The sequence below is a fragment of the Pelodiscus sinensis genome, chromosome 2 (assembly GCF_049634645.1).
Source record: "Pelodiscus sinensis isolate JC-2024 chromosome 2, ASM4963464v1, whole genome shotgun sequence".
In the NCBI taxonomy this organism is placed as follows: Eukaryota; Metazoa; Chordata; order Testudines; family Trionychidae; genus Pelodiscus; species Pelodiscus sinensis.
In genome coordinates this window covers 249442316-249514404 of record NC_134712.1, presented here as the reverse complement: position 1 = coordinate 249514404, position 72089 = coordinate 249442316, and the positions used below count along the sequence as shown (strand labels likewise).

Genomic DNA, 72089 nt, shown 5'->3' with positions numbered 1-72089 from the left:
GGGTCAATCGGAGGGCTGCAGGCGAGCTTCCACCCCAAGGAGCCCGCAGAGCCACCCCAGTCCTCCCCATCAGGGGCTCGTACCCCATTCCTCCCTCACCTCTTTCCACTTACCCCTGCCTAGCCCCCCTTCCTGATGTACAAAATAAAGGACACGTGTGTTCAAAAATAGAAACTCTCTTTATTTAATAAAATTGGGGGGGGGGAATTAACCTCTGGGGAGACTGGGAAAAGGAGATGGGCGAGGGTAAGAGAGAGGGTGGGAGAGGGGAGGGGGAAACCTGGGATGAGGGAGCTGGAAGGGGGAAGCCAGGGGAAGAAGGATGAGGGGAAGTATCAAACTATAGTACGCCATATCTTCAGTACTGTGTACAGATGTGATCTCCTCACCCCAGAAAAGATATTTTGGCTTGGAAAGGGTTCAGAAAAGGGCAACTAAAATGATGAGAGGTTTGGAACAGGTCCCATATGAAGAGAGGCTAAAGAGACTGGGACTTCTCAGCTTAGAGAAGAGAAGGATATGATAGAGGTCTATAAAAGCATGAGTGGTGTGGAGAGGATGCATAAAGAAAAGTTCTTCATTAGTTCCCATAATAGGAGGACTAGAGGACACCAAGGAAAGGAATGGGTAGCAGGCTTCAAACTAATAACAGAAAGTTCTTCTTCACAAAGCAAATAGTCAACCTGTGGAACTCCTTGCCACAGGAGGCTGTGAAGGCTAGAACTATAACAGAGTTTAAAGAGAAGTTAGATAAAATCATGGAGGTTGGGTCCATGGAGTGCTATTAGCCAGGGGGTAGGAACAGTGTCCCTGGTCTCTGTTTGTGGAAGGCTGGAGATGGATGGCACCAGAAAAATGGCTTGATCATTGTCTTTGGTCCATCCTCTCTGGGGTAGCTGGTGTTGGCCGCTGTCGGCAGACAGGCTACTGGGCTAGATGGACCTTTGGTCTGACTCAGTACGGTCGTTCTTATGTTCTTATGTTCTAAGCATAGGTCTCAGGGTCGGGGGGTCTCATTGGACCACCTTGATTTTCATGCAAACCTGCTCCTGGGTTCGCATGAAGCCTTTGGTGGCCAGGCTGGCAGCTATCCTGCCCTAGATGGCCGCTTTCCTGTGCCTAGTGTGGAGGCTGTGGACGTTGGAGGGCTTCCCCCAAACCTGGATGAGGTCCACGATCTCCGCACTAGACTAGATGGGCCCCCGCCTCTTGTGGCCCCGGGCAGGCTCCTGTGAGCCGCCTGCCTGGTCCCAGGAAGAGGTAGAGGGCTGGGTGGCAGCGGGTGGCTGGCTTGTGCCGTGCCAGGTGCAGGGTTTGCTGGCTGGGTGCTGGCAGGCTTGCACCTGGCACTGGCACCATAGCCAGACCGTACCCCTTTAAGGGCTCCGGGGCTGGGAGGGGGGCAGACAAGTTTCCCTGGTTGTGCCCAGAGTGGCCACCAGGGCAAGCTGGGGAGGGCTAGCCTCCCACTAGTTTGAGTTAAGTGGCTACACAGCCCTTAATTCGAACTGTTTAATTCCAACTAGACGTTAGTCCTCGTGGAATGAGGTTTACCTAGTTCGAATTAAGCGCTCCGCTAGTTCGAATTAAATTTGAACTAGCTGTTTGCATGTGTAGCGCCTATGAAAGTTAATTCGAACTAACGGCTGTTAATTCGAATTAACTTTGTAGTGTAGACATACCCCAAGAGAGGGAAATATGGGTTTCACTGCAGAGGGAGCACACATTCCATCCACATTTATCCTCACAGTCACTGTAGTATGCAACCAGCATGCACTTCACTTCACGTGTCCTGGCTTTACGTGTGTGGCCCTTTAGTAATACCGGTAGGAAAAAACCCAACAAAGTCAGAAACCAGCCGATTCTGGCAACTCTGCTTGTGGGCAACAGTAAACAAAACAGAACATACATGGAACCCTGAAAGGCCATGGGCCTCAGGTTGCCCACTACCAGTAGAACAAGACACTGACTGGATCTAGAACATTAATCCCACTGCCTCCTATTGCCAACTGCTGCCTTTTCATACCCTGACAGAATCCAGCTGGAGATTCCCCCTTTCCCAATTGCTGCTTCTGTCCTCTGCTGAGCAGCCCTTAACTCCTCACTGGACCCCCATCCCGTGCTGCTGCTTCCCTCCACATTTGTCCTCAAGACTGGACTCCAACCTCCTCCTGAATCCCAGACTGAGGTCTCCATTCTGCAACGTTCGTCGCAGGCCATGGTTCAAGCAAAGCGCATGCTCAAATGCTTCCCTGCCTCGGGTTGCAATGGCTCAGGAGCCAGAGGAGGACTCTGAAAGTGAAGGTTGAAGGGCCACACTTTTCTGCCCACGTGAACTTCAGTGATCGCTCTGTGCAATAATGAAAGGAGTTGCAATAATGAATAGTAGAGGGAACCAGGCCTGCCGACGGGGGAAGGACAGAGAGGGCCAAATGGGGCAGGCCTGGGGCTTGAAAAGGGACCAGGACTCCTAGCTGGTGGCGGTGGCTGGAGTTCAGGGCCCATTAAATCACTGCCAGCGCCCTCCATGGCATGCTTTAGGCAGCGCTAAGAGTTGGCTGGCAGCAGGACTGTGAGCAGCACACTCCAGATGATGCTCCTGTCAACAAATTGAATTTTCCAGTGCCTTAGTAGCCCGAGAAAGAGGTGATATGTGTGTGGGGGGAGAGCAAATGGAATCAGTTCTCTCTGTCCCCCATTTGCTGCTTGGCTTGTACTGAGCATGCTCAGTAACATTGCTGACCCACTGTCCTCATTCCCCCCCCCATGCTCTCATTCTCTCCCCCCCCCCATCAGGGAATGTACAGCTTCACCCCCACACATACACCAAAATCTGAAATGGCACCCCTGCTTGAAAAGGGCACATTCCCCAACCCTGCCCCTAAAAGGCACCAAGATTAGAAGGAAAAAAGGAAAAAGAACCCTAAAATAATTAACTAGCATAGCTATCTAGTGAGTAAGAGCTGTGTTCCACCAGATCCGGATCCAAGACGGGTGTAAGTCTTAGTTAGCAAAGCAGGAGGATCAGAGAAAGTTTTCTCCCATCTGTACTGAGAAGGACAAGGGCACAGTCTGTCCCAGAGACCAGTGTTCCCCCTAAGCTGCGCGGAAGCACAGCTGATTAATCAACACCACCCAGTCAGTCAGCTCTGTGCAAGGAGCCCTGAGCCTCTGACTGGGTGGGGCAACGTAATCACCTGTGAAGCTGTGCTGAAGCCCACCTTAGAAGGAACACTGCTCGAGACCACAGTTGCTAATTTCATACAGTTCTGACCAAAGTTGAGTCCTCAGATACATATTTACACACACACACACACACACACACACAGAGTTCAGTGCAAGTTTCATGGGCATCTCTCCAGGCAATTTGGACCTCTACGCACAACATTTTGACAATGACAGGATGTGTTTGCACCTTGTCTACCATGCCGCACCCATTGGTTATTCACAGAAATTGCTCATTCCTTTAAATATTCCAGACATTGCAACACTTCATTTCAGATCCCTGTTCATTACCCAGACAAAACTCCCACTGAAGGCAATGGAAATTCTACTTATGGCAGGAATTGGCCTCTCGGTGGCAAAATCGTATCACATGGGTTATAGTTGGAATAAATGTGTGCCATTGCATGTTGACAGTGCTGAAATATAACAATGATTTCACTGTTTAAACTGAGACAGGAAACAACGATTATTATCATGAAACCAAAGTCAAGGCTTTTTAACAATATAAGACATAAATGATTAATAGGACAAACAACTCCTTTAGGAAAGAAAAGGTTATCGTTAATACCAAGAAAATTCTATCATAATAATTAACCAAAATAAAGATTTTGACTGGGACATTTGAAATCTTCTCCTATTAGCCCAGATATATAATTTAGGACTTGAGCCATTGGTGGGTTTTTTCACCTTATTGAGTAGTCATCTCAGTTTTGCAATATTCATAATTTACCTGGAAAGCCTTGGTTTGTTTCAATTAATGAGATTAAACAGAACCTTGCATATGTTGCCTTAGATGGGTTGTTACAGAATAATTAAATTAGACAGCCAAGCAATCAGAAATATGCAAAGTTCAACAAATAAGGCATGGATTTGCAAGCTGAATACATATTAGTTATCACTTCATTGAGAAGGATGTTCTATCTCTAATGGGACTGCAGCAAAAAGGCCTAGAACAATATGATCACCACTTGTTTGCATTAATGTATAGAATTCTCTATGGTGTTCATTCCTGTAGTGTCCCATGACCTCATAATGATTATTGAATTAATTTTCATAGCACCCTTGTGAAGTAGCATTATTCCTGATCTTACAGCCCAGGAAATTAAATCAAGGAGTACATTGAGTGACATGTCCAGTGCTATCTTGGAAATCAGTAGCAGAGCTAAGTGTAGAATACAAGTACAAGTTGAACCTCTCGAGTCCAGCACCCTCATGATCTGACCGGCGCTGAACCAGAAAATTTGCCAGACTACGGGAGGTCAATATTGTCTAGCAGCATTGCCAGCACTTCTACTGCTTGCTGGGCTCTGAGAAGATATTTAAGGATAAATGAGAGATATTTAACAGCACAGAACACTGAGACCCAGAATTGGTGGCTGTAAACAAACGTTGTGGGGCTGTGAGGAATTTGGCCACACCCATGATAAGTGAATCCAGTTTACTAAAATGCTGGCCAATGGATATTGCCAGACCAGAGAGTGCCGGATGGGAGAGGTTCAACCTCTGTTCCGAATGCCAGTCCACTGCCTTTGCTTTCAGATTAGCCTTAATTGATAGGATTTTCTATTGCATCTGTGTTATGTTGATTTATTTTAAACCAATAGCAAACAAGTCCTTGAGATTTCACAGGGCATAGCACTTTGACTAGTCTTTGGCTAATACCACTGCTCCTCAGTGACATGCTGAAATGATAACAGGTTTTCACAAGACTGAAGAGGTTCTCAAGTACAGTGGTGGCCTTTAGAAGCACAACAATTTTCTTTCATACAAATCCCACATATAAAAGCATCTATTCAGGATTCCTAAAGCACTTGCCACTTTTAAAAATACAGAGGCAAAGAGGAGTAAATCCATCTGCCTCTTCAAAGCCATAGAATAAATTTTTAAAATTACCCCAGTCCCAAAATACCAGCCCTTCATACATAAGTTCCAGCCCTCAACATACCCCTTCCTCTTCAAAAGCCAAGGTGAAGAGAGAAGCTTTGCAGCATGCATTGCTGGTTTACAGAAATGGCTGCTTTTCACCACTACAGGGAGAGAATTCCAACACTGGAGGGGCCTGTCACATCCTGGATGCAGCACAAACTAGTGTGTGATTGTGTCACTGCCTCACCTGTAACACTGGGTACTTTAAATACTGAATTGTTGTTTCTCACAATGTGGAGCCCAATAGCTGACAGACAAGCACGTGTGAGGTTGACAGGCAGAACCAAACCTGGGACCTCTAGAGCTTAGTACATGAGTTTCTATAGACTGAGCTAAAAGCCAGCTGCTGCTCAGCTAAAACTTTAGAGCAGACTCATTCTCTCTCTCTGGAAGTAGTCCAAGTGCCACTGTATGGGATAGTGAACCACGCCCAGGTGGAGTGTGGATTACGTATGTTCTGAGTATCAGCATCTTAAGTAGTTTGGTCTTAGCATGCTGATCCAATGGCCTGCTTCTTACTTCCCAGAAGCACACTGTTATCCACCAGCACGGGATATTACTCCCCAAGCAGTCCTAACAGGCTCCCAGCTCTGAATTTTCACAAAATGTCTGTCTTCTGTAAAATCCAGCCCTTTCCTGAACCATGCAGGGGAGTAATAATGTCTGTAGCCTCTTTTAAGTTGGACTAAGGTCAATAGTCACTTTAATCATTCAGAAACAGTCATGCATTGGTTTAGATTAAAAGTAAAGCAAATTTCTCAACGAAAGGAGATCAGATTTTAAGAGATTTCCAAGTATCAAGTGTTAGAAACAGTAACAAGCAAATAAAAGTGAAAAATACTTTTGAGAGACTAAGATTTAAGGTTCTTATCACATTTCCTTCCAGCAAGATGGCTGCCCAATACCCTGGTCAGGATCTCTCCCCACAGACAAAGTGCTTGGCTCTTTTCAGGTGAAAGCTTACTTGAGGTACTTTACCCCTTTCTTTGATAATCCAGTGACACTTTGACACAGCTTCCTCTGCTGGCAGCTCCCCAAAGTAAAGTCCCCATGACAGCCGTGAGGAAGGAGACTGGAGGGGAAGGTGTTTGCTAAAATGTAAACTGAGCTATGCCTGCCCTCACCCTCTTCCATGCCTGTGAGTCTCTTCCTCTCTTGCACTGGGATGTCGCTAGGGTCACATGCTCCCAGGCAGATATCTACACTGAGACATAACATGGGGACTTTAAGGCTCTTTTGGTTGCCAGGGCAGTGGTAAGGGGCATTAGTATAGGCATGAATCGGTCCTCAAGCAATAAAATATCGGCATGGGGCAAGCAGCCTCTCTTGCACACGGTGATGATACGAAGCTTCCACAGCTTGGGATCAGGCGCAAACCACATTGCGTTCTTGTGATACAAATGTCCCCTTGTTTTCCATGGGGTGGAGAAATGGTGAAATTCATTCCCTTTCCACCACTCATTAAGATCTCACACACAGCTGAAAACCCGTGAAACGGCACAACATGGCAAAGTCGAGGCTGCCCTAAAGGCAAGCGATTGTCTGCTGCAGCCTGTTTAGAGGCACGTCAGCCCAGGGATCAGCCTGCTACTGCTAAGATCCCAGATGCTTTTCAGGGGGGAAAAAAGCATTAACATTTTCAGCCATGGGTCTTAACCTGAGCCTATCTGCCCGACTCCTGGATTATGAAGAAACATTTTTTGTGTCTGTTTTCAATGGCAAAAGCACATGAATCAATTCTCTGGGGCCTCTGCCTGATAGCCTGTGAGGGTTCACACACCCCTAGTACAGGGAGCTCATTACAGATAAGGAGGGGGCGAAATTTGTGGGAGTCTCTTTTTTAGATAAACTTAAAACACAACAAATGGTCTGGTAGCACTTTATAAACTAACAAAACATAGATGGTATCATGAACTAGCTTGGGACAGGATCCACAAAGGAAGGAGTATGGAAAAAGAAGGGAACAGAAGACGATGCCTGAGCAAGATGCGAGATCAAAGAAGACAGATGGAGGGGGTCCCATTGCTGAGCAGTTTTCATGTGCCTCTTGACTCCTGCTTTCCCGCTGAAGCTGTAGCGGCCATGGAGAGGTGCTTCTCACCTAGCCCCGATCAGTTGCAGTGAGAGAGAGCTGCGGTTGTCCTCTCCCCGGGGCAGCCTGCAGACTGAACCCCTCCTTCCCAGCCCCACCCCAGAGCAATGATTTAAATGAAGAAAAATAAAAATATGAAAATAAAAACTAAATGAGTTAAGGACTCAAGCAACACCAGGTAAATCTTCTAGTCCCTTATATTTTTTTAAAAGGAAAGTGCAGGGCAGTTCAATAATGGCCTGCTCCAGATTAAATTGAGGTCAATGAGAATATCCATTGGCCTCGCTGATCTGGAACAGCCCTCAGAACTCCCAGAGGTTGAGAATTTGTGTTTCAATTTTTTTCTGTTAAAGCTATTACAGTGTTCCGTATATACATGTAGAAACAGGCAGTTCTCCCCGTAGAGCTTCCATTTTACAGATGAGAAACTGAGGCATAGAGAATGAAATCTTTTCCTCGGTGAAGCAAATAAACTCCCATAGGCTTCCAGTAGGCCAAGACTGCACACAGGGAGAGTGAGGCCATGTCTTCACTCTACGGAAGATCGGCACAGCCACAATCGATCATCCGGAGTTTGATTTAGCGAGTCTAGTTAAGATTTGCTAAATCAAACTCAGAGGTTGCCCCTGCTGGCTGCTGGGACTGCTGCTGATGCAAGGAGTAAGGGAAGCCAACACAAAATTTTGCTCCCTTCGGCCTCCTGCTGTGGAGACTACAGGACAATGCAAAACAAAGTATGTCGACTCCAGCGACATAATTAACATAGCTAGAATTGCGTATCTTGCTTTGACATTCCCTTTTAGTGTAGACCTCGCCTACGTGGCTTGCCCAAGATTCTCCTAGAAATTTGTGACAAAGGCAATAACCAAACCCAGCCTTCGTGAGTCTTAGTTAATGCTTTCACTATGTCACCATCCTCCTTAGATTTTGGACACAGCCAAATAAATAAGCACACAGCCTCAAGTGGTATGATTCAGATTCAAAATATGGGTTGCATTTTACAATATGCCATTTGGATATTTGTGAAATACCTAATTCGTCCCTATCAAGGAGCATTTATATGTGGCATAGGTTCTTTCCATAACACAAATCAATTTATGAATAAATAGGGCTAGGTCAAAAAGCACAGATGAAACAATACTCAATTCGAATCTTCGTTGAAAACTTGAACCCGACCCAATTTTTTTTGAAGTCCAAAAGTTTGGGCTTTTATTGTCATATTCCCATGTGTCTCTGTGCACTTCCCAGTTTCAGTTGGGACTGGAAGTGAAAATGCCAAGCTAATTTGGGAGCTGATTACTAGTTTCGTTGTGGGTTTTTTTACCTAAAAAAAATACGAATCCATGAATTGTAGTTAGTGGACAGTGGGTACAGTTTGTATATATGTGAATACAATAGCAACTTCCTGTCCTGCTGGCTCTCTTCATACCATTTTCCAATTACCTTTCTTTCTTTTTTGTTTTAAGGATTTGTGAACCCAACTGAATAAAAATCTAAAATTAACTTGCTGTAAGATGTAACAATGAGACACATATATGGAAGCAATAAGTTGCTGTCTCCACTTGCCGTGCTGGAGATGATCTTCTGGCATTTGATTTAGTGGGGCTAGTCAAGACCTGCTAAAATGAATGCTGAGGGTGGCAGTTGCAAGGAGTAAGGGAAACTGACAGGAGCATTTGCTCCTGTTAGTCGCCCTCTGTGAAGACGGCACTAAGCTCCACTTAAGGTAAGCCAACTCCAGTTACATATTTTACATTGCTGGAATTGCGTACCTCAAGCCAATCTTCCAGGTCTAGTGTAGACCTGACCTCATAGCCTAAGGAAAAATCATTTCTATTCCAAGTTTTAGTAGAGCATGCCTTTTAGGGTGTGTCTAGACTACAGGGTTTGTTGACAAAAGTGGACTTTTGTCGACAAAACTAAACCTGTGTCTACACTACCGCTGAGTTCTGTCGACATAACGTCAACAGAACTCAGCAGTTTTGTCGACGCCGGTAAACCTCATTTTACGAGGAATAACGCCTTTTGTCAACAGAGTTCTGTTAACAGAAGGCATTATTGCATCTAAACTGTCCTTTGCATCTACACTGCCATGTCGACAAAGCAGCTTGCTTTGTCGACAGAACTGAATGTAGTCTAGACACTCTTTGTCGACAGAAGCTTTGTCGACAGTATCTGTCAACAAAACTTCTGTTGACAAAAGCCTGTAGTCTAGACGTACCCTTGGAGACCCAGTGATAGAGTCCCACCAGGCTGGGTCTGGACATGGTTCCTGCAGAATGACCTCTAAGCAATCTGTAGTGAAGATCTATTTATTGGAACAAACTGGGTTGTACCTCTGAAGGTGGCCATGTCTACACAAGAAAGTTACACCAGTTTAATTGAAGTCAGTTTTCAATCTGATTTAATTAAGTGCTGCAAACCCCTTGTGAGGATGCTCTATTTTTGGTTCATTGTGAATTAGTTTTAACTTTTTCCCGCATTGACTTATGATAAACTGCAAATGCTACTTTTAAACTGAAATAACAATGTCCACACAAGGGATTGCATGTTCCTTTAAATTCACTTCTTAGGTTAAAGTAGTGCAATATTCTCATACAGACAAAGCCCACATTAGTTGTCTCTGTGTCCAAGACCAACCTGGGGATTTCACACTGGCTCTGCCACGGATATTCCCTCTAGCCTTAGGCAAGACAGTTAATAAAGAGATGCCTCTAGTTTACCATTTTATAAAATGGGGATAATAATATTTACCTCCATGATAAGGCTGTTGTATGATGTAAATAGTTAAGACTTATAAAGCACTTTGAGCATAAAGAGATATAAAGGAAGTAAATTTGGAAGCTAGTATTGAGTAGAGCCCTGCAAATCCATGAATATCCACAGCTCATTTTTGTGAATATACATGCGGAACCCTGCACATTTAATAGAATCATAGAGCTGGAAGAGAACTTAGGAGGTCGTTGAGTCCCTCCCCCTGCCCAAAGCAGGACCAACCCCAACTAAATCAACCCATCCAGGGCTTTGTCAAGCCGGGACTTAAAAACCTCCAGAGATGGAGAATCTACCACCTCCCTAGGGAACCCATTCTAGTGCTTTCCCACTCTCCTAGTGCAATAGATTTTCCTAATATCCAACCTAGACCTCCCCCGCTGTAACTTGTGACCATTGCTCCTTGTTCTACCATCTGTCACTACCGAGAAGAGCCTCTCTCCATCCTCTTTGGAACATCCCTCCAGGTAGACGAAGGCTGCTATCAAATTCCCCCTCATTTTTTTCTTCTGCATACTGAATACCCCCAAATCCCTCAGCCTTTTCCTCATAGGCTCCAGCCCCCTCATCATTTTGGATGCTTTCCTCTGACTCTCTCCAATGCGTCCACATCCTTTCTGCAGTGGGGGCCCAGAATTGGACACAATACTCCAGATGTGGCCTTACCAGTGCCAAATAAAGTGGAATAATCACTTCTCTGGATCTGCTGGAAATGGTCCTCCTAATGCAACCTAATATGCCATTAGCCTTCTTGGCTACAAGGGCACACTGTTGACTCCTATCCAGCTTCTCATCCACTGTAATCCCCAGGTCCTTTTCTGTAGAACTGCTGCTAAGCCAGTCAGTCCCCATTTGTGGATATTTACATTAAATCTGCAAATCTATCCATGGATGTAGATGCAAATTTCTTCAGATCATTTTTGCAGATGTGGATACCAAGGTTATATCTATGCAGGGCTCTGGAAATAGGAGTACCTAGACCATACAAAGAATGGCAGCTGTTTCTTTGATAGGTGAGTAATAAAAAGGCATCATTTTCTGGGAGCGATGGAACAGCTCTCTAAAAAGATCACACATGTTCTTGATTCTGATACAGCATAACAATGGCAACCAGGAGTAATGGAGAATTCTCAAACATTAGGCTAATGGTCCAGTTTTGGTGATTGTCAACCATTAGGTCACTACCTCCAGAGGCTATGAAAGGCCATTGGGAGGGGTGTGAAGTGTTGAACATGTTGTTAAAATGTAAAGCAAAAAATAGCTCACTCTACCACTTGCCACATGCCCTTAACATTCCAAGTCAAATTTTCTCCATCAACCTCTTGACCTACACATGCACATCAGTTACATGGGTTTTTTTAACTCTTAGGGTTGGCCTACACTGGGAACTTATATCAGCATAGCTATGTTTCACAGAGATGAGAAACCTGCACACTCTTCAGCAGAGTAAAGTGGGCCTAGTCCCTGCTGCAGACAGTACTAAGTTGAGGGAAGCTACCAGTTCTCCAGAAAGTGGATTTTAACTATAACAATGGGAGACCCCCTCCCATCAGCTTAGCTAATATCTAAACTGAAGCACCACCACTGCTGTAGACAAGCCCTTACTTTGAGAGTAAATGCAAAGAAGTTGCAAAAACATTTGTCTTCCAAAAAGGGGTCACCAATTTTAAGAGATTGAGAAACGCTGGTTTAGTTGGCTTCTCATATGGGGACTGACAGATGCTTTTTGTGGGTCAGGTATACCCTGCATTCCTAATCATAATGGGAGGTTTTTAAACTTGTCCAATTCATTTCTATGGCTATGTCTACACTACAGAGTTTTTTTCGGAAAAACGGCCATTTTTTCAGAAAAAACTCACAGCATGTCCACACCTCAAGCATATTTTTACACAAAAAAATTGAAAGAACCGAGGGGTTTTTCTGGCAAAGGTATTCCTCATTCTATGAGGAAGAATGCCTTTTTGCGAAAGAGCTCTTTCGCAAAAAAGTGTGTGTGGACAGGGAAGAGGGTTTTTTTGAGCAAAAAGAGGAAAGAAGGAAAAAAGCACAGGTGTCCTGGTAGCCATTCTGTGCCTAGAAATCAGAGCTTACTTTTGAGAGACCATCCATGCCATGTGGATGCTCTCTTTTGCAAAAGCGCATCGCTTTTTCAAAGCGCTTTTGCAGTGCGGATGCGCTCTTGCACAAGAAGTTTTTGCGGAAGATCTCTTCCAATAAAAGCTTCTTGTACAAGATGCCTGCAGTCTAGATGTAGCCTATTTGAGATCTATTACATGCAGAGCAGAAAGATGGTTTATCAACTGCCCCTCTGTCAGGACTGGAGCCACCAGCAACCAAAAGATTCCATTGACTTCAATGGGTGCCGATACCCTCATGCCTGTGTGTGTGGTGTATCTGATGTTTGTCCTTGTACCAGTACCTACTACTGCATGTCAGACTTTGAATTTGTTTATGGTGCATCCCCCTACTATGTTATTTTATTTGGAAACTGAATACTATAAGGGCCTTTGTCCAGCGCAGTCCAAACGACTTGTAGTATGAATGGAAAAGGAAATTATTAGTAATTATGGTCTTGACTTGTATTGTTTAGAAACTGACGTTCCCAGTGCATGATCCAAGTACTTTGAATACATCATTAAGCTTTTCCTTTTCAGCACCATGGAACTTGGGCGCTTTATTTAGCTATATAGAGCCACAAATAGCCCTGGTCATGGCAGTGCTTAGTGTCACCCCACCTAAATTCTAGGCGCCTAGAAAATCACCAGGTCTGAGTTCTGCACCTAGGCTTCCTGTGCAATGAATAGTGGGGGAGACAGGCGCCTCACAATGGGATCCACAAAAGCCAGTACACTAGGCAGCTCCATGCCTGAGCTAGCCAATGGGGGATGCCAAGGAGACAAGTGGGCCCGAAGCCCTGCCCTTCTCACAGAGAGAGGCGCCAAGCTCCCAGCTGCAGGAAGGCGCCTCCCTCCGCTTGGAATTCCCAGCTGCAAAGTCTCTCGTGTGAGGTGCCAGTGCCATTTTTGCGGGAAGGGGGAGGAGGCAGAGCAGCTGCCTCAGCACTTTCTGCCTAGTGGTTAGAGCCTTTAGTTAGGGCTTAGGAGATCCCTGGTTCAAGTGTCCCCTCCATCTGGGCAGGAGACGAGAAGGGATGTGCATTGGGCTCTTCCACTTTGCAGGTGTATGCCCCATTGCTGGGTTTGGGGAGACTCAGCTCTCTCATTGTGTCTTGCTGAAGCTGTCGCATTGAGGGGTAAACCATTGAACAAGAGAGTGAGAATGATTATATAGCTGGACAGGGATAGCACTCCTGGCAGCATCTGGGTTTGCTCCACGGTGGCAGTGACTTTTAAAAAGTATTTCCCCACAAATTAAAAGCTTCAACAGGAGAGCCAAAGGGAGCCTCTCCTCCCCCAACATGGATCCACAGTCCATCGGCCAGGGCCAGAACCCTCCTTACTCATACACAGAATGCGCAGCTGCATAGGGAGACTGAAAATTTGGGGTGCCACTGTCCAACCACCAATCTCTGTTCCTGTCCCTGGTCTGTGACTCTGCTTCCTCCGGAGAGGATCTACTGAACTTAAAAGTGAAAAAGCCTTCCAGGCCTATTAGCAGGACATGGAACCTGTGACAGAGCCATTCCAGTGGTAATGAAGCCATTGAACAGGCATTTCCCAATCCTGTCGGTTTCCGAATTTACCGTGTTAGTTCACAGGACATTCATTTAAAATTTGCTTTAAAATATTTCAAGAGTGTGTTGCTGAAGATTATAAAATCAGATCTCTACAAAAGTCATCCTGCTGCTGCTCTGGGCTGCCAATGGGCACAGGGGCACCCGTTTAATAGTTTTGTCTAGGGCCCCCTCAGTCTTAAGGCTGGCCTTAGTCAGGGCACTCACCCAAGAGACATCAAATCCCTCCTCAAATCCCGTTTCCCCTCACAGTGGAGATTTGAACCTGGGGCTTCCTACATCCCAGCGGAGTACCCTGATCACTGAGCTAAAAGTCCTAACCCAGGGCTCCTCCTGTTGTCCTTTTGTGCCATGGGGCCCCAGGCCAGGAGGTGAGGTCTGATCATGCTCACTGGATCAGGCTGAGATTGCTCCCTCTTTTGTGCATCCCTCTGGGGCTTAGTAGTGTTGCCTCCTCTGAGAAGCAGAAAAAGCAGCCGTTGTATCCCCACCAGCCGCAGCAGCAGCCTGTTCTTTCTTCCTCTCCTAGATGTCCCCCAGCAGACTCTACCCCGCACCCCAGCAGCATAACCAACCCTCCATCACAAACAGCACATGAGGAGCTGGGATAGCTGTAGGCCTCTTTGCCTCTTACCTCCTGCTACTCACCACTGCTCCCTGGGGCCCTGTCAAACTCATCAACTGCTGGCAATGCGGGTGGTCCAGTCACAAAAAACTCACCCACCTGCTGCCAACACAGGGACAAGAAGGCCTACCTGACCCCAGAGCATGCTGGGAGGGAGGGGAAAGCAGCCAGACCTTCCCAAGCAGGCTGGGGTCTTGGTAGTTTCTCTTCCCACTTCACCCTCAGGGAGGCACAGGGCAGAACATCCCTTGTGTGTTAATCTGTTAACTAAAAAAGGAGTACAAAACCCAGCCAGGTGGCAACCCTCGCCATACCATGCAAGGGGCTGTTCTGAGGATTTGCAATACATGCAAAATCTGTTGCATGGAATGAAGACATTCATAACACTAGTAACAATAAAGAACAGAAGGAAAAACTATGTAGCACTTTAAAGACTAACAAGATGGTTTAATAGGTGACGGGCTTTTGTGGGCCAGACCCACTTCCTCAGATCATAGAACACAGATTCATGTACACTGATGTGCCAGCAATGAACCCTATGCAAGGAAACTCATCAGGAGAAGGTGCCAAGATTTGCATTGGTGAAATGGGTATTTTTCCTACTAAAAAGTCTTGTATTCATATGATAATATTAGGAATCCTTCCCAAGATCTGGCACCCAATGTGTGCTAGGCACGCTGTACACCAAATAGAAAGAGAAAGTCCTTGTCTCAAAGTGGAGAAGGCCAATGGGAGTAAATATCTGCAGGGATGTGGGCTTTGCAGCCTAGTTTTATATATTCAGGGCCCAGGCAGTACTTTGCATCCTGTGCTAAGCAACCAGCAGACCAGAAAACAAATTGTGACTCATGGAGTTAGAATTCATCCTCAGCTACCCCTTGCTCTGAGTCATGAATAAGTTTCTTCAGTCCTGTTTGAACAGCTTATCCCACCTCTGTGCATCTACCCGGCTAATCTGGCCAATGAATCCTGGAGGTTAAAGGTGATATTGATCTAACTTCCTGCTTTTCTCTGTCTCGTTTCCCACAGATGCCTCTAGCAATTAACGCCTCTGTCCCTCTGACACGACATATGAAACTTTATAATGTTTTACTCTGATACATTATTAATTATTATTATTTATTATTCTGTAGCATGTAAGGCCCCAATCCAACTCAAGTCTCCACTGTCTTATGTGCAGTGCAAACTCTGACTATGAGACAATTCCTCCAAGAATTGGCAAACATAACTATCACCACACTTTAGAACATAAGAACAGCCGTACTGGGCCAGACCAAAGGTCCATTTAGCCCAGGAGCCTGTCTGCCGACAGTGGCCAGCACCAGGTTCCCCAGAGGGGGTGGACGGAAGACAATGATCAAGCAGTTTGTCTCATGCCATCCGTCTCTAGCCTCTGACAAACAGAGGCCAGGGACACCATTTCTATCCCCAGGCTAATAGCCTTTTATGGACCTCCATGAAATTATCTAGCTTCTCTTTAAACTCTGTTATAGTCCTAGCCTTCACAGCCTCCTCTGGCAAAGAGTTCCACAGGTTGACTACATGCTGTGTGAAGCAGAACTTTCACTTATTAGTTTTAAACCTGCTACCCATTCATTTCATTTGGTGTCCTCTAGTCTTTATATTATGGGAACTAACAAAGAACTTTTCTTTATTCACCCTCTCCACACCACTCATGATTTTATAGACCTCTATCATATCCCCCCTCAGTCTCCTCTTTTCTAAACTGAAAAGTCCCAGATGCTTTAGCCTCTCCTCATATGGGATCTGTTCCAAACCCCTGATCATTTTAGTTGCCCTTTTCTGAACCCTTTCCAAGGCCAAAATATCTTTTTTGAGGTGAGGAGACCACATCTTTACAAAGCACTCAAGATGTGGGCGTACCATAGTTTTATACAGGGTCAGTAAGATATTCTGGGTCTTATTTTCTATCCCTTTCTTAATAATTCCTAATATTCTATTTGCCTTTTTGACCGCCGCAGCACAGTGTGTGGACGTTTTCAGAGAACTATCCACGATAACTCCAAGATCTCTTTCCTGATTTGTCGTAGCCAAATTAGCCCCCATCATATTATATGTATAGTTGGGGTTACTTTTTCCAACGTGCATTACTTTACACTTATCCACATTAAACAGTAAAACTCCGATGGTCTGGCATCTGATTGTCTGGCACCATCAGGAACCCGGAAGTGCTCTGGGCAGCCGGACCATTGGAGCTGCTCTGCCCCCAGCTTCCCTGATTCAGCCGCTGCTAAAACTGACCAGTGGCTGAATCGGGGAAGCCTGGGGCAGAGCAGCTGGAGTGCTGCTGGGTAGGTACCGTAGCGCTGCCCCTCGGGGCTGTGGGACCAACCGGGCAGCACCCCAGCTGTCCCCGATTCAGCCGCTGCTGAAACTGACCAGCAGCTGACTCCAAGAAGCCCGGGACAGAGCTGCTCTGCCCTGGCTTCCTGGAATCAGCCGCTGATCAGTTTCAGCAGCAGCTGACTTGGGTACACCTGGGACAGAGCAGCTGGGGTGCTGCTGGATTGGTCCAGTAGCGCCGAGGTGCGGCACTGTGGGGACCAACCCCTCAGCGCCCCAGCTGCTCTGTCCCAGGCATCCCGATTCAGCTGCTGTTGAAATTGACCAGCGGCTGACTCCAGGAAGCCCGGGGCAGATCAGCTCTGCTTCGGGCTTCCTGGAGTCAGCCGCTGATCAGTATCAGCAGCAGCTGACTTGGGGACACCTGGGGCAGAGCAGCTGGGGTGCTGTCGGGATGGTCCAGTAGCGGAGAGGGTCGGCGCTATTGGACCAACCCAGCAGCACTCCAGCTGCTATGCTGCAGGGATTCAGCCGTTGCTGAAACTGACCAGCAGCGGCTGAATCAGGAATGCCTGGGGCAGAGCTGGACTATCAGAAGGGGGGGCTATGAGGGGTCTGGCGTCAGACCCCTCATAGCCCCCACCTTCCGATAGTCCGGCATATCTGATATTCCGGAACCCCCTGGGTCCTAAAGGTGCCGGATTATCGGATGTTTACTGAACTTCATTTGCGATTTTGTTGCCCAATCACTCAGTTTTGTGAGATCTTTTTGAAGTTCTTCAGAGTCTGTTTCTGTCTTGACTATCTTAAATAGTTTAGTGTCATCCACAAACTTTACTACCTCATTGCTTGTCCCTTTCTCTAGACCATTTATGAATAAGTTGAATAGTATTGGTCCTAGGACAGCACTAGTTACCCCTGTCAATTCTGAAAATTTACCATTTATTCCTACCCTTTGTTTCCTGTCTTTTAACCAGTTCTCAATCCAAGAAAGGACCTTCCCTCTTTCCCTCTTCCCACTTTCCAGGGGGAAAATGGAGGGTACTGAATATTGGACTACAAACTGAAGTTACACTGCAGTGCATAGCAGGTTAAAAATCAAGAGTCATGATCAGTTAGTGTATCAATACAACTGATTTCATTTATTTCTAAACTGGTCCAAAATCCAACCATGCCATATTTACGTAGATAATACATGGGATAATATACCAAATGTGAATGCAAGAAAGGAGAATGTATTCCAAATTTTCTTGGCATTTTTAGTTTTATGTGCTGTACGTGAAATGAATTGCCTGCAATTTCCTATCAATTGCAATCCTGTTTTGGCTGCCTACCCAATCAATGCTGTTTCATTGACATGAAAATAGATCCATAGCAATATCAATTGATGGGCTGGGTGAATTCAAAGTGTGCAATCTTTTATATAGATACCCCCAGGGCTAATGTCTTATTTAAAGGTGATAATCTAAGTGAAGAAAGGTATATTAAAATGTATCTGCTTTGAATATAGTCTGCAGTTAGTACACACAACCATCTACAACTGGGTATTACTTAGGCAATAATAAGTAGCACAAAAATAAAAACAGAAAATAGTCTTATAGATTTTTGTGTTAGTTTTCCCTGCATGTCCAGTGTCATTTATTTTGCATAACATTTTACCACAATCCTTTTCCTGTTTTCTTCTCTTATTTTCTTACAAAACAGTTTATTAGTCTTTTAATATAAAACATATATATATATATAAAGAGGAAATAACCCCAAAATGTATTTAGGTTCAAAAAATATTTATTTGTTCCCACTTAGAATATACTCATACCTTGTGTTACATTGTCCCTGAATTTCCCAGTATAAGCTACTAAAACAAAGTGGGGTGGGTTTTATTTTTTTCTGTTTTATTTAAGATGCACAGTTATCAATGCAAGATTAACAAAAGCAGACTAGCCACAGGAATAGGCAAATCCTGATTTCATATTGGCAATTTGTTGTTCTGGTGGCCATTGTAATTTTTCTCCAATTTGACTTGTTGTTATTAGTTCCCTGGAATCAGAAAATTCAGATTTTGTTTTAAATCTGCTGGCTGCAGTTGAGATTGTGCAGGGAGAATATAAGATTGAAAGATGTAACGTTTCTGGCCCTTGCAAATTTGACGTTTGCTGAGAGCAGGTGTGGTACAGTGTTTTAGAGATTGCATGAAGTCTAGCAAGCTCAGTCACGTTCCATATAACTAATAACTCATTTAGATGCATTTATTTCTAAATGATTCTTTTGGACCCACAGTTGGAGAGAATTTTTTCTTGTGCTTATTATGCCTCATACTTTATGGTAAAGCGTTCTGTCTAGTAAAAATCCCATTATGGGCAGAGCAAGATCATGTGTTTTAGCATTCCACTGTCACAGGATTTACACTGGTCATTTGAACTTTAGCATCATAACTGTAGACATTGGGGGACCGATTCCTTTCAATACAGTGCCATAAATCTGGGGATTCAGAATTTTAACTTCACCCACTAGCTCACACGCACGTGTTTAATGATTTTGGCTTCATCTCCTTTGTACTTAAAAGCCAGATAGAAAAGGCTAGCATGAAAGGGGGCAAGGAAATGGAAAACCCTAGTGAATTAAAAACCTCCCGGAAGTACTGCTTATTTGTTTACAAAGAGTCTATAATAGTGATAACATCTCCAGAAACACTTGTTCCATTCCCTGCATTCTTCTTTATTTTGGCTTCATCTCCACCCTTGTGTTAATGTCATCGCCATCCAGTTCATATTCTTCCACTTGGCCACTGGTCCAGACCTTCATACGATCAGTCAGGTCACTGCTTCTAGGAGCCAGGATGAAGTCGTAGATCAAGGAGGCACTTGCACCTCCCAGGATTGGGCCCACCCAAAAGATCTGAAATACAACATGCAAGGCGGGTAATTCTTTCAGTGCTTCCCAAAATACCCATTTGCTCTAGAGGGCCATTCTTGGAAATAAATTAATGGAGATTGCCTATCTCTGGAAGGGACCTTGAAAGGTCAGTAAGTCTAGACCTCTGCATTCACAGCAGAACCAAGTACCATCCCTAACAAATGTTTGTCTCAAATTCCTTCAGTGTCCTCCATAAGGATTGAACTCAGAGGCTGGGGTTTAGCAGGCTAATGCTCAACCCACTGAACTATCCCTCCTCCCTGTGTTTGGAAACAACCTGTGTTTGGATTAGACCTAGAAATAGTCATATAATGGATTTTGTGGGGGACCCGGGAACCAGGAACTCCAGAGTTTTAATCTTGGTTCTGATGATGACTTGCTGTGCATTTTGAGCAGTCATTTAGGGTAATATTGCCAGGGTGGTTGAATATCTAAAATTAGGCACATTCTGGTAAAACATTTTGGATGTTTCTCAGTAAGGGTGTGTCTAGACTACTTTTTTAAAAAAAAAACTTCACCTGCATCTAGACTGATTCCACGTTCTTTTGAAAATAAATCGAAAGTACGTGGCAGTTTTTTCGATCGCGATAAACCTCATTTTACGAAAAAAGGTGCTATTGAATGCAAACTATGCTTTTTCGAAAGAGAACGTCTAGACCAGTGGTTTCCAAACTTTTTGGCATCATACCACCCTTTTTGATTTTTGAGAAACCCTCACTCCCAAATAGCAGCAAAACTTGTTGAGCCAAAAAAAAAGAAAAAAAAAAAAAAAGAGGGGACAAAAAACAAAAGTAACAAAAATAGCAGCACAACTTGGGGAGGTGGGCTGGGTTGCCTCATGCCTCCCCTGGAATTTCTTCATGCCCCCCAGTTTGGGAACCCATGGAAATTCAAATCCCGGGCTTCATTTGCAAGTGCGGTATGCCTACATTACCCCGCTAGTTCAAACTAGCGGGGTAGTGTAGACATACCCTAACAGCTTATCCTGTGCCTTAAAATGGACATACTTAGAGCATATCTACACTAGGAAATTATTTCAAAATAATTTATTTTGAAATAATAACTCCCAGAATAACTATTTCAAAATAGCCTGTCCCAACTACAGAGAAGCCTCAAAATTAGTCCAAGCCAGGCTTCCTTATGTGGATGCATTGCCTTGAATTAGAGACCCAGGAAGCACTGGGGAGTAATTACTCTGAATGACTCTGGGGAGTAGTTATTTCAAAATAGCAGCAACGGAGCTTCCACACTACCTCTATTTCGAAATAACTATTTTCAAAGGGTATGTCTACATTTCATTCCTCTCTCAAGGAATGCAAATGCAGACACCCGAAACTGCAAATGAAGCGGGGATTTAAATATCCTGCACTTCACTTGCATAATCGCGTTATGACACTAATTCGAAATAGCTCTATTTTGAGAGAAAAAAATGGGGTTATTTCAAGATAAAACCCTTCCCTCAAAATAACCCTTACTCTCCAATACCCTGATCCAGGACAGCATGTAAGTAGATGCTTAACCTGGACCACATGAATAGTCCCATTGACTTCAAAACAACTACTCATGTGCTTAAAGTTATTCATGAGCTTAAAGTGCTTTCCTGAATGGGGTCAAAGCCTTCATGTATTCATAGGTATTTAGATGACTGGTTGCCATTTTTTTCAATGGGATTTAGGTGCATAAATACCTTGAAGGATCTACTAAGTCTAGGGGTGCTCCTACTGTGGTTGACCAATCACAGCTCAGAAACACAACTTGACTATTGAGTACTTGGCCAGAACTTTGCAACAAGTCAGTTCAAATCTAAAAGAATGTTCAGAGTAAGATAAATGGGATAATACTGAATAAGGGATAATATTGAGAAGTTTGTGATTTGCATGCAATTATTTCATGCACTGAAACAATGCTATGTTTATTGAATGATGTATTATATTATTGGCTCAATAGCTTTTAAAGTTTGTATGTTTGTGCTGCAAACATACTTTTACAATACTTCTTGTCCAAAAATCTTAGCTATAGGTATACACATCGATGCTTAATAATCCTTATTAACTTCATCTTCAGTTTTTGTCCCTAGAATAAATTCCTGTGGAACAAATGATTTGGACTTACCCAGTGATTAGTAAAGTTTCTGGCAACCAAAGCTGAACCTAAAGACCTGGCAGGATTAATTCCACAACCAGTGTAATCAATCTAGAAGAGAGAAAGAGAATAAAAGTGATTTGGAATGTAAGGAGTTGCACAACAACAAAATATATGTCTCTTAAATGCAGTAAAATCTATCCTTACTTATCACCTAGGAGGTTTGTGACCAACCCAATTTGATTCTTAATGGAGACATCTATGGAGCATTATAGGGAATGGAATGGAAAATAATAAGAAGGGAGCTTCTGTGGGGGGTGAACAGAATTGTCTTCAATGAGCCCCACCCATTGAAGTTAACGGAAACGTTGCCATTGTTTTAATGGGACCAAGATTTCACCTAAGGTTCATAACTGTTGTGAATCAATGTAGCTTCACTTTTAATAGAGTTATGCCAGTATTCATCCTAGTGCATCAACTTGGTGCATCTGTATATGCTTTAAAATCATCTCTTAAAATCGGAGGTTGTGTAGTTTCAGTAATCTCTCTTACTGTCAATATTTGTGTATATCCCATGAGTCCATGCTACCTTACAAAGGCCACAATAGGCACGGTTCATATCCCCAAGAACTTAACATTGAGCTTATATGAGACACATGAGACCAAGCTGGAGAATGGGGAGGCATTCATCAAACAAGGTGATGAAGTTCCTTATCTTCAAAAAAAGCTAATTCTTTGTTTTATCTTATTTTGTTATAATTCTTTTCAAAATGTAGAATATTGAGCATTGATGACTCAAGCCAAGTCATTGTGGAGCAAGGTTTTGAAGGAACAAAGGGCTGCATAGAATGCAGGAACTGGGAAGATATTTCAGGAGCAGCAGGGGAGGAGTATGCAGTTCATGGGAAAAGGAAAGAAATTTGTCTGGAGAGCAGCAGAGCTGGTGTAATTCAGTTCTTGGTGGGCATACTGTGACATTCACCTCTGCTGGTTCTAGGGTCAGTCCTTGGTGAGTCTAGAGCTGTGTCTAGACTGGCCACTTTTTCTGGAAAATCAGCCACTTTTCTGGAAAAACTTGCCAGCTGTCTACACTGGCCGCTTGAATTTCCACAAAAGCACTGACGATCTCATGTATGCTGCTCCCATTCGGGCAAAAGTCCTTTTGCGCAAAACTTTTGCACAAAAGGGCCAGTGTAGACAGCCCAGATTGGTTTTGCGCAAAAAAGCCCCGATCGCGAAAATGGTGATTGGAGCTTTTTTGCAGAAAAGTACATCTAGATTGGCACAGACGCTTTTCCGCAAAAAGTGCTTTTGCGGAAAAGCGTCTGTGCCAAACTAGATGCTCTTTTCCGAAAATGCTTTTAACGGAAAACTTTTCCATTAAAAGCATTTCCGGAAAATCATGCCATTCTAGACATAGCCTAGGTGAAGGCTGTTGCACTGGGAAATAAAGGTATTGTGTGATCCATATCATTATCATTGTATAACAATGTCCCTAAGGTGTGACAAGGTCAGATCAGAGGGCTGCAATAGAGTGGGAGAAAGGCAGCCCCAGGAGGGAGAAAAAAAGCCAACTCCCTTGTTAACAAGGAGTGGGCAAATTAGGAGCAGCTGACAAAGAGCTGTTTCAGGCAGATTAGGGGTCAGCTGAGACAGAGCTACCTTGAATCAATTAGGGCCAGCTGACTCCACTTCAGGCATGCTAGAGATCTTTTAAAAGCCCCTCCTGTTAGGTAGTGAGGAAAGAAAGAAAGATACATACAGCCATGATCATAGTTACAGAGCAAGAAACAGGAGTAAGGTGCTTCTGAGGGAAAGGCTCCTTTCCCCGACACAACAGACAGGGGGTCCTTTGCCTGAAGCCCTTCTCGCCAAAGGGAGAAGGGCTGAATCTGGCACGGGTAAGAAGGGCCTTTGCCACAGTGGGTGCAAAGATCAGCCATTCAGTTTTCAATTGGCAGGGCTTGTGAGCATTGCAGGGTGATGGACCAGCAAGATAATGGCTGTTTAAGGGAAGATAGGGTGATGGCAAGCAAAGGTATTTTGGTAGGCAGGCTGGAATTTCTGGCTTTCTGGTTATGAACAGAGTAAGCTCGCACTTAGAAAATCCTTCCAAGTACCATTCCGTGGGAAAGGGCAAAGTATCTACAATGAGAGTGAAAACTTACAGCAAGAAGATGCCCTAAGGCAACAGAGAGCCCAATAGCCAGGGGTGCTGATCCCGAGATATCATTTCTTCTCCTGTCTGTGGTGGCCAGGACACACAGCACCAGCTGGAAGGTGGCGATGATTTCAATGCCCAGCCCTTGGCCTAAATTGATTCCCTCTGCAAGCTGTAGGGAGACAAGAAGAATAATTTCATCAGACATTCTGAACCACATTCATTTCAAATGTGAAGTTAAAAACAGTTCCTCAGTGAAAATCTCTAGGCCAGTCAGGCAACAGGATTCCTCATATTATTTTTAATTGACCAAAAAGAGAAAATGTACAGTTGAAATACCAGCTGCTGTACTCAAATGCCCCTGTTATAAGCTCTGTAGGTTTAAAGTTATACATATCCTACTCATTGAACTGAATTGTTTTCCCCAAAGTTAGACACTGTAGAAACAGATGACACGTGGCTCTGTTGTCAGACAGCACCAAATCTTCAATAAATACCATGGAAAGAAATATAGGAAGAAAGAGAAGCGGTGAGGTCTATTGGGTAACAGCACAGGTCTGGAAGGCAGCAGACCTAAGTTCTGTTCTTTATTCTGACACTGATTTACTGTGGGAAATTTGGCAAGTGCCATAATTTCTCTCTGCTTTTCTTTCCCCTCTTTTTATCTCATCTGCTTAAATTAATTCTGTAGGACAAGGGCTATCTATTTCTACCAGTTTGTAAAATGTCTGGCTTTGTGGAGGCCCCTGATCTCTGTTGGGGGGGGGGGGGGGGGGGAGGAACAGAATTCTTGCAAGACAAAACTGCCACACAATTGTTGCTGAATCCTTAATCTAAAGCGAAGCAAGTTGTAGGGATGGACCAGCAAAGACAGCCATAGACACAGCAATCTTGTTTCCATGCCAATAAGCAGAACCAACTATTGACATCAATGGTGTTACAGCCCCCACAAAGTTGGCATGTATCAGATCAGGCCCACAATAGCTAGAACATCACTGAGCAGCAAAATTTGTAGGTTTGTTTAAAGAAAAAACAAAAGAAAGTTGCTCATTAGTTGTGGGAAAACTTGTGCTTAGCACACACATGTGTCATGCAGAATACGTGTAGGATCTTTGTCCTAGTTCTGCTCATTGCTTGCTAAAATGGGCCTGTTTCTGGTCTCTGCTACACTGGTTTAACGCAGGAGTAACTCCACTGAACTCACTGTAAAATGACACTGAAATTGGAATCAGGCCAATGTAAATGAGAAACAAGCCCGCTTTGCGAAGATTAAATCCAATGTCACTATTATCCATAGGTTATCCCATCTGTCATAGTATCTGGATTAAAAAGTGCAAGGCCATACATGACAATAACATATGATGATGACACTGTGACCCATCTGGAACAAGGAAAGAACAGGAAATCATATTTGAAAATCTGTTCTCATGAGATTTCCAGCCTAATTTCCTTAAGAGAAACATTTGGATAACTTCAGACAAGTACCCAGACTTTTGGATGCTTAACAAAATCCTTTGATTTTCACTCCTCACTGGAAACTTTCCTAGTTTTGCTTTGGCTATAGGGCTTTCTCCATTTCTCCAGAGAAACAGTAAAATGACTAGGCAGGAGCCTCAGCTGGCAAAAACCAGCACACAACTCCATGAAAGTCAATGGAATTACCTCAGTTTGCACTAGTTGAGGCTTATTAACACAGTTTTACATGTTCCTCATGAAAAGAGTTGGATTGAAAGCCCTACAGTTAGAAGTATCTGTGTATTCATAGCAGGCTATTCACACCTGCTGAGTATTGTCCGTTTCAATGACGTTATTGCATGATGTGGACACCAGTTCTCTGGGAAATGAATGGAGACAACCAAACATCCATATGAACATTAATATCATTTGGGAGCTACTCATCTTAAATTGGTAAGAACTGATGGCTCAGAAATGAAAACCTACATTTCCCAAGCATCCATACTAAACCTTTAAGTGACACAATCTGTATAATGATACATAGGTCCCCACATACAGCTGTGGGGTCAAATTCTTTGCTGGTGTAACACCACTGAAGTCATTAATGTCATAGCCACAACTAGATATGACCTTCACATCAAAAGATATTTTTAAATAAATGGCACCTTGAAAAACATCTTTAATCGTTATCTGTGGGAGGCGGAAAAAATATTCTTCCTTTCCCCCCCTTCCGCTGAACAAAAGAGGGCCCGTGTTCAAAGTGATGTTGAGGTCATTCTCCATGTTAATCAACACTTATTGATGGGCTCTGTGGAATCAAAGAAAACCTGGAAATGTCATAGGAAACCTTTTGGCTTTTCCTTTAGCATGTGTTTGTCAGATGCAGTTACATATGGTCTGAGAGGGACATAAATTTTCATTGGAATAGCAAGGTGTGCAGGGCCATGTGCCCAAAGCTTTGCATACCAGAACCAAACATTGGCTGGTCTGCCCTGTTTTTGCTCTGCTCTGCGGGTCAGATGTCAGTAAATATGGTGCAATGGAGATCTGTCCGCCATTTCCTGATGAGTCATTGCAGTCATAGACAAAGCTGTGGTAAGGCAAACTCGGGCCCTGTGGGCACCACAACATGAAGCAATCGGTGGTTGCATCCTAAAAGCCACATTGCACCTTTAGAGCAGACACAAAAGACAGGACTATGCTGCACTTTAAAGACTAACAAGATGGTTTATTAGCACTCATCACCTAATAAACCATCTTGTTAATCTTTAAAGTGCTGTATAGTCTTGTCTTTTGTTTCAGCAAGACCAGACTAACACGGCTACATCTCTATTACTTTGGAGCAGAGACAGCAGTCACCCTTCTTGGGCTTACCTCCAGGGACCAGCGATAGGGGTGGGTGTGCAAGGCTGGTGGCAAGGCGAAAATGCAGCATACAAGGCCAGGCACTCCCCCTACCGGTCCATCGGTGCAGCCCATTTGTGTGCTGGATCTGGGCCAGCAGGGCCACCCCCCTCCATCCCGTTTCCAGCTGCTATTGGCTGTGCACTCTGGGCTAAGATGGCTGATGATGACAGGCAGGCACCAGTGGCAGCCAAGTTACATGTCGCTTCTGCTGCCCACCCATCAGCCCTTTACTTGCTCCCTTTCTCTGTCCCCTCTGCTTTTCCCCTTCACTTCCCCCCAGTCTGCCTTGCTCCCCCAGTGGGGTACATCCCACTCCCAATGCTCTGCAGAGAACCAATCCCTGGCTGGTGCACTGAGCTCACCAACAGTCTGGCCAGCAGGCCCCTTCCTTCCCACACTGCCTCTTGCTGGGCTGGGGTCCCAGGAAAGCCCGAGATCTTCTGGTCTAAAGGACTGGCCAGGAGGAGCCAAGCCCTGCCTGTGCCAAAGCCCCTTGCTGTGCTGGCTTGGGAAAGACTCTTTGCCCCTAATTTAAACTCTGGAGTGGGGTAGGGAGGTGATTTCCAGCCTGATTCCCCCTCCCTCCCCAACCCTGTAAATGCCACAGAAGTCCCCTGGACAGGGATTTATCATCCTCTTCACCTGCTACCTCCCAGAATCCTGGAATTGCTCTGTCTCCTAGGCAACCTCCCCTGCTGAGACACCGCTCTGTCCAGGCTCCATGAAACCCCTCTGAAGCCCCTGCAGTCAGGTTCCCTGGGCCCTGTGACACCGTGAATCTTTAGGGCTTAAGGAGATAGGCTATGTTGGTTGCCTGAAGCAGTCTGGGGATATTAGCTGCCATTCGATACTGCATGGGAAGGAAGGGATGTGTTCTGCAAAGATACAGGCCATATCTTCCTCTTTCCCTGTTGCTAGGAACAGCTCCCTTCCTATCCCTTCCCTCCTGCTCAGTGCCAAAAGGCCGCTGCTGGCCACATTCTGCTCTGAAGCCTGGCAGAAATCTGGGGGAGGGACATGTGACCCTGATTGCCACCCCTGATGTTGTCTCAGGAAGTCAGGGCGCCAGGTACTGTGGGTGTCAGGTCTGTCCCTGGGGTCCCAATTGGGCATGGAGGGCAGAGAGCAGCAGACAGGGAGAGTTGAGTCAATCACACACACACACACACACACACACACACACACACACACACACGCTGATGAGGGAGATGTTGTATGGGAACATATGTCTGTGTGCCCTATCCCCATGTGAACCCGAAAGCCTTACAGATAATGAAAAGAATCCAACTACACAGTCGTTCCTTTTAACAGGGGCACAGCGACCTTGATGTTCATTTGAACATTTGCACCTCATAGTTCTGATTGCCATTGAACTTGCTTGAAAGAAAGTAATTTTACTAAGTGTCAGATATTCAGCATAAGGAAAAAGGGTCACCCCAGATTTAACCATCAGGATGCATGCAATGAGAAACATCATTGTTTTCATAGGAACATAGGGTTGTGACATTCAATTACGCATGTCTGCTATCCCACAGCCAGCGTCACCCACCACACACCTGACCCGAGTGTTGATATTGTGGTTGGACTGCATGGGATTTCTACAGCATCAGAGCCCACGTATGACATGCTTTTATTATGAAGTATTCCTTCCTGGACTTTGTAGTGGTCAGCTTATGCTCTGAAATATGATAATCTCTGTGGTGAGGAGAAGAACAGCCCATGTGTCCCCTTTAGCTAAGGCTTTTTGTGGTTTCTACTCAGACCCTTGACAGTTTTTGGCAGGTAAGTTTCCTTTGGTCTTTTAAGCTAATATGCTACAAAGAAAATTAGGAAGAAAGGGAGCTGGATGGGTCTGAGGAGGTGGTAACAATGTGAAGAGCTTGTGGCATCTTAAGCTGAACGTCGAACTTCTTGGAACTCAGCAAAGGCAGTTCCACATCATAAATACCACCCACACGGTCCCACATACAGACTGGCAGTCTCAGCAGAGAGGCCAAGAACTGGGAGAAGATGGAAATTCAGCGAGCCCCTTTTGCTGGCAGGTAGCTCCTCAAAGTTGGGATAAGTCATCAGGGGGCTTGTGGTGCCATTGCTTATGCTGTACATGGCAGGATGTCTTTGGCTTCGATGGATTCTGGGCCTATAGACATTCTGAGCACTATGCTGCACTTGTTAAAAGAAACAAAAAACAGGACTGTGTAGCACTTTAAAGACTAACAAGATGGATAGTCCTGTTTTTTGTTTCAGCTACACCAGACTAACATGGCTACATTTCTATCACTATTGTTAAAAGAATAAACTCAATCTTCTGAGCAGGTGGGGAGAGGCAAAGGATGTTCTGAGCCCCCTTTTCACCTCACACTGCCCTGAACTGGCCTGTGGCACAAGTTGTAGCAGCCACAGACCTGTTCTAACTTACAGTGACTAGAACAGTCCTCTACGGGGCACCTTCCATATCCCAGGGATGGCTCCAACACAGCTCCTCTGGGACAGGGGTGCAGGATTCCCCCACATTCAGAGAGCCCTCCATTGCCACGTTAGGGCAGCGTTAAGGTCACTTGGTGCCATTCCAGGAGCATGAATTGACCATTCTGGGGACAAGCATCACTCCCAAAAAACATACAGTAAGCGGTTAATAATTTTAGCTCTTTAAAACTGAAGTCATACAGAGGAAGTGGTAGCCTCACATTACAGCCCTTTTGTTTTCATTAGGGAGTGATATCCAGGGGAAGGAGCAATGTTGTTCAGACACAACACACTTACCTCTTCCTACCAAAACCTTCGACCCTATAAGCCTCACCATTACCCATTGACACAATGGCTTTGCTGAATGCCCTGAACTTTGTTTCTTGAGCATTATTATGTGTTGCTCAGGGACAACACACCTCTCCCTTTCTGATCTATATCATGATCTCTATAGTACTGACAACCCTTCATTTACTCCCTGGCCGGGTAGGAGAGGGTGGACTCTAAATAAATCCGTCTTGGCATTCACATGCAGAGCTACAGGCAGCTCTGGGCACTCCCAGCTTAATGTAGATAATGTCCAGAGACAGCTGTTTGTTTTTGAAGATCTATTTTAATATACACTTGGGATTACCTCCCCCACCGTTCAGTTCACAAAGCCCATATTAAGCCTTGGTAAAGGCCAGCAGGTGATGTAATCCGACGGGTTGGTTAAACAGCCCTGCAAAGTTCAATGCACATTTATTGTTCAAACCATGATTACTAGAACTGCTAGTGGAGCGAGCAGAATTCCCTCCCTATGTATGTGTGGGAAATGTACGACAGCCACTTCGCTCATAGTGATGAGAGGTGTCAAAATGTTTGCTCTTTGATTGGCCCCAAACGGAGTTACGGAAGCAGACTTCTTGCTGTTCCTCTTGATGGGCATATTTACCTGATCCATTTCTCTTTCACTTTGAGCAGGAATGTGGGCAATTAATGGCATGTTTTCTTTTGTTCTGTTCTATCGGGGTCTGATATTTATTAGGAGTCTGACTTCAAAACAGAAACAGGTAACAGGAAATTAAACTTTCCCAAGGTAAACCTGACTGTACTTTTCTGGGGGCTTCATATTTCTTGCATTAGGAGCAAAAGTACATCAGGTCAAAACATGATTGCAATGACATGGACAAGACAATAGAAAGGAAATGATCATTTGTTACCTAAGGTTGTTTTATCATGTGGAAATATGTCCCATATTATCCAGTGCCCTTCCAGCTATGCAATGAATTTTATGGGGTTCAATACACTTTTATATAACAGGGGATTGGTTAATTTCTCCTATTCCTTAAAAATATGCAATTTTTTTCAAATGTGCAAATGACCTCTTGCAGAGGGGCTTATCTTCATCTTCCAAGCCTTCTCTTTGTGCCATATTTATGTGTTTTCTCTTAGAGCAGTAATGGGCAACCTAGGTCTGGGAGTGGGCTGCATGAGTGGGCTTCCATCATTGTAGTGGGCCCCAAGATTGTTGTAACCAAGATGGACTCCCAGGATAGGGTAGCTGTGCTAACTATGCTTGTGTACCTAGAATTTGTGGGGGGTGACAAATAAATTGTAGTAGCAATTTGATTGGATGCAGAGGGAGCACACGGCTCTCACTGTCAATGTTGTGTGCAATCAGCCCTTCATGTCAGTGCAATGTTTTGTTCTTGCTTTACGTACATGTCACTTTAGCAATACTAGTAATTCCTCCAGCGGAATCTGGCAACCCTGTACATGGGCAATGCTAAACAAAATGTCTCACGGGGGACACACAGAACCCTCGATCAGCAGTTTGCCCACCACTGTCCTACAGTGAAAATTAAGCAATATGGATGGTAGAATTTCATTGACAATATCACTTTTAGTGTCATTCAGTTCTAGAAATTACACATAGCAAAGACCTGTGAGATCTTCCCATAAGCAGTACTTGAATTTTTCTGACAGCATGACTTATCTTGTCTGCTTTTAAGGAATGGGATTTCCATAATTTCTGTAAGGAACTGTTGCATAGTTTCATAGGGTATGTCTACACATCAAAGTTAATTCGGAATAACAGCAGTTATTCCGAATTAACTTCCATAGTGTCTACACAAGCAAACTGCCCCAAAACATGAGCCAGCAAGCCACTGGCAGCCAGCCCTCCACTGCACCCCAGAAGCAGTCTGCCCGCTCCCAGGAGCCTGCCAGGGCCCAGAGAAGGTGACCACCTACCTGGTCCAGGGCAGAGATCAGGGTGGACCGAACTCAGGTTTGAGGGGATGCCCCCAACGTCCATGATCTCAGCACTAGACAGGGGAATGCAGCCGTCTATGGCAGAAAGCTGCCAGCCTGGCTACCAAAGGCCACATGAGAACCCAGGAGCAGGTTTTCATGAAAATCAAGTTGGTCTGGCAAGACCCACAACCCTGAGCTTCTCCTCCCGCTTCCTCCCCTTGCTTCCCGCTTCCTTGCTTCCCGCTTCTCCCAGGTTTCCCCCTCCCCTCTCCCAACCTCATTTCTACCCCAGTTTCGGTCAATAAAGAGAGTTTGTTTTTTACAAGAAATGTGTTTTTATTTTACATAAGGAAGGGGGGTTAGGGAGGGGTAAGTGGAAGGAGGGAGGAATGAGGCACAAGCCCCCACCAGGGAGGCTCTTAGTGCTCCTCAGGGTGGAAGCTCTCCCGCAGGGCCTCCTGGATACTGACAGCTCCCCGATGGACCTCCCAGATGGCAGCCTGCAGAAAGTGCAGCCAAGCTCGCAGCAACACGTCCATGAGAAGCACCAGCGTGCCCAGGGGCAGCTCTGGCTCTGTGTTGCAGAGTGCGGTGAACCAGAGCATGTAGAGACACAAATGCTTTTCTGTCCCTCATCAAGGCAAGCAAGCAAGCAGAGACACCTGAGAACCGGCTGCCCTCAGGGGTGGGGCGGTTGTCCCTTTAAGCACAGGCATCAGATAGCCTCAGGCAGCAGCAACACACAGATACTCCTGACCTGATGCCCAGCCTGACCTGGTTCTGGCTGGCCTTAAATCCGATTCTGTGTCCAATCAGTGTGGATGCAGTATTTTGAATTAGCAAAATGCTAATTCGAACTGCATTTTGTGTGTAGACGCATTAATTTGCGCAAAAGCACCCATGGCCAATATAGACACACTTTTGCGCAAGAAAGCCCCGATCACCATTTTCTCCATCGGGGCTTTTTTGCGCAAAACAGTTTTTACCTGTCTACACTGGCCCCCTTGCACAAAAGCATTTGCGCAAGAGGGCTTTTTCCCGAGCGGGAGCATCATAGTATTTGCGCAAGAACACCGACAATCTTACATTAGATCGTCAGTGTTTTTGAGCAAATTCAAGTGGCCAGTGTAGACAGCTGGCAAGCTTTTGCGCAAAAGCAAGTGCTTTTGCGCAAAATCTTGCCAATCTAGACACAGCCATAGAGTTTAAGGCTTGAAGGCATCTTAGAAGTTACAGTCTGACCTTCCTTGTATCACAGGTAATTAATTTTTCTCTATTTACTCCTATCTTAAGCCCAAAGTCTTTAGTTAGGCCAAAGCACTGTAGTCTTAAGAGACTAACCTGTGTACCACGACTTATTTTCCTATTCTCCCATCTTCACTGCTAGACCCCCTAGACCATCCTTAACAATTATTTATCCCTTCTTCCACTTACACATAATGAATGTTTATTCTTAAATCCTTAAGTACCCCACATAAAATATAGCTTGCAAAATAACTATATAGGACTATGAGAGTTACTATAGTCTTCTATTGTGCTGGGTTTGCTGAAATCCTTAATAATTCTCCCAAACTTTCTTTTAATATGTTTTAGACTGTAAGTTCTGTGTGCCCAGAACCTAGTGCCTTTGCGGCAGTACTACAGCAAATTCATAAATAATAACAATTCATAGTTTCTTTGCCCTACAGTGAATTCATTCTTTAGTAAGTTAAGTTCAAGAAGCTTCTGGTAACTAGCAGTACACATCCCCATGTTTGTCACCATACACATTAGCTCACCCCATTCCTCTCCCTCCCACTGTAGGTCTGTTCCCTAGTGAACCTTCTCTGCTGCTTTCTCCAGCCCAGTTTGAAATATTCCAAGTGACATAGAGCTCTCTCTACTTCTCTCAGGAGACTATTTCACAGACATTAACTCTCTGTGAGTGTCCTTTACTATGGAGACTAGACACATCCCTCCATAATCTTATCCAGTTCTTTCTACTGATAACCCTTTGTGCCACCACCTTTTGGTGGTGGTGATTCATCTCCCTCCTTTTTATTCATGCCCTTCAAATATCAATACACTGTTAGCGTTGTTAGTCATTATTTAGCCAACCAACTACGTGAACTACGTATAAACTACGTGAAGCTCTATAAATCAATCACTACTGTTCCCCTGCACAACCATTTCTGTTGCTCTTCTCCAAAGCCCCTCAGTTATTTTGCTGATAGAGGATAATTTTCCTCAGAGTGGCACATCTGTTTTCTCCACTAACTCAGGTAACTATGTCCCAACTACAACAATTCATGTTGCTGTTCCAATTGGATATCAGCAGCACTACTCCCTGTCTTAGACTGTACTTAGGGTTTCTATGCACTGTGAAACTATGACAGCGTTTTATCCCAGTAGTGTTGGCAGTTTAGGGCATGGGTTGTGGATTAATCAATCCCTCTGTGTGAGACTTATTTTTAAGACTCTGGGATACTGCGGAATCACAGCTCTGAATTCAATGGGGCTGCTCACATGACTGAAGTTAAGGACGTGCTTTGTTGCCTAGTGCTTTGCTGAGTCGGGATTGAAGTGCATTAGTGCCACAATCCAGCAAAACACCTATGTATGTGCACAACTTCAGGCCCATTGAAATCAGTGGGATGACTTGCATGCATAAAATTGAATGTGCTTAAATGCTTTATAAATCAAACACGGTAAGTTGTTAAAAAGTTATTCATATTATAAAGTTGTCCTTTACATAACAATTCACATTTAGCTTTGTTTGATAAACAACAGAAAAAGTGAAAAAAATGAGTAGTCCTGTAGCACTTTAGAGACAAACATTATATATCTATAGATAGACAGAGATAGTATCATGAGCTTTCATGGGCAAAACCCACTTCCTCAGATGAGACAAAATATATATATATATATAGTATCATGAGTTTTCAATCTGAGAAAGTGGATTTTGCTCACAAAAGCTCATGATACTGTATAGATATAGATATTGTTAGTCTCTACAGTGCTACAGAACTACTTGCTGGGTTGTTTTTTTTTAAATTACAGACTTGCACGGCTCCCCTCTGAGATTTTAAACAGAAAAAGTGGTGAGTCACCATGAGTTGAGTATTTAATGATATTAAATCCCAAGCAGTTGGATAATTATGTTAATAATTGGCTTCTCTATGCACTTCTGGGAAAGAGCTCAAACCACTTGACAAGCACAAATTCATTTACAGCATCCCTGGGAGACACCCATTACATGGCTGGATTTGGTTTATCTAGTGCACGTTGTTACAAATCTATGGGTAAAGTGAGACATAGATGGCTGTGTCTAGACTGGTGTGATTTTGCGGAAATACTTTTAACGGAAAAGTTTTTCAATTAAAAGTATTTCCGCAAAAGAGCATCTAGATTGGCATGGATGCTTTTGTGCAAAAAGTGCTTTTGTGCAAAAGCATCCGTGGCCAGTCTAGATGCGATTTTGCACAAGAAAGCTCCAGCAGCCATTTTCGCCATTGGGACTTTCTTACACAAAAAAATCCTTCCCTGTCTACACTGGCCCTCTTGCTCAAGAACACTTGTGCAAGAGGGCTTTTTCCTGAGCGGGAGCATCAAAGTATTTGTGCAAGAAGCACTGATTTTGTACATTACAAAGTCAGTGCTCTTGCGCAAATTCAAGCGGCCAGTATAGTCAGCTGGCAAGTTTTTGCGCAAAAGTAGCTGCTTTTACGCAACATCTTGCCAGTCTAGGTGCACCCAGATGGGTTTAAGTGGGTTTTTTGTCTAACTCCACACAACTGGAATATGCACCAAAGACCACTAAAGTCAATCAAAGCCTTTGCAGAGACTTCATTTGGCTTGGGATCAGGGTGTCATTCAGTGATGGAACCTGGAGAAGAATTTGAGGGCATAACTTTCTGTCCTCTGCCAGACCCTCTCTCCCACTAAATACAGATGAAAGAATTCTAGACACTAGCCTAGGTGGTTCTCTAAGCAAAACAGCCATCTTCCATTCTTTGGCTAATAGACAACTTCAGCTAATAAAACCCAATCACCCTCTCCACGCTATGGTGAGAAACTAGCCACTCCTTTTGTGTTACAGGGCCAGACATGCTATAAAGAAAAGAATGATGGCTATGTTTATATTAACCAACGTATATAAATCTAATGTATGTGGCCAGTGACAGACAGTAAATGTCAATGTATCCACAGGTCTTTCATTAAGCATCACCAGATGGAGGCAAAGCATCTCATTTACATTTAACCTTTGTATAGTCCCTGTGGGAAAGTTTCCTTGTGAAATGATTTTTGATTTTGTATTTGGAAATAAATGAGGAGGGTTGTCTTTTTTTTTAACTGAATTAAACCTGAGTAAACAAATCCTTTTTAGAAACACGTTTGGAGCACTTAATCATACAGATACATTATTTGTTACCTCTTTCATAGGCAACCATGGGAGAGATTGACTTGAAATGAGAATTGGGACTCAACGTACTCTTTGTGCCTGTGACGATCTCCTCCTGTATGTTGACCCTAGAATAATGATCTAGCTTTGTACAAACACCACAGTGTGGTTACTTGAGGATTGCCTTGACGTACCAGCAGTTTTACATTTCTAAACCCAAACTCCAATGAAACGGTGAAAACTTTCACAGAATTAAGGGGTTCTTCAGAGACTTTTCAAGCCTGAAGTAGTTTATACATTTAAACTGCACTTTCTGAAGGTAAAAAGTGTCCATCAACATTCAGACTAGGCCTCTGGAGTGAAGGCAGTAACTCCTGCTCTCTCTGATTGATCATCAAGAGAGAAGTGACACCAGACAAAAGGGCTAAGGACCAAATGCTTTCTCCATTACCTCCATGCCATCCCTGGCTATTCTATTCAGGTTCTCATTTGGCCCTCATCCCTGTATATTATCTTTAGATTAATCAGAAAGGGATCAGGAAGGGAGCATGGGAGGGAAGATGAGCAGCAGCAGTAATAAGGTAGCTGTGTTGCTAGTTGGGGGAATCCAGGAGGCTGGGTGTCTGAGGTGTAAACCAGTGATTCCTGCAGGCATACATTATTTTCCTGGTAGGATTTCTAGGCCACATCCCCCAACCCAAGTGGTAGAGCAGAGACCATCACCTCTTTCAGGAAGAATAACTTTGTTGAGTTTTTCCCCTCCCACTCACTGTACTGACTTGTCTATTCGTTTTCCTGTTGGAGATAGAGGACAGGCTCTATGTATTTGATTTAATGGAATCATAGGTTGTCCTCAACTCACATTTGATTGTCTTCAGTGAATGCCACCCACTTACCATCAGCTCAGTTCTGAATTTCAATGTGATGATTTATTTTTTATTAGGATTTTCTTTTTAAAAGACCTGGTACTAAAGTTTTGCTCCCATTCCCACTTGTGTAAACCCAGAGGGGATCTTCTGAGTTCTTGTTGCTCTTGCTGTCATATTATTATTCCTGTTCGTGTGGTGGCAGCACCTTGGTGTGCTTGTCACAGACCCAGATCCTATTGTGCTAGGGGCTGTACAAACACAGAACCTCAATTATGAAACCAATCCCAGGGAGCTTATAATCAAGATGGAAAGCAAGAGAAACAGGTAGAGATAGTCCAATAGGGCAGCACAAAGAAACAAAGAGTCAATTTTGAATTTTTAAAATAAATGTCCTTGATCAAAAATGAAATTCGTACCATGACTTTTTAAAAAAAAAAATTCTGGCATGACAGATTCCTAAAATGGCTAGTGAAGATCACTTTTACATTTTGGATTTTTTTTCAGCTTTTTATCAGCCTCTCGGTATGGCCTATTGTTATCTAGTGTTTCCAGTTATGCTAGAAAGTGGGAATGCAAACACTCATTCATTATGAATCACTGTGAAAAAAAATCAGGAAGCTTCTAGATGAGAACAGGAAATTTTCTAGAGCTGTTTTTTCCTTCTTTAAAATTTGTGAACTAATTCAGTGCTTCAGGGGAGGGTAAGGCTGGGAAGAGAGATTGCCATAGTTTTGTTCTTCTACAACTCTGATTCACTCAGGATCGATACCGACAGCCACTTTTCATGCCTAGTGAAAGATGCCAAACCAAGAATTCTAGAAAGGGACATTAATTCCTTATTGACAAAATGGGAAGGGTAGTGGCAGAGACATTTTCCTTACGAATCCTATCGGACCCATCTCAACTTTAGAATAAAAAACTAGAACAGAAAACAAATTCCACCAAAATGTTAATGATGGAGATTGGGGTCAAGAGGAGAAAGTCCTGGTTTTTCACTGAGGGCAAATAATCATCAACTATGTGCTAGACAATTCTACTCACTCTTAACTTGCAGTGACTTCTTCAAGGGCTTAAAAAGATTATATATTTCCTCTTAATAGCCTGAAAAAACTCCGCTCCACTGCTGCTATTTCTAAATAGCTCCTCCCCAGGGCCATTCAAACTAATTACTCCCTAGAGTTTTCTGGACTCTAATTGAGGTAGCACATCCACATTAGGAGAGCCTGCCTCAGACTAATTTTGAGGCTTCCCTGTAGTGTAGATGTGCTATTTCAAAATAAGGTATTTCAGAGTATTTTTTTCAGAATAGCTTATTCTGAAATAAGTGGATTCAAAAAAGGGTTCAAAAAAGAGTTAGATTTATGAAGGTTAGGTCCATCAATGGCTATTAGCCAGGATGGGTAGGAATGGTGTTCCTAGCCTCTGTTTATCAGGAAATGGGTGACAGGAGAGGGATCACGTGAGGCTTGCCTGTGGTGTTCCCTCCCTCTGGGGCATCTGGCATTGGCCACTGTCGGCAGACAGGATACTGGGCTAGATGGACCTTTAGTCTGACCCAGTATGGCCGTTCTTATGTTCTTAAATGTGCAGTATAGATGTAGTGATAAGACTATTTCATAAGTAAGGTAGAGAGAAAAGCTAGGTGAGGTAACAACTTTTATTGAACCAACTTCTGTCAGTGAAAGAGGCAAGCTTTCAATCTAACTCGGAGCTCTTCTGCAGATCTGGGAAAGAAATTCAGATGCTAGAATATATTCTGTTCCATCTTGTATTTAGTTGTGACACTCCGCACATCTTTTCCACACTTGAAAAAGAGCTCTCTGTAATCTCTACATCTTGCCTCTTTCACCAACAGAAGTTAGTCCCAATAAAGATATTCCCTCACCCACTATGTTTCTCTAACATCTGGGACCAACACAGCTATAACATCACTCCAAAAAATTATAAGTGTAGTGTCTTTTACCAAAAGGGGTTTCAAAATACATATACTGAGTGTGACTGGAGAAATGGTCTGAGGTAAATAGGATGAAGTTCAATAAGGACAAATGCAAAGTGCTCCACATACAGAATGGGAAGTGACTGTCTAGGAAGGAGTACTGCATAAAGGGATCTAGGGATTACAGGGGACCACAAGAAAAATATGAGTCAATAGTGTGACCCTGTGTCAGAAAAAGGAAACATGATTCTGGGATGTGTTAACAGGAGTGTTGTGAGCAAGACACAAGAAATCTTTCTTCCCCTCTATTCTGCATTGATTAGGCCTCAGCTGGAGTATTGTGTCCAGTTCTGGGCACCACATTACAGGAAAGATGTGGAAAAATTGGAGAAGGTCCAGAGAAGACCAACAAAAATTATTCTCCCATGATCTGTGTTGTTATATTACAGAGCCCTTCCAGTTCTAGTATTCTGTGATTCTGTGATTCTATGACTTGCCCATCACAGAGAGTACATGACTTTTGTGTCAGGAGGGAGCAGTTCTGTTGATTCAGAAACACTCATCAATAATTTTTAGGTGGGGAAGAAAAAAATAACTTCTCCAAGTGGAGCTACAACTGGACTCCAAAAAAAGTAACATAGCCAGGAAATAATGGCTCATTTTTGTGTTCTTCCTAAATTAACTATAACATTTACCCCGGTTGTATGTCTCATTCAAAATATGGCTCTTTTCTCACTATGGAAACAAATTACTAACATAGCAACAGTATAGTTTTCAAACAAATAATTGTTCTTGTTCTCTATCTTAAAGTCACCCCCACCTCTTGGATGGAATGCTTTTAGCTACTATTCTAGTATAAAGGTCAATTAAAAGACTGAGGGTATGTCTAGACTACATCCCTCTGTAGCCAGAGGGATGTAAATTAGACATACCGACATTGCAAATGAAGCGGGGATTTAAATCTCCCATGCTTCATTTGAATAAAAAGGGCTGCTGCGTTTTGCCGAGTCAGCAGTTTGTCAGCAAAAAGGGGCTGTCAAGATGGGGATTGGGCAACAAAGAAAGCTTTTGTCGGCCGATCCCTTATGCCTGAATGCGAAGGATGAGTCCATAGTTCTCTTCATCCCCCTGTAAATCTCAAAGAGCTCTACAAATGATATATTGAATGTAAGGATCATTTTGTCCTTCACTGAAACACAGCTACCTCTGGAGCGCAATACAGAAACTACAGTGTATGTTTAATAGTTATATTAAATTAATATAACTATTAATATAATATAACAACACAGCAGGCTAGGCCAGCAAGAGGAAAAGAACACTGTGTGAAACCACTGGGGGAATTTAATAGGCAGAATGTAATGACTTATCTTGAAATTTGACCAGGGCCAAAAGACTAAAGTCTTTGTCTTATAAACAGTGTTATGCCCTCTATAATACCTGTAAGAAGTCAAGACCTTAGACGAATGTGTTATTTCTCCCATTGGCATGTCTAGGAGTCCAATATTCCATAATATGATGCTAGCTCAGCAGAAAAAGTGTTGCCTATTTAATCATATTCATCAACTTTCAAAAACACTGGGGGTTTTTTTGTTAGTCCCACCAACCCAATTTTTGACCCAGTCTGATTTTATTTCTTTTCAGATTGGATGAGATCACAGTCTGAGGGTGCGGTTATAATGAAAGAGGGAAACAGGAAAAACTGAATCACCACAGCAAAACATATGAATCTTTCTACTATACACAGAAGCCACTCTTGGCACATTGGTTATAGCATAGCTCTGATCTTTCTGAGGCTTTCTCAAATCTATGGTTAGAGCTGTGTGAATGCTATTAGATTGGGGTTTTGTTTTGGGGGGGTTTGGTGATAGAACCCCCCCAAAAATTGTTTCTGGTCCACCAAAAATAAATATTTTTGATGAAGAAAAATGCAACTAAAGTTTGGTGCAAATCAAACCATTTCATTTCATTTTCAAGGAAGTGTATTTTTTAAAACTCTTCAAAAAAGACAAGTGAAGTAAAATTCAACCCAAAAAGTCATTTGACATTGAAAAACTGGAACAATTTGTTTAGAAAAAGTCAAAACAACTGTCAGCCTCGGCAAATCAGTGTAGCATCAAGACACCACCATTTATTCCCATCTGAGAGTTACTTGCACCGAGCATGTGTGGATAGATTTGTTCTGTAATGCCAAAGTCCTGGGGAGGGTATGAAAACAGTGGTTACTGTCAAACACAGATCTTGCTGTGGTGAAGAGCTAATGTTGTGGTGAAGCACCCGCCTTCCTTTTTTGGGCAGGTTTTGTATTCATTTCTAAGCCTAGTTAACCAGACAATATCGAGCATTTTTGCATCCTACTTTGTACATTTGTGCTTCTGCTATTGCAGATTCTTCTGTGGAGCATGGCTTACTTGTCTAGGGGTGTGGCAGAGGGACTACCCATTAGAGGAAAAAGTCCAAAGCTCATTCCAGGATCACCAAGCAATGAAGTCCACACAAAAGAACATCTTTATTAATGTGATTTTTTAAGGTACTGCTCCACAATATCTCCAAATACATTGAATCCAATTCTGTTCTGGCTTTGGAAAGAAATTGCCTTTATATAGTCAATTTGTGTCAGTCTACTGCATGCTCCCTTAAACCATTGTACTTACTGTACTTATTGTTCTTGTTTTTTCTCCTCCACTAGATTCATCTCCTCTAGTACTCATGTTTGTTTTCCTTGCTTTAAATTCTTTTTTTCCCCCATTTACTTTAAGGCAGAATTATCTCTAGTTTTCCAAACTTGATGAAAGGTCTTTCAGAACAAGCAAGGAGCTTGCTTGCTAAGCTTCACAGTGGTGTTTTCAGAAGCTGTGCTAAGTATATAGAGCCACATAAAGGGGAGTAAATTATGAATTCTCGAAGCAGTGCACAATCTTATAATTTCAGCAATAGGGGAAATGGGCCTAAAATGGGTTTAACATATTTTACTACAATCTGATAGAAGTGTTGAGATAATCACTGCTAGGCAGAAAATATCTTTGCTTCAGCAGTCATCTTACCACATATCAGTTGCCTCTTGCCTGCTTTCCATTAACTCAAGCACGTTATTGGCCATGAATATCTGTTTAGTGGAACTAAATTACATGTTAACAATCTACACATCTGCTTCAAACAGCATAGTCAGGTACATTCGAAGGCCAAGCCATTGACTCAACTCTTACAGTTTTACTATGTGGAAACTACTACGGAGTAAAAATCAGAAATTATCCAATAAAAAAAGAAGCAATATGATGGGAAAAGAAGCCTCCTTCCAATTGCAAGCTGTTACATTTCCTGTGTTAGCACTGTGTCCTGGTTAAGGACTGACACGGGTGGGCCTGATATTTAGAATTGCACACACACCTTTTCTCTTAGGGTGTGTCTAAACTACATGCCTCCGTCGACGGAGGCATGTAGATTAGCCAGATCGGCAGAGGGAAATGAAGCCGCGATTAAAATAATCGCGGCTTCATTTAAATTTAAATGGCTGCCCCGCTCTGCCGATCAGCTGTTTGTCGGCAGATCGGGGCAGTCTGGATGCGACGCGCCGACAAAGAAGCCTTTCTTGATCGGCACAGGTATGCCTCGTGAAACCAGGTTTACCTGTGCCGATCAAGAAAGGCTTCTTTGTCGGCGCGTCGCATCCAGACTGCCCCGATCTGCCGACAAACAGCTGATCGGCAGAGCGGGGCAGCCATTTAAATTTAAATGAAGCCGCGATTATTTTAATCACGGCTTCATTTCCCTCTGCCGATCTGGCTAATCTACATGCCTCCGTCGACGGAGGCATGTAGTTTAGATGTACCCTTACTGTCTCTCAGCATTAGTGTCTGGGTGAATTCCTGAAAAATGAAATACATGTATTTCCCTTGAGGTCAGTGGCTTTTGTATCAGGTCTTTTTAATGTGGTTATGATGTTGGTTCCCTTTAACACCATGCAGTCCCTAAGGGCATGTCTACACAAGGAAATTATTTCAAAATAACTTTTTTCAAAATAACTCCTGAAATAACTATTTCGAAATAAGTTTATTCCCTGAGGAAAGAACATAAGAACATAAGAATGGCCATATTGGGTCAGACCAAAGGTCCATTTAGCCCAGTAGCCTGTTTGCTGACAGTGGCCAGGGCCAGGTGCCTGGAGAGGGTGGACCGAAGACAATGATCAAGCGATTTTTCTCCTGCCATCCTTCTCCAGCCTCTGACAAACAGAGGCCAGGGACACCATTCCTACCCCCTGGCTAATAGCCTTTTATGGACCTAACCTCCACGAATTTATCTAGCTTCTCTTTAAATTCTGTTATAGTTCTAGCCTTCATAGCCTCCTCTGTCAAGGAGTTCCACAGGTTGACTAAGGAGGAGTACAGATTTCAAAATAACCAGCCTGTTATTTCAAAATAAGCGGCTTGGTAGTGTGGATGCTTATTATTTTGAAATAAGGGGTGGCTATTTTGAAATAACTCCCTAATGTAGACCAGGGCTAAAAGTAAGGCTTTTCAAAGAAGGTCAATACTTTCCCCTGCACTCTCCACTCACTTTCTCTGTACCCTTGTATTGCTCTTGGGATATTTTGTTACAGTTGTTACCCACTTGGGGTATGTCTACACTGTACGTTTATTTCAGAATAAGATATTTTGGAATAAAAACTCCCAAAATAACTATTTTGAAATAACACGTCCACACTATAGGGAAGCTACAAAATTAGTCGGAGGCAGGCTCCCCTAATGTGGATGCTCTATTTTGATCTAGAGTCCCAGGAAGCACTGGGAAGTAGTTACTTCCAATGGCCCTGGGGAGGAGCTATTTTCAAATAGCAGCAGGGGAGCATCTACACTACTGCTATTTCGAAATAGCAATTTTGAAATAGGTGTTATTCCTTGTGAAATGAGGATTTATTATTCTGGCATAAGAAGCCTGTTATTTTGAAATAATTTTGAAATAACGGGCTTGCTGTGTGGATGCTACCCTTCCTATTTCAAAATAGCGCTGTAGTGCAGACATGCCCTTAGAGAGAGAAGAATAAGTCTGCTCTACAACCTTATCTAATAGCCAGTTGGCTTTTAGTTTCTACATTAGAGGCTCAGACACTGAGCTCCAGTGATCCCAGGTTCAATTCCACCTGTTGGTGTTACATCTGTGCTTTTTTTAGAGGAGGCTCATAAAAAATGAAAATTTGACCCTAATATAATGTGATGAGGTTACAACAAAAACGACTCCTCCTGAAACTGCAGCCCTAAAAGTCCCGTCTCTTGTTTCTACACAGTCACATTCATGTGCTCTTTCTTTCCCTCTGAAAGCTGGGTATATTATAAGTTCTGTCCCTTCCCTATTGTACTGCAGTTAAAGGGGACAGGACTGTACAGAAGCAGATGTATACTGTTTCCTATTATTACTCTGAGGTTTGAGGTATGTTTTTCCCATGTGACCGGTTCTGAAAACCTTCTGGTCAGGGCAGCTGCTGTGTTCTTTTTCCCTGCACAGAATTTCGCTGCCCAGCCAATCTGGGCTTGCCAGTGGGAAGTGAATAAACCCTTTTTCCTTTCTATTTCTTTCACAGGGAAAACAACAGCTGCTGCTCTCCCCCATCTCCAGGGAGATGCCTCCACTGAAACTCTGGCCAAAACATTTAGCACCGAATGAAAAAATCATTTTTTTTCTGAGCATTTGACAATGAAGACCACTGATACCCATGTTTGGGATGATACTCGGGCATCATCTTACGGAAGTCCACTAACTGCAGAATGAGGGTGTTGACCAATGTCCTGGGGGACATGGTCATATACGAGTCTAGAGACATGAAATATCATTGTTTCCCCTAAAAGCACAAATTCCATTGAATTCCACTGAGTTCCTGTAAAGTTTCAAAAGACTTCCTTCCTGCTGGCCAGATGGAATTTTTAAGGCTCTTGGGATAAAAGCGACTCCCAAGGAAGCCAATGGCAAAACTACCATTGATTCCACCTGGGTACTTTACATATGTAATTAGATTTGGCTGGCTGGGAGAGCTATAGGAGTAAAATATTGGCTTATGTAGGAAAAATATATACCGTATTTTCCGGCGTAGAAGACGACTTTTTACACTAAAAAACATCCCCCAAAAATCGGGGGTCGTCTTATACGCCGGGTATAGAACGTACCTGTGCTGATACTGGTCCCCAACACGGTGCTCGGGGCTGGCCCTGGGCACATGGCGCACGGTGAGCACCGGCGGGGGGAGCGCCAGCCCCGGGCGCGCTGCGCTTGGCGGGGGGAGCGCCGGCCCCGGGCGCACAGCGTTTGGCGGGGGGAGCGTCGGCGCTTGGCACGGGGAGCGCCGGCCCTGGGCGCGTGGCGCTTGGCGGGGGGAGCGCCGGCCCCGGGCGCGTGGCACTTGCGGGTGGGGGCACCGGCCCCGGGCGTGCAGCCCTCGGAGGGGGCACCGGCCTCGGGCGCATGGCTATGGGGGGGGCCGCCCCCGGGCGTGCAAGTACGATAAATCAAATCTGATGTTATTAAATGGTGTTGCCTCGGAAGGGGGGGTAGTCTTATACGGCGAGTATAGGCCAAAACCTATGTTTTAACTGGAAAATTAGGGGGTCGTCTTATACGCCCAGTCATCTTATACGCCGGAAAATACAGTAGTTCCTGATTTTGTGGTCTGTTTAAAAGCTGAGGCCACATGCCCAAGTGGAGGACACACTTTTTCTAAAGGGATGGTTGCTTTCCCAGACAGCCCGTATTTGCTTTATTAGCCCTGTATGATTTTCTTCCCTGCCTTCTTGTCATTTCAGCACCATCTTCTGAATTTCCCCCCGCCTCCCTGACACCTTCTCTTCAAGGTCCATAGACCCCTTGCCTGCACCCAGTGTATATAATCCTTGTAACTTGGAGGTAGTCAAAGAAACAAGAGGGGTTTTGACTAGTGTCACGTACCCACTCTACAGAAGTCCAGATTCAGGGCTCTGAATTTTAGGGTGAACCAATGTGCAAGAGTTTTATGGCTGCCCAGTGTGCAGATGAGGAAATCCAAATGCTAAAACTCTGGGAAACAGACCACCCGCATTTAATGGCAGCTGGCAGCTAGGTGTTTGCAGGAGCCTTCTTTGGTTACTTCATGTCCCATGTGTTTCACTCCTGCATGGTCTAGTTCCCCCTGGCACTGGTTTCACAGGGAATGAGTACATACCATTTTTTAAATCCTGATCCAAAGCCCACTGAAGTCCATGGAAAGACTCTCATTGTTTCCCCTGGGCTTTGAGTCAGACCCATAATTATTATCCAAATTTAGAAGCTGAGTGGATAGATGGATTATCAAATTCCTGTATCCACAGATTCCAGAAAGGTAAACAAGCAACCTATATTGGAATAGAACATGAAGACTGACGACACCCAATTTTAGTCTGGAGTAATGAATTAAATATCAACGTTCACTATATTTTTCATAATATTAATTGTAGTTGCCTATGACTCCACAGTATGTTAAACCACACTACATTGTTTGTTCATTTCATACTCCCTGACTTTTTTGTTTGTTTCTCTTTCTTCTAAAGGAGTTACTTATAGTAAAATCACATTCTGATCAAACTCTTCACTTGCAAATATGCTCCCTCAATTAAACTGGATGCTGAATATTAATGTCACAAACTGCAGCTTAATTTTTTTATATGGGCGGGAACAGCCAGAAGATGTGAAATAAATGCACTTTATACAACCAGATCGAGTAACTAGCCATAAGGGAAATCCCAGCTTTAATATTCTTATAGGTAGCACTAACAAGGTATTTGTGGTTATGTGACTGAAACTGAAAATAGGTTCCTTCTAAGCCAGACAAATGCTTAAAGATATGTGTATCCATTTAGATGCCACTCTGGCCAAATGCCAACCTTTTAAGGAGGAACAGCTGCATTTAAATGATCGGAGCAGCTTTAATGAAATGCCTGTCCACAGTCACACAGCCAAAAAAACATCTGGTTGTAAAAGTGTTGAATCCAGGGTGCCTTCATAGACAGTTGCCTCCCCGCCTCACGAACAGTGCAATTCACAATTCGACATTTCCATATGTCTGTTTATGAATAAACAAAAACACAAGTGGCAGCTATGACTCTATATCAGAGAGCAAATCTGCACCAAGAGCATTTCATTGTAGAGTTTTGACCACAGGGTTTCATTTGCTACCGATCTCTCCTGCCCCTACCCCTTTTCCCTCTTTTTCTCTCTGTGGTTACTTAGATTTGTACCAATGTTCTTACACAGCATCCTAGCTGGCCTTATCTGAACCCCTAATCTGACAGCCTCCCAGAGTAACCTGAACACAATACAAATGTACATCCATCACCAGAACCAGGCACGTAGCCTGAGATTTTCAAAGTCTGCTAAGGAATTCGAACACCCAGTTACCAATCATTCTAAATGAGAATCGGGCATCTAAAAATCATTAGGGCATCTAAAAATCATTAGGTAGCATTGATTATCTCATGCTTGACACAGAAAAGCAAACACAAACATAATGTGATTCCAGTAATCACAAACATACAACCTTGATTCAGGGGAAAGAGGACCATTCTTTGATCTCTGTCTTACAGAAGATGCTAACTAACCGAGTTAGTCTGTACAGGATAAACAGAAAAACAACACATGGTCTGGTAGCACTTTATAGACTAACAAAACATATAGATGGTATCATCAGCTTTTGTGGGCACAGCCCACTTCTTCAGATGACTGGAGTTTATAGAAGATGGTTTAGCTATCCTTAGGATTATAGGAGTAGCTGTGCTACCAAGTGACCGTATAAGCCTTAAACAGTTGATCCTATGGCAACTGAAGTCAAGGCAAAGGTGTCCATTGACTTCAGTGGGTTTTGGATTAAACCTCTTTTAAACACAGTTTTTTGCACTTCTTGAAAGTGAAAGAGAAAAGCTTATCTGCTTACCGCATTGAGTCCAAGGGAGTTGTTTGGAAGAGACGAAGTGACTCCCGAAAGAATCGCCGTGGCCACCACGGCCCCTAGGCACTGTGCAACAATGTACATGAAAGCCTTAAAGAGGCTGATCTGACAGCTCAGCAGAAGACCCAGGGTCACCGCCGGGTTCAGGTGCGCACCGCTGATGTGACCCACACTTTGTGCCATGGTGGCAATAGCGATCCCAAAAGCCAGAGAGACTTTTACATTGTCTTGAGTGGCTGTTGCTGTTTTGTTGCCGACTACAGGAAAATTGAAGCCCAGTGCTGAGCCGATGCTGATAAAAATAAAGAGGCTCATGGCTAAGAACTCAGCCACTACTGCCCTCCAAAACATTTTCTTTTTGAATTCACTAGCCATCTTCTCTCTCTCTCTCACACACCCTCCCTTCCCCTGCTTGATATTTTTCTTTTGAGGTCTGAGGAGAAAGCTGAAGAAAAAACAGAGTGCTTGGATTATTTATAGGGCTTTGGGTGGTCTGTAGGAGGAAAGGGGTGTTACACAAAAGGAGGAAAGAACATCTACATAGATTGATGTAAGGCAGTACATGCGTGCCAAAGTTTTTTCTTCTCTACTTTTTTTTTCCTCTTTTCCCCTCCCCTCAGAAACTCCGATCTCTGCTGCTGTTTTTAAGAGGCTTTTTAAAATCCTTATAAAAGAATGTGTAGGGGGTGCCCCAGAAGTTTTACCATCATTTGGTTACCCTCTATGTGGTCATTGAGCATGCAGATTGGGCTTCAAGGTTTTACAGGATTTCTCTCTCTCTTTGGACTCAACCAAAAGGTATCTGTGCAGGATTGTGTTTTAATTGCTCTCAGTTACAGCAGAGGCAGGCTGCGAAAGTGGATAAATAATAAAACTGACAGCTAAAAGTGCTCTCTAGAGACTGTAAAGATCACACTGTATTTCATTTTAAATCAGGCACTGGTGTCAATCTATAAAGACTCTATAGTTTGTTTCAGATCCCAAGGGGGTTTTATGGTGTCAATCTGGAAGAACTTCACTGAAGTAATTTGGAGGCTTTATACATGTCTAATTATGATCAGAAAGTCTCAGAGGGATAGCTGCGTTAGTCTGTAACTTTAAAAACAACGAGTAGTCCTGTGGCACCCTAAAAACTAACAAAGATATATATAGTATCACGAGCTTTCATGGGCAAAATCCACTTCATCAGGTGAGCTGGAGAGGAATAATAGAAACCCAGATATTACACATTTATGTATATATTTATATATATTATAAATTGTAGAATTTATAATGCATAACTATATGATCAGAAATAATTCTACTGCAGACAGTGGAGCTATTCTGGTTTTTACCGGTGTAATTGAGATTAGAATCTGGCCCCAAATAAAATATGTGTGTGTGTGTGTTGTACTTGTCATTTATGTGCATGTGCCATTCATATATATTTACAAATAGCCTATATACTATGCACCCATTTTATTATGTTCTTGTAACAACTATTAGGGTCTCTCAAGTCTTCCCCTGTTAACACCCCTATTCTCAGTAAATAAGCACAACGCTGGAGTACTTGCCCAAATCCTGCAGTGAAAGTTGTATGCAAACTTTTCTTTAACCTCCGTCTTCCAGAGGGCAGCTGTGCTGGTTGTCACCACGGCGACTGGCTTCTGCTGCTGCAGATAAACAGTACTGGCCAGAGAGGAAGATGAAAACGATGTGCTTTATTTTGCATACAAAATTAATCTTGCAAAGGTGCCAATACATCTTTAAGTGCCAAAGGTCTAAGAGCCTCAGTTGTTGCCGCCTTAAGACCCGTGCAATTTCATTGGCTTACCTCCCCTGTGTTATCAGATCTGTGTGCACTTTAAAGGCTGGCAATTCATTGTTCTCTAAGTCAAAGTATCTTCATTTTTCAAACACTGGCTTCAAAGTTCCTATGTGAGCTGATCCAAATTCAGGGGTGGGGAAACAGTTCTTAGAGCATGAATAAATTTAAAATCAGCCTGATTTTTTCCTTCTTCTTGGAGAAGAAAAAAAAAGTTTACCATTATTATTATGTATTGCTATGAATTTATAATTCTACCTACTTGCCATTTGAGATTTTAAATTCACACAGCATGTACTATGGGTATGAAAAAAGAAAAAAAAATCTGACAGATACACACAGAGCTAATGTTATGTAGTCAAGGAGATTTTTATAAAGATATTCAGTTCTTTTCAATTTAATTTCATGTAAAATCAAAATCCAGGTGCTAACCTGTTTGCAATCTATTGTGCTATGTTCTTATACTTTCTGTTCAGCAGATGTGCTTGGTTTTCTTTAGGACAGGCTTTATACACCTACAAAATATATCTGCACCAGTGAAACAAAACAGCAACAACAAAGAAAAAGGACTGCTACCACAATGGAGGCCAGAACTCCGAGATCTTTAAATGGCCCTCAAAACACTGCATGCCCCAACTCCACCCTTTCTGCCCAAAGCCCTGCCTTTTCCAGGAGCAAAGAGCCAGGCACTCCCCACCTTGCTCAGGGGCAATTCTGTCAGTCCCCTCAGTATAATAATAGTACAGAGGTAGAGTACAAAAACTGGTGGCAATCAGAGAAAGAATGCATGAGATACAGGCAGAAATCTATGTTTGCCAATGATACCTCTGTAATACTATGATATATCATCCTATCTTATCTGCATCAGCTTCCATGTGCATAAAAGTCACAGGCTACATCTAGACGGGCATGATTTTCCGCAAATGCTTTTAACGGAAAATTTTCCATTAAAAGCATTTGAGGAAAAGAGCGTCTAGATTGGCACGGACACTTTTCCACAAAAGCACTTTTTGCGGAAAAGCGTCCGTGCCAATCTAGACGCGCTTTTCCACAAAAAAGCCCCGATCGCCATTTTCGCCATCGGGGCTTTTTTGCGCAAAGCAAATCTGAGCTGTTTACACTGGCCCTTTTGTGCAAAAGCTTTGTGCAAAAGGACTTTTGCCCAAACGGGAGCAGCATAGTATTTCCGCAAGAAGCACTGATTTCAGACAGTAGGAAGTCAGTGTTCTTGTGGAAATTCAAGCGGCCGGTCTAGACACAGCCATACGGTTTAAGGCTAAAAGGGACCAGCACATCAGTCAGACTTCCTCTACACAACAGGCTACTGAATGTCCCTCACCACCCCAGCAGCAAACCCAACCAGCTGAATTAGACTCAAGTATTAGAGCCCTCACAGAACTAAAATAGTGTGTGCCACAAGCAGAGATCTTCAGGTGCTCTGGTGTACCAGGGCCCCAGCCCTCTGCAATGGCAGGGAATTGATTTGCTGAGATATCTTCAGATCACCCTAGCAAGCAACCCTATGTCTCATGCCAAATGATTAATGCAGTATGCTGTTAGAGCTCACTGGGGTACGTCCACACAGCAGGGCTAAAGCCAAAATAAGCTACACAACTTGAGCTACGTCAATTGCATAGCTTGAGTCAGAGTAGCTTAACTCGGCTTTTGGCACGTCTACACGGCAGGAAGTTGGAGGAAGAGTGCTTTTCCTTTGACTTCCCTTACTCCTCATGAAATGAGGGTTACCAAGAGTCAGAGTAAGAAGTCGTCCAGCTTGTTATTATTTTGAAATAATGGCTTGCAGTGTAGATATGCTCTTTGTTATTTCACTCAAGCCCAGGGTTGTGAGTTCAATCCTTGAGGGAGCTATTTAGGGATCTGGGGCAAATCTGTAAGGGATGGTACTTGATCCTACCTGAGGGCAGGGATCTGGACTAGATGATCTTTCAAGGTCCCTTCCAGTTCTATGAGATAGGTATATCTCCGTATATTTTTTAAATTTTAAAGAATAACGTTAGTTATTCCAAAATAACGCTGCTGTGCAGACATAGCCCAGGTCACCTTCAGAGTGCACCAGCAGGGTCCACAGGCCGATCAGTGTGCAACATGTCAGTATGCTTTAGAAATCACAGCCCACAGTCAGCATTAATGCATCAAGTGGACAAACCCTCATAAAATACTTTAGTTCATTAGCTTTATGCAAGGAGTTTATTCTACCCTTCCTGATATGCCTAATTGCTCAGATTTCCCTGCCATTTGAATGAGAGACACAATACTGGGTTCTCCTTTGAAATGTGTTTTCTGCTGTCAACAGAGCAAACATCGTATCTCCGGGAGTTTTCCACTGATGTGAAGGGAGTTTAAAAGTCAAAGGAGAAGAGATGTGCGCTATCCTGGGAGTCTAAGTATGTCTACACTACAGAGTTAATTCAAAATAACAGACGTTATTTCGAATTAACTGTAATAGCTGTCTACACATACAAACTGCTGTTTCGAAATAAATTCGAAAGAGCGTAGCCCTTATTTCGAATTAGGTAAACCTCATTCTACGAGGAATAACACCTAATTCGAAATAGCTAATTCGAAATAAGTGCTGTGTAGACACTTATTTCGAATTAGGGGGCCTCCAGCCCTTCCCAGTTCCCCCTGGTGCCACTCTGGGCCAAACCAGGAAAACTTGTCTGCTCCCGCCCTAGCCCCAGAGCCCTTAAAGGAGCAGACTCTGGCCACAGTGCCTGTGCCAGTTGCCAGCCTGACAGCACACAGCCAGCAGACCGTGCACCTGGCACAGCATGAGCCAGCCACCCGCTGACACCCAGCCCTACACCGCTCCCCAGGACCAGGCTGGCGGCTTCCAAGAGCCTGTCAGGGGCCGCAAAAGGCGGGTGCCTTTCTGGTCAAGTGCGGAGATCGTGGGCCTCATTGAGATTTGGGGGGAGGCCTCCAATGTCCATGATCTCAACATTAGGTACAGGAATGTGGCCGTCCACAGCTGCATGGCTGCCAGCTTGGCCACCAGAGGCCACATACGCAGCCAGGAGCAGGTGCACAGCAAAATCAAGGAGCTGCGGCAGGCCTATTCCAGGGCCTCCCAACCAGGGGCTGACCCGGAGGCCTGCCCCTACTATGAGGCCCTGGACCGCATCCTGGGGGGTCAGACAGTCCGTGCCCCCCTGGTCATCATAGACCCTGGGGCAGAGGGCCCTGCCCCTGACACAGGGGAAGAGGAGGAGGAGGACAACGGCAGCCAGGAGCCCGCAGGGAGCCTGCCCTGCACCCAGGAACCCCGGGCCATCCCAGAGAGCCCGTCAGCAGCCTCATCCGAGGCCGGGGAGGACTCCACATGTGAGTGACATCACGGTCCCCTTGCGGGGGGAAGCCCAGGGACCTTACCCCGGAGAGAGACACTGCACACTGCCCTCCCTCCAGACACCCCCTCTAAACAGAGGCAGGGCACATCTTCTCTCCCCCTCCCTCACACACACCACACTGTAGGCAGCACAGGGGCTGGGGTGCAGTCCTGGGCCAGCTCACAGTCCCGGGGATAGCAGGGGCGGAGACCTGCCGTCCTCACTTTGCAGAGGAGGGCTGGGTTTCACCCACTGTGTCCCCAGGGAGAACTGACCACTTCTCTTGTTTCACCGCAGCTGCAGCACCTGCGAGTGCAGGACCCACCACCCTGCCTGGACCATCCACCCAAACCTGGGCCGGCAGGCGCACCCGCAACCTGGAGGAGTTCCAGAGGCAGCAGCTGCAGTTGTAGGGACGGCAGCTCCACAGCCAGGAGCGGTGGGTGCAAGAGGACCTGCAGCTGCGGCGGGAGAGCTTGAGGAAGCTACAGGAGCAGGGCCATGCACTCCGCGAGCACCTGCAGGCCCTGGTGGAATGATTGCTGCCTCCTGCTGCTCCAGCCCTTGTGGCCGCCCCACCTATTGCTCCTCCTCCCACCCCTGCTCCCCCTCCTGCTTCTTCCGCACCCCCCGTCCCTCCTGCCCCACCCTCCACACCCACTCCCCCGACGCTTCTGCACCCACAGTGCTGCAAGACGGGAGAGCCAGCAAGACCCACAACCCTGAGCTTCCCCTCTCTTCCTCCCCTTCCTCCCCCTTCCAGCTCCCTCCTCCCAGGTTTCCCCCTCCCCTCTCCAACCCTCATTTTTACCCTCCCTCACCCCAGTATTGTGAAATAAAGAGAGTTTTTTGTGGCGACACAGGTGTTTTTATTGTAGATCAGGAAGGGGGGCTAGGGAGGGGAAAGGGGAAGGCGGTAGGGGAGGAATGTAAGGCCCCAGGCCCCAGTGGGGCATGCCAGGGGACTTCAGTCCTCGTCCTCCTGGAAGCTCTCCCGCAGGGATTCCTGGATGCGGCCAGCACGCCAAAGGGCCTCCTGGCTGGCAGCCATGTGGGGCTGTGTGTACTGGCCAGCCCAGCGGGCAGCCTCTGCCATCCAGGCTGACAGGAAAGCCTCCCCCTTCCTCTCACACAAATTGTGCAGCACACAACATGCTGCCACCACGTGTGGAATATTTTGCTGGGAGAGGTCGAGGCAGGTGAGGAGGCACCTAAACTGTGCTTTCTGTCGGCTGAAGGTCCCCTCAACCACAATGCGGGCCCTGCTGAGCCTGGCATTGAAGGCCTGCCAGGAGGTGTTGAGATGTCCCCGTGTAGGGCTTCATCAACCAGGGTTGTAGCAGGTAGGCTGCATCCCCCAGCAGGCACACTGGCATGTCCACGTCCCTGACCCTGATGTGGTGGTTGGGAAAGAAAGTCCCGGTGTGCAGCCTCTGGCACACAGAGGAGTTATAGTACACCCGCGTGTTGTGTGCCTTGCTGGACCAGCTCACATTGATGTCCGTGAACTGGCCCTGGTGGTCAGACACAGACTGCAGGATCACGGAGAAATACCCCTTGCGGTTAATGTAGAGGGAGGACTGGTGGTCCGGGGCATGGATGGGGATGTGCGTCCCGTCGATTGTCCCCCCACAGTTGGGGAAGCCGCGGGTGCTGAACCTCTGGATGACCACATCCATGTTGGTGAGGTGGACGACTCTGCGGCCACTGTTGATGGCCTTCACCACCTGCAGAGAAACACACAAAACCGAGGGTCACTGGGATGCCCGTATGATTGGGAATATTCTTTGCCCACCACTGCCCCGTGCCCCACTCACAGGAGCAACCCCCGATGCAATCCTGGCCACCGCTGGTGGTCTGTAGCGTGGCCGGGATGGACAGACCCCGCCCAGTGAGGGCACTTACACCACCTCCCCCCCGTTTTGGGGCAGCCCACGTCCTCCTTGCAGCCCCCCCATCCTGGCCAAGTGACCGGTGAATGCTGTACCTGCATGAGCACTGCTCCAATGGTGGATCTCCCCACACTGAATTGGTTCCTGATGGATCGGTAGCCATCCAGAATGGAGAGCTTCCAGAGGGCGATGGCCACCCGCTTGTGAAGGGGAATGGTGGGCCTCACGCGTGTGTCCCATTGCCGCAGAGCAGGAGCAAGCCACTCGCAGAGCTCCAGGAAGGTGTCCTTCTTCATCCTGAAGTTCTGGGTCCACTGTTAGGGTCCACTAGGCCCCAAGCAATGGTGTTTCCTGGCAAATGAAAGCATGTGTTTGGGAAGCTCTTGGGGAGAAACTGAGCCCACTTCCTCCCCTCCCCCCCGACCTGACAGGGACTGCTACTGTGATTAACTGGCAATTGCTCTGGCGATTTTACTCCACAGAGCATTGGAGCCACTGTTGACTCCTCCCTTCTGTCCTAAGTCAGTGGACGCAGAGTTGGTCTTCAGTCTGGGAGTTCACCATGTGTTTTTTCGTATAAACGCAAGCTGTGCTTTGGAAGAGGCACTCCAAATATTCAGTTACCCCAGTGTTTAGCTGCAGCTTATCCACTGGTTTCAAGTGTAAATCCAGATTTACACCCCTCTGAATGAGATCGGGTTGCTGGCCCTGTGTCCCTCTCCCATTGATTAACCACACATATATGCAGTAACTATGGCCGTTTATCGATGCCCTGCAAGTTCTGCACAAGAGAGATCTGTGGACCTTTCATGTAAGGTCATGCACATAGAGAGCCTGACCTTTGCTATACCTCTTTCTTCATGCTACTTTGGCACCCACAGAGGCAGTATTTAGAGTTCAAGAGGTTCCACTTCTGGTGCCACATAAGCCGATGGCTGCCAAGAACAATTTCAGGAACTTGCTCAGCTCCTGACCCTCTCCGGGTATGTCTACACTACAAAGTTAGTTCGAACTAACGGACGTTAGTTCGAACTAACTTTAATAGGTGCTACACTAGCACTCCGCTAGTTCGAATTTGAATCGAACTAGTGGAGCGCTTAGTTCGAACTAGGTAAACCTCATTTTACGAGGACTAACGCCTAGTTCGAACTAGCTAGTTCGAACTAAGGGCTGTGTAGCCCTTTAGTTCGAACTAGTGGGAGGCTAGCCCTTCCCAGGTTCCCCCTGGTGGCCTCTCTGGGCACAACCAGGAAAACTCTTCTCCTCTCCCCCAGCCCCGGGCCCTTAAAGGGGTAGACTCTGGCCAGACGGCACTGGAGTCAGCCAGCCCTGCCAGGAGTCTCTGCCCCGAACCAGTGGCCCCACCATGAACCAGGCAGCCAGTGCGAGTGACACGTCCCCTGCCCAGTCCCCCAGCACCCAGGGGCCAGCCAGGGGCCGTAGACGGCGCGCGGCCTCCTGGACTAGTGCGGAGGTCATGGACCTCATTGAGGTTTGGGGGCAGGCCCCCAACGTCCATGATCTCCGCACTAGGAGGAGGAATGCGGCCGTCTATGGGCGCATAGCGGCCGCCATGGCCACCAGGGGACACAGGCGCACCCAGGAGCAGGTGCGCATTAAAATTAAAAAGCTGCGCCAGGCGTACGCCAGGGCCACAAGAGGCGGCGCCACTGCAGGGGCTGCCACCTGCCCCTACTTCACTGCCCTCCACCAAGTCTTGGGGGGCAGGGCGGTCCGTGCCAGCCCGGGGGACATTGAGCCGGGACCAGAGGGCCCTGACCTGGGCACACCGGAAGGGTCACCGCCAGCAGCGTCGTCCAGGGAGACTGTACCAGGTAAGTAGTTTGAATTAAGTAGTTCGGGGGGGGAGGTGGCAGGGAGACCAGGGACCGCGCGCGTAGGCCATGCCTTCCACGGATCACGCAGACACCTGTGCACGTGCGAGCACGTGCCATGCCACCCTTGGGCAGGTGGCTCCAGCTGCATGACACCCAGGGGCCATTGCCCAATAGGCACATGCTTGTGCAAAGAGACGTGACATGCTCCCGACCCCGGGGCAGGACCCAGCAGGATGATTTCCCTTCACATGTCCCCTCTACACGGAGGCAGGGGACATCTCCCCTTTCCCCCCACCGCCCCGGCCACACTATACATGGCACAGGGACATGGGTGCGGTCTTGGGGCAGCTTCCAGCCCCGGGGAGAGCCAGACATCCTGACCATGGCCTCTGTACAAGCACAGCGGCTGTGACGGTGCAGGACACAGCGGCTGTGACGGTGCAGGACATGGTCACCCTCACGTTGCGGAGTTGGGGAGGGGGCTGGGCATCATCCTCTGCGTCCCCAGGGAGAACTGACCCCTTCTCTTCTTTCTCTACAGCTGCACCAGCTGCTCGTGCCGGGCGTACCACCCCGCCCGGGACATGCTCCCACACCCGCGGCCTGCTCCGGACTGCCAGCACGGAGCAGGAATACTGGGACCAGCACCTTGGGGCCCTGCAAGCCGTGCACCGCACACTACGGTCGTGGATGCAGGAAGACCTGCAGGTCCGCCACGAGCTGCTGTCTGAGCTCCGAGGGCTGAGCACCAACCTGCAGCTCCTGCTGCAGAGCATGGTGCCCCGTGCTGATCCTGCACCAGCTGTCCCCCCAACTGCTGTCCCTCCTCCCACTCCTGCTCCCCCTCCCACCTCTCCCTCCTCAACCCCCACAACCTCTTCCTCAATGTCCACACCCCCCACCTCAACCTCCGCACCCTCCACTCCATCCCCCCGGGGACGCCGAGGCCCCCTCCCTCGCTGTACTGGGAGGCGGTCGGCCCGGCGAGACCCCCACCCCTGATCCTTCAGTTTCCCCACCCCCTCCTTTCCCTTGCTTCCCCCTTTCAGCTCCCTCCTCCCAGTTTTCCCCCTCCCCTCTCCCAGCCTCTCTCTTCCCCTCTCCCACCTCCTTTTCCCAGTTTCCCCGAGTTTTGTTAAATAAACAGAGTTTCTATTTTTGAACACGTGTCCTTTATTTTGTACATCAATAAGAAGGGGGGCTAGGGAAGGGTAAGTGGAAGGAGGTGAGGGAGGAATGGGGCACGAGCCCCCGATGGGGAGGACTGGGCTGGCTCTGCGGGCTGCTGGGGGTGGAAGCTCTCCTGCAGCCCCCCGATTGTCCCCTCTGCCCAGATGGCAGCATGCGGCAAGTGCAGCCGGTCTGATGGCCGAGTGGTGTGATGTGCCCAGTGTGGGTACTTCGGGCACTCCAAGCCAGGACTGGTTTGTAAGCGGGGCACCCCTGAGAACTGTCTGTCCGGGGTGGGGGTCGGGACCCTTTAAGCGCAGCCCTCGGCTAGCCTGAGACAGCATCTCCACGCTCTAAGTCCTCCTCTGATGCCCTGCCGGCACTGCTTCCGGCCATCCTTAAGCCCTGTTCAGAGTCCACTCAATGTGGACTTGCTAGTTCGAATTAGCAAAACGCTAATTCGAACTAGTTTTTAGTTCTAGATGCGTTAGTTCGAACTAGCTTAGTTCGAATTAACTAATTCGAACTAAGTTAGTTCGAACTAGCGCTGTAGTGTAGACGTACCCTCCTTCTCCAGATGGAGCATATCCGGTACACCGAGAGTTCTCTAAGCATTTAGCTACCAAACTCTGGTGCATCTCTACTGAACGTAGGCAAACTATGAGTTTTTTTCAAAGGCTTTTAGTATTGCCAGAGTTGGCAGGCTGATTTTTCACAGGGACGGCAAAGGCTGATTGGCGGATTAGAGTGTTCCCCCATCTCTTTGCCAAATGTCAAGACACTGCCCTAAAGCACAGAGATGCTGAAGAGTCTCTGTGAAACAGCCATTGTCTTGTTTCTCAGAAAGGGCAAAACCATTTTATGCTGTACATTTTTGGGGAAAAAACAGCCTGGGTCAGACATCCAGCATGGAGAATTTCAGCCCCAACTGATTCAGCTGGCAAAGTCGTAGAATGCAGTATTATGCTGGAAAGCATCAGGCATCCTTAATCGGTGCTAATAGCTTTGCTTGTAATCTTTTATGTATTTGAGAGAGTTTGTGTGTGTCTCTCTCTCTCTCTCTTTCTGTGTCCATCTGTCTGTGAGTCCATTTGTTCAAGAACTCCTCCTCAACGGTAAGAGCTAGAACCGCCAAATTTGCTGTGCCACTTCCACTTCTCCTAATGTGAAGCAAGGTCAGGGTTTGGTGTTGCTATGATATGCCTGGAATGTGATTGTTTCTCATAAAATGGAAAGGGAGGGGTGGTGGCATGTCTCTTGGACCCCCCTAAACTGAATAAGGAGCTATGCTGGAGCTGGGGTCAGCAATGAGAGCTTCAGCACTCAGCCAGTCCTCCTGACAGACACCTCTCCACCTGAGGAAATGGGGTAGAAAGGGCATAGTGGCCTGTACAGTGCCTGGATATCCGTCCTTTGTCTGGAGGCAGATCCTTGCCTCTATTCAGGAAAACTCAAGGAGTGGACAAGCCCAGGGGAGACACAAGATGTCCTACGCCACCTCATGCAGTGTGGAAAGTGGACCACATGACCTGTTGCTTGCATGGAGACTACAGGAAACTGACAAGAACGCCTATGTCCTGACTGATATCCATTGTTACGTTCACTGCCAGGATTAACAAAAGACATGGGGGCAGGCTTCCGTGGTGAGCAGTTCTGGCAAGAGACAGAGAATGGGAACAAGAACCTATTGGAAACAGCCCAATTCTCCTTTCTAAAGCTCCCCCTCCACCTTGAAATTTTATTTTTCTTTATTGTAGTAACACCTACAAGTCCCAGTCATGGACTGGGTGTGTCAGGTGCTCTACATAACACAGGCAGTTCCTGCGCGTATGTGCATTACTTATAAAGAGATGTCTTTCAAAGCTTTCAGTTTCTCCAGCAAGCTGGAAGAGGCCAGCATTCAAAGGGTCACACACACACACACACACACACTGCCCTAAAAGCAATTGTATTTTAACAACAATTATCCTTGTGAATTTCCTGTGTGCAGTGCATTATAAGGAAGCTGACCAATTTCTCACACACATTGTAATGTGTAAGGTGACACATTTCAGCCAGGAATGCCGGGCATGACACACCAGTGACCGTACTAATGAAATCCTAGTTCATTCATTGTAAAAAGAAAACCAGGAGGTGAATAAGCCATTGTTATTTTCTTTAGGAAAGTTTTAAATAGGGATTTAATTTTTTTGGACCCATATGCCCCATGAACAGATGAAGGGCTGGTCCTTGCCACTTGTAAATCCTCAATACCTCCACTGAGAACATTAGAGCTATGCTGATTTCTACAGGTTTTCTCACCCAGTTTGACACAGGCCTTACTAGGAGCACTTATTTGGGACTCAATGTCCAAAGTGTGGTCAGGATCTCAACTCATACCATTGAGTTTCCTCTAAAATTCAAGTGATTGGCCAATGCTGGAATTCATACCAATATCAAAATAAAGTTGATGCCACAAAATTCAGCCTTTGATTTCCATTTTCCAGTGCAACTCCTGTGTGGTACTAGAAAGTGGCAGCATTCTTTGAAGTCTCAATTTGACATGGCAGGTATGTAGAGTAGCATTGATTTTGATCCACCAACCTCGTCCATGCAGCAACAATGAAGTAGGGATGTACAAGGTTAACCAGTTGGCCGGTAAGCATTAGACTTACCAGAATGCTTACTTGGTAACCAGTTAACCAGCCAAGTAGGCTGGAGTCACCCTGGTGAGTAGAGAGGCTACAAGCAGAAGCAGCCCCGTTCCCATCCATGGTAGGCAGGCTGTCCTGGAGATGCTCCCGACGCACCTGACTGGTGGAAACCCAACTCCACAGTCTCGGTGCAACCCCAGCACTGGCTGCTCTGTGCTGGCCCATCAGAACGACCTCAGTTAATGGTTAACTGGTTAAATAATATAATTTTAATCATATAACCAATTAACTATTTTACCTGATATTTACATACCTACAATGAAGAGGTTAAAAAAAGATCCCAATTAAATAGCTGAAGAAAACAAACAATCCCAGTACAGTGATTCTTATGCGTTGTTTACTGTTATAATAGCTGGGCCTACAAATTTACCTTAATTGTGAGTTCACTTGTACAAAGTAAATGAAAGTTCATATAATGTCACAGTAACCCACAACAGCACATGCTGATGGGGAAAAGTCGCAAAAGGGAGAATGAAAGATTGAATTCATCCAAATGGGGCCTCCTAATATAACTCAAGGATTGTGTGGAGATCATGCTTGGTAAGCGAGAGAAAAGTGTGCATCTAGGAATCAGTTCTGGCCAATTGTGTCAGAAACTACTCCTCACTGGTGGAGAAAATAATGAAAGGCTAGGCTTCCCCCCTCCCCCACTCCTTTTGTGGGTCCTTAAAGAAAGAGTTTTGGGGAGAAAAAATGACTGCTGGTATGAAGCTGCTTACCCCACCATCTCATGTGATGCCAAGCCTTTCTCATCCTAATCTGGAAAGGATGTCCTAACCAGACTGAATCAGAGGTGAAGTCTACTCTACCAGAGAACACTGACCTTACGTACACAAGTTCAGCTATGAGAATAATTTAGCTGGGGTCAATATATCAGAGGTTGAATCCCCACTGTAGAAGATTGATTGGAGAAACTCTCCCATCAACTTTCCTTACTCTTTGCAACCCAATGGAATACTGGGGATTGACAGGGCACTATAAGCGGTCAATTTAGAGCAAGGGTGGGAAATCATTTTTGACCTGGGGCTACTTGAGAAATTTTTGACGTGGTCCTGGGCCACCCCAGAAGGGGCAGGGCATCAGGCAGAAGAGGTGGGGCTCTCCCTGCCCCCAAGCCCTGATTGATCTGGAGGCAAGAGGCTCACACACAGTCTCCTCCCACCCTGACACCATCCTGCAAGGAGTGTGCAGCACTTAGAAGCATCGCGCCCCTCACAGGACAGGAGGAAACTTCACGCATTCCCCCCCGCCCACCCCTAGGCAAATTAGGGTTTGGGGGCAGGGGGAGAGTGCAAAGTCAGACCTGCTAAATCAAACCCAGAGAGTTCAATCTCCAGAGCATCCATCTCCGGGTAAGTGAAGATGAGCCCAGTGAGAAACAACTGAAAGCAGTGCCCTAAACAACCCAATGCTGGTAAAAGTTTGTCAGATCTCAGAGTGGCTGATAAGATGGTGTCTTGTTCTGTGGTTCTCAATCAATGCAGCTGCAAGTGAAAGTCAACACCAGAGCCAAAAACAGTATTTTCTCTTTGCTTTTTTTCCTCTTCTGTGTGTGTGTTTCTCTTCCAGACAATGAGATCTGACTTTAAAAAGAGCAACAACCACTGCTTCAGCCCACCTCCAATAATTTCTTTTCTTTTCCCCCAAAAGGACAGGTTTTACAATACTATCTCGGGCATTATTTAAATGACTTTAGACATTTTTTTTCCTTCCAAAAACTCTTTCCAGTTAAAGGAAAAGGAAAGTTGTTAAAATAAAACCTTTAACTAATAGTTTACATTTCAAATGCTTTAATTTATCCCCCCTCTTTTCCGTATCTTTAATACAAGGTTAAAAGGGATTTTTAAAGTTGTGTTTGCCATGGTGCTTTGCAGGCAGAAGTGTCTGTATATAAAATGCCAAACCTTGTTTAAAACTGTTTAATGTTGAACAATGATGTAGTTATGTTAATGTCTTTGACTCTTTGGTAGGGTTGCCTGGTGTCCGGTTTTGAACCGAACAGTCCAGTATTTGAGTTTTCTGTCTGGGAAACAAATTGAGAAAATACCAGACATATAAATGTCCGGTATTTTCTAATTAAGTAAGTTTTATTATTATCATGAGTCTCAGTACGTACATGCATACTGCCTGGCTGGTAGACACGCTCACACTGCATGAGTGTGTCTACAGCCAGGCAGTACACAATGACACAGTAGAGAGGAGGAGGGTGGGGGCAGGGCTGGGGTGGGATGAAATCCCTGGGGCTGGATTCGTCTGTGCACCCCGCCGGGACCGTGCACCCTGGGATCTATGTGCACCTGGGCCAGCCCTGCTCCTTGCCGGCCAGTTCCCTCCCAGCCAGCCCCGATCCCCCAAACCCACTCCTGTCCAGCCCTGCTTCCTGCCGGCCGGTTCCTTCCTCTGTTCTACCCGGGCCAGCCCCGCTTCCCCCAATCCCCTCCAGGCCAGCTCTGCTTCCTACCGGCCGTTCTCCCCCTCCCTGCCTCCAATCTCCCCTGGTCAGCCCTACTCCTCCCGACCTCCTCCCACCCAGCCCTGCTCCCCTCCGGCTGGCCCCACCCCCATCTGTGATCAAGTGTGTCCGGTATTTTTTTGACCCTACTCTTTGGACCCATTTAAATGAATACACCCGAGCTCTTAGGACAAGCAGGCACTAAGGCCTACTGATGCCACTAAGGCCTATGCCGGGAGCTATAGTGACTTACATCAATGACAGATTGGTGTATTTAGATAGCATAATGGCACATTCCAAGTGATGCTTAAACTAGGCCTTTGAACACGTATGTGATGTGAAAGATTGGTAAAACCTTGTCATATTTCCCTTGGCACAGACGGAACTGGGTGTGGGCAGGGAGAGGGGAAGTGGTAACTAGGCGAGCCAGCATTGCACTCTGCGGGTTTGACAGAGGCCGATGTTGCAATTGGTTACTGTCTTGTGGCTATGTGCTATTACCCGGTTGAATCAGTTTCCTGGCAACCACATGTCAATAGCAAGCACTGTGCTTAGCCACAGGAGTAATCAAAATGTGCATGCACAAACGCGCACGCACGCACACACACACACACACACATCTGGTGTGGACTGGATTGGTCCTCTGTAAGCCCAGGACAAATGAAGAGAAAGCTGCTGCCTTTGACAAAGCCAGGCAAGATACACCTTGGGCTGTGGTTCCAAGGATGCAAAAAGAGCTGCACACCAGCAGCTTTGCAGGATGCATGGCTTCAGCAAAAAGGGGCATGGCCTTTTGCCAAGCATCTTACATCCTCTGATTTCCTCACATTGTGCCTGTGTGCAACAGTGCCCTGAGGACTCAGGTGGCAGGGTGGGGACCGTGTTACAGCAGACGTAGAATAGGACAAGCAACTTGTAATGCAGAGATGCATGCAGCCCTGTACAGGGGCCCCTGGCTCTGAGGCTCCAGCTAATGCAACAGCCCTGAGGCTTTATGCAGGAGATGTAAGCCACAGAACCTCATCGGTAGCACCTTCTGTAAGGACAAAAATGCCCTGATCTTCAAGGGATAGGGTGGCCTGGGAAGGGAAAATAAAGAGTATGGTGTAATGATAAAGACAAAAGACGTGTACTGTGGTTAACATTACTTTGGGGCAGAGGTGCGATTGAAAAGGGTGGTGCTACTGTCCCAAGCTCCCCCTGCAAAATAAAATTCACCTACCTGACTCACCGATCACAGCAGATCATACAGATGTTCAAAATATAACCATGTGTGCTCTCTTTGGGTCTGAATACACACTTGGGCTCTGGTGATACCCCCTTATAGGGCTCATCTGTCCTGTTGGGCTCCTTGAGCTTGGCTTGCACAGGGACGTTCAAATGTCCAGCTTGGCTCTACCGAGCTCCTTAAGTTCGTCTCTGCCTTGACTGGGGAGAGGACGTACAGGAGAAAAATGTGACAGGTCATCCAGAAGCACAAAATGAGCTGTCCCTCACCGCAAGGTATGGAGGTCTTCACAACACCCCTTCCTCTTGCCTATCTGATGTGCATCAATGGGCGAGTGAAACTCATGTGGACATTCGAAGTGTTGTGATCAGGCCTCTGACCTAGCCCTCCTTGACGTGAATTGAGGTTGCCACCCTCAGAGCGACTGTTTCAAGGTTCCGCAAGCCAGAAGAACCAGTTCACTGGCACCAGTTATGAACAATTTATTATTGGTTATGAACAATCACCGGCACCAGTTGTGGGCAAGTAATTATTGGTTATTTCTTACGTCTAGTAAAATGGAAGTCCCAACCAAAAGCAGGCTCTGTTGTGCTAGAAGCTGTACAAAGGCATAACTAGATCTTGCCTGAAGGAACTTGCCATCTCAGTGGACAAGACAGATAAAGGGCAGAAGCTTTTGGACTGGTACTACAAACTGGGAACTGAATTGAAGCACAGAGAGGCTAAGTGACTTGCCAAGTAGCACACGGTAAGTATGTAGCAGAGCTGGGAACTGAACCCGGCCCTGTTGAGTCATAGTTCAGGGCTCTCCTGCTCTAGGCAGAGTGAAAGGGAGAGCCATGGTATGGCCATCACACGATATCACCCATGCCAGCTGCTCCTTGTGACCACTTCCATGATCTGCCCTAGTTCACCAGTTGTTCTGTGTTCTTTCTGTCTTCCCACACTGTCTATTCAGGGGAAGGAATCCTGAACTGCCTGGTTGCTTCCCTTCCCTTTTCATCTTGCCTGTGCAGCGTGGCTGTGAACATACAACAGTCCCAGTCACAGGTATTTTGTGGCCTCGGCAGACTGTCTCGACAGTGTGTGGTAGAGGGAGCTCTGTTGGGAGACACACGGCTTGCTGCAGTTCCCATACCATTTGGGATTTTTTCATTCACTTTGAACACAATCCTGCAAAAGTCTCAATCTCAATTTCTTTCAGCTTCCTTGGGCGCTTCCAGCCCCTTGCAGGACCGGGCCCTTTTGTTGCCATTCCTACAGTTCCCCAAATCCCTTTTCCTGTCTCTTTCCCTCTCATCCCTCAGTCCCTGTCTTCTTCTTTTGCCTCTGACAGCTCCTCTCTCTCTCTCTTTCAATCCCCTTCATGTCTTCAGAGTCCTATTCATTACAAGCCAATAGCACATTCCACAAGAGGGGGGCCACTTTAATATTGTTTTTCTGTGTCTCATAATGAGAATGCGATGACACCAGGAAAGCCATCAGCATAGAAGCCAATTCATTAAATGTGTGATAAACACTGTAACCAGCTCCCCCTAACTAGATGACACCAGTCAACAAAAACTTTCTAGAAGTCACTGGAGCTTGAGGGTATATCTACACTGCAGAGTTTTTCGGAAAAATGGCTGTTTTTCTGAAAAAACTTCACTTACATCCACACTGCAGAGTAATGTACAATGGAAAAAACGATTCCAACTATACAGGCAGTCCCCGGGTTACATGGATCCGACTTACATCGGATCCCTACTTACAAACGGGGTGAGGCAACCCCACACTAGCTGCTTCCCCCCAGCAGACCAGGGAGACGCGAAGCTAGCGCCCCCCCAGCAGACCAGGGAGATGCGGAGCGGCTTTTCTCAGCAGACACCTCAGCTTGAGAATAAAGGACTGAGGGAAGTGAGGTGTGGGAGAATAAAACTGAGCTCCGGAGAAAAGTTTGGCTAGAGTTTCCCCTACAATATGTACCAGTTCCGACTTACATACAAATTCAACTTAAGAACAAACCTACAGTCCCTATCTTGTAAGTAACCCGGGGACTGCCTGTACATACAAAATGGTGATGTCTATTACTACGCCAAAAAAAAGATCCTGGATAGTTCCTTAAAAACATCTACTCAATAGCCAGTGGCAATAAAACAAGCTGACAGAATATTAGGAGCCATTAAGAAAGGGATAGATAATAAAATAGAAAATGCTGCAACGCCACTCTGTAAAGCCATGGTATGCCAACACCTTGAATACTGAATGCAGGTTTGGTCACCTCATCTCAAAAAAAGATATAATAAAATTGGAAAAGATGCAAAAGGGGGTAATAAAAATGGTGAGAGGTACGGAGCAGCTTTCATAGGAGAGATTTAAAAAATTGGGACTTAAAGGAGACATGAGTAAAGAGGGATATGACAGAGGTCCACACTAAGGGTGTGTCTAGACTACTGAGTTTTGTCAGCAAAAGTGGACTTTTGTCGACAAAACTATACCAGCGTCTACACTACCGCTGAGTTCTGTCAACATAACGTCGACAGAACTCAGCAGTTTTGTCAACGCTGGTATACCTCATTTTACGAGGCATAACACCTTCTGTCGACAGAGTTCTGTCTGTCGACAGACACTACCGCTGAGTTCTGTCGACAGAAGGTGTTATTGCCTGTAGGGTTGCATCTAGACTACAGGGTTCTGTCGACAAAGCAGCTTGCTTTGTCGACAGAACTCAATGTGTCTGGACGCTCTTTGTCGACAGATAACCCGGTAGTCTAGACGTACCCTAACATGCCTCATGTGGAGGAAGTGAATACGGAAGTGTTCTTTATCACTTCAAATTAAACTATTAGGGTATGTCTAGACTATAGGGTTTTGTCGACAGAAGCTTTGTCGACAGATACTGTCGACAAAGCTTCTGTCGACAAAGAGCATCTAGACTACATCCAGTTCTGTCGACAAAGCAAGCCGCTTTGTCGACATAACAGTGTGGACACAAAGGACAGTGTAGATGCAATAATGCCTTCTGTCGACAGAACTCTGTCGATAAAAGGCGTTATTCCTCGTAGAACGAGGTTTACATACGTCGACAAAACTGCTGAGTTTTGTCGACGTTATGTCGACATAACTCAAAGGCAGTGTGGACGCAGGTATAGTTTTGTCGACAAAAGTCCACTTTTGTTGACAAAACCCTGTAGTCTAGACACACCCTTAGAGATCACCTGAGGCATTTAATAGGCAGCAGGTTTAAAACAAGTATAAGAAAATTCTTCTTCACACAATCCACAGTCAATCCACAGTACTTGTTGCCTGTGGTGTTATGAAGGTCAGAAGTAAAAATGAGTTCATAGAAAGTACTAGATAAATGAATGGAGGATAGATCTTTCAGTGCCTATTAGGATAGTCAGGGATGCAACCCCATATTCTAAGTGTTCCTAAACTTCTAACTGCCAGATGCTGGGACTGAACAACAGGGATGAATTACTCTATAATTTCCATGTTGTGTTCATTCCTTCTGAAGCTTCTGGCACTGGACTCTTTTGGGAGACAGGATACTGAGCTAGATGGACCATTGGCCTGCCTCAGTATGGCCATTCTTATATTCACTCTTCTGTCTTAACCTCACCACTAAGAAAGGTTTTCCTACACAGTCCCTTCCATTTTTCCCTGTCTCCCTCATCTTGATGAGGAGATCCAATGCAAGTGGGCAAGACACATAAGTTAGCCTTCTAAAAGGGCCATGATGTAATCTACACTGACCCTAGTGATGCGATTCACGCGTACCTAAATCTAGGGGGTTTAGTATTCTGATTGATAGGAGGAGTGGTGGCCAGCACCCGGTGACTAAGGGGTTAAACTTAGGTAGCTAGCAAGGCTGTTGGCAGGGGGCCAAAAGAACCAAGGAGGATACAGCACTGAAATTTGAATTAGATAGAGATACCTGGTCTGCTCTTCCTTGGTGGGGATTTCTAAGAAAAGGGCTGGAGAGAGCAGGTTTCCGAGTTACCATGCCAATAAGAAATATTGGACATGGAGTGAACTGGACCTTGAAGTATAGATCAGCACGTATTGTGACTAGACTAAAGAGTGTATCTAGTCATGATTAGGGTATTTTTTCTTTATTTTGGTTTTTTGGTTTAAACTTCTCTGTGTGAATCCATGCCTTCCTTCTCTCATTTACTACCTTAGAGTATGTCTGCACTGCCACCCTAGTTCAAACTAGGGTGGCTAATGTAGTCATTCGAACTTGCAAATGAAGCCCGGGATTTAAATATCCCAAGCTTCATTTGCATGTTCCTGGGTGGGCGCCATTTTTAAATGTCGTAGTTCGAACTACCTGCTCACAGCTACGCGCGGCAGGGTCTAGGTAGTTCGAATTAAAGCTCCTAATTCAAACTACTGTTAAACCTCCTTGCAGGAGGAATAACGGTAGTTCGAATTAGGAGCTTTAATTCGAACTCCCTAGTCCGTGCCGCGTGTAGTTGCGGGCAGGTAGTTCGACCTATGGGCATTTAAAAATGGCACCCGCCTGAGAACATGCAAATGAAGCCCGGGATATTTAAATTCCGGGCTTCATTTGCAAGTTCGAATGCCTACATTAGCCACCCTAGGTCGAACTAGGGTGGCAGTGTAGACATACCCTAAGAGACTTTCTCTGTGTTTTAATTTGTTTTACTTAGTTGCTATGTACACCTAGCAGCCAAGTATGCTTTATCAAGTATGTTTTTTGTTTGTTAATAAAAATCACTTTTTTTAAGGTGATGATTTGATTCTTGTGTCCTGGAAAGCAACAGGGGGTCTGTGATTAATAAGGATAGACCTTAAGACTGGGCGGTCAGCCACAAGAGACCGCAGCTTGTTTCTCTCTTCTCTTTTTTCAAGCTCTTTGGGGGCAAAAGAGCTTCGGGTCCCCCTGGGGAAGGAATTCAAGTGTTCCCTCCTGGGTTTTAGGGTGAAATCACTTAATGGTAGCAGCTTTGTGGGGTTTTTTAAGTGAAACAAGTATCTTAAAGAAGGCGAATCCATCCGGAAAAGCAAGCCTACGCAGAACAAACCTGAGGTAAAATCAACACACAGCAATGCAAGTTTCATTGGGATATCATTATCTGGAGCAGTGGTGGGGTAAGTACAGGAGAAGGAGCCAGGGAGTTGTGTAATCTAGGCCCAGCCCTGCCTCTGAGACCTGCCATATACATTCAAGTACATTGAGTAACATTGTGGGGGTGATCTAAATGAGAGGGGTCCCCAAAAGAGTTTCCTGCTCAAATGTTATAGAAAAAACGAACAATGAAGCAAATCACTGATGGCAGAACCTGGCATTAGTATACAAATTGGCCTCAGGATGGGCCCTTCCCTTGTCCTCATTAGCCACACCAGCTGCTAACAAGATCGTTGCTGTGTGTATGGGACCCATAGGACACTAAGCGAAGAAAAAGGGGTGTACCAACAGGGCTTGCTCTTGACCCCATTGGAGAAAATGAAGAGGCTGCCAATGGCTTCCATGAGGGAGGGATCAGGCCCACAAGGAACAGTATGACCCATGATGCACTCCAGCAGGCCACTACTGAATCTGTCCCCAACTGCCACAGCTAGTGAGGAACAGGGCCGGCTTTAGGAAGCGTGGGGCCCAATTCGCAGGGGCGGGGCCATGCATGCGCCGTGCACCTGGGGCCCCACGCATGCACCACACGCCCGGGAGCGGGGCCCTCTTAGGTGCGGGGACCTCCTCTTAAGCGCAGGGCCCGATTCAGGGGAATCAGCCTAAAGCCGGCCCTGGTGAGGAATCAGGGAAATCTCCATGACCCCCCTCTGTTGGCCTGTGTGCAGGGGATTGGGAAGGTCTCCAGGGGTGGGGTAGCAGAGCAGGGGATGGGGGCAGAGAGAGGTAGTTCCCCTGCCCTCTCCCTTTGGGAGGAGAAAAAGGAAGGAGCTAGCAGAGGTGATCTTACAGGCGCTGAGTTCTGTAAGCAAATGCTTCAGGCTTTGGTTCTGTAAGCAAATGCTCTACTTTAGCTAGGCCGGTTGTCTGAGACGCAGCTCACCATCCAGGATTAACCTGTGCTCTGCAAACACCCAGAATAATGGAGTCTGTCCCACTAAGTGATGGGCCTCACCATAATGCCTGGATTGTCCATGGGAAGAGCCGATGAAATGCTCGCTGGCTGACTGGCTGTATTTGGAAAGATGATCCAGATAATAGGATTGAGCCGACTCGCATAAACTCCACCAGATGCCTCAGAGAAAAGAGTCAGCTATCGGAATGCAAATACTGGCCCAGCCTGCTTCTCGGGTTCCTCAGTCGACAGTAGAGTGCATCCCAAGTGGCAAACCTCAGAGTTAGGTGATTATTAATAGAACTATTAGATAACAGCTTGTTTAGCATATTGCCCAGGCAGGGTCCCGGCTCATTGTGTTGTGCATGACACAAACGCAGATAAGGACACAGGGCCCCCGTCCTCCTTTAGGCATCTCATTCACAGTGGGGAGGTGAGCTAGCTATATGCTTTGGTGTTGCTGATGTTGGGATAGGAAAAGGCCCACTGACGGGTAGGGAGAAGCAAAGGAAAAAGTTGCCCAGGAGCCTGGCAATTTAAAAGGACCTGGGCCCTTTAAATTGCCTCCGGAGTGCTCTGCAGCACACTGCAGGCAGTACTGAGGGCTGGAGGGGTGCACAATGGTCCAGGTGGCGCTGAGGTCTGGCTTCCCCTGCCATGCCTCTTCTGCCTGATGCTCAGTCCCTTCTGGAGTGCAGAGCTGCCCCTCCCCTTTTCTAGAGACCCGAGAAGGCTGTCGGCTCCCCTGGATAAGAACAATGAGGGGAGGAATGGGGGGCATGAGGGGTAACGTGGTAAGAGAAAGGAAATTTGAAGGAAAGAAGAACCATCAGAGCTTAGCATCTGCTTTGTCACTGATCAGCAGCCTCGGTTTTGCTTGGGACAAACATTTACTGGACCTCTGTGTTCACTTTTGCCTCGTGTTTTCATTATCTGACGGTCCCTTTGCTGAGTTCTCAACATGAACTGGGAGACTGTGGTGGGGCGGAGTGGCCGACCACTGACGCCAAGGGGGAAGAGCCCTTCCCTGAGCCCACTGGGCTACAGAGACCTACACTGAAAAGGGGGAAGAAACCAAAGGTTTGACTTAGAACCACTGGAATAGGTTGCAAAGGGGTGTGGTAAATGAATTGTCCAACACGTGAAGCCTTTAAACTGTCTAACAGCTGCATTTTAGCTTAACCACAATTATGTGGCTTGAAGCAGGAAACACGGAGGGAGATTATAAGGGCTGTGCAGTGCAGGCCTCCAGTTTAGTGATCTGTACTGGCCTTAACAACCATGAAAAAAAAGACAGGTTACAATAGAGGCCAGTTGACTAATAATGTGCACAGTCAATCCGGAGCAGCAAAGGCACAATTTGGCCTAAGTTGCATAGCCAGCAATAATGCAGCTTATTCCTAAATTCTCAATATCTTTCTCAGGCATCCCAGTTAATATCTCCACTGGGATAAAATGTTCTTTTGCCCCCATCATACCCATTGATATTAAGTGTGGAAGTCTGACATGGCAGCAACTTCTTTTTCCCATTCACAGTGCTCAATACAAGAAAAAAACATGCTTTTAAGCTCTAGTTTGTACCTTTCTCCCCCTTTTACACTGAATCAGGGCTGTGTATGTGGCACAGTAGATAAAGCTGCTGTCTATTCAGTGCCACAGCCAAGGTTTGGGATTTCTGTAGAACAGGTAATTGCCTGCAGGAGATGGCTATCTAAAAAAAGATATCATAATGCAAAGGAAGACAACTCTGGAGTAACCTTGCCCAGCTAATCAAAGGGTATGTCTACACAACAAAGTTATTTCGAAATAGCAGCCCTTATTTCAAAATAACTTTCCTAGTGTCTACACAGACAAACCATTAATTTGAAATAGCGGAGCACTTATTTCAAATTCGGTAAACCCCTTTCTACGAGGAATAACACCAAATTTGAAATAGCTATTTCGAAATAAGTGCTGTGTAGACACTTATTTCGAAATAGGGGCCCTCCAGCCTTCCCAGGGTGCCCTGGTGGCCACTCCAGCCTCAACCAAGAACACTGCTCTCCCTCTGCCCTTCCCCAGAGCCCTTAAAGGAGTAGACTCTGGCCACAGTGCCTGTGCCAGCTCCAAGCTTGCCAGCTCAGAGCCAGCAGTCACTGCCCCTGAC

At 45.6% G+C, this 72089-nt stretch overlaps 1 protein-coding gene across 1 annotated transcript; it reads right to left on the bottom strand.

Annotated features, from left to right (window-relative positions):
- Positions 1-18405: 18405 nt before the first annotated feature.
- On the bottom strand, positions 18406-48080 carry AQP1 (aquaporin 1 (Colton blood group)). Its single transcript, XM_006120584.4, has 4 exons — positions 47473-48080; positions 23802-23966; positions 21664-21744; positions 18406-19533 (listed from the first exon to the last, which is right to left on the bottom strand). The coding sequence occupies exons 1-4, from the start codon at positions 47860-47862 to the stop codon at positions 19354-19356; spliced, it is 816 nt and encodes a 271-aa protein (XP_006120646.1). The 5' UTR covers positions 47863-48080; the 3' UTR covers positions 18406-19353.
- Positions 48081-72089: the final 24009 nt, after the last annotated feature.

Coding starts and splice junctions, on each gene's coding strand:
- AQP1 (XM_006120584.4), bottom strand. CDS start 47,862: ATGGCTAGTGAATTCAAAAAGAAAATGTTTTGGAGGGCAGTAGTGGCT. Junction 21,745..23,801: donor CCTTAGGGCATCTTCTTGCT/GTAAGTTTTCAC, acceptor TCTCTCTTCTAG/ATTGATTACACTGGTTGTGG. Junction 19,534..21,663: donor GAAACTTTACTAATCACTGG/GTAAGTCCAAAT, acceptor GTTGTATTTCAG/ATCTTTTGGGTGGGCCCAAT.